The sequence below is a fragment of the Calonectris borealis genome, chromosome 7 (genome assembly GCF_964195595.1).
Source record: "Calonectris borealis chromosome 7, bCalBor7.hap1.2, whole genome shotgun sequence".
Taxonomy (NCBI): domain Eukaryota; kingdom Metazoa; phylum Chordata; class Aves; order Procellariiformes; family Procellariidae; genus Calonectris; species Calonectris borealis.
Window position 1 is genome coordinate 40,104,178 of NC_134318.1, and position 72,089 is coordinate 40,176,266.

General features: G+C 43.6%; 1 long non-coding RNA gene across 1 annotated transcript; it reads right to left on the bottom strand.

Annotated features, from left to right (window-relative positions):
- Positions 1-12,840: 12,840 nt before the first annotated feature.
- Positions 12,841-29,057, bottom strand: LOC142084470 (uncharacterized). The gene is made up of 3 exons (XR_012674378.1): positions 28,803-29,057; positions 22,894-23,051; positions 12,841-14,458 (listed from the first exon to the last, which is right to left on the bottom strand). It is a non-coding gene; the product is annotated as an uncharacterized LOC142084470 (long non-coding RNA).
- Between the last annotated feature and the right edge of the window lie 43,032 nt (positions 29,058-72,089).

Below are 72,089 nucleotides of genomic sequence, written 5' to 3' on the forward strand. Positions count from 1 at the left end.
GCTGTCAGCACTGATGCTCTTCTGGTTTGCAATATGCACAATGCCCAATGGGCAGATGATACTAAATTGGGCGGGAGTGTTGATCTGCTGGAGGGTGGGAAGGCTCTGCAGAGGGACCTGGACAGGCTGGATTGATGGGCCGAGGTCAATTGTATGAGGTTCAACAAGGCCAAGTGCCGGGTCCTGCACTTCGGCCACAACAACCCCAGGCAACGCTACAGGCTTGGGGAAGAGTGGCTGGAAAGCTGCCCAGAGGAAAAGGACCTGGGGGTGCTGGTTGACAGCCGGCTGAACATGAGCCGGCAGTGTGCCCAGGTGGCCAAGAAGGCCAACGGCATCCTGGCCTGTATCAGAACTAGTGTGGCCAGCAGGAGCAGGGAGGTGATCGTGCCCCTGTACTGGCACTGGTGAGGCCGCACCTCGAATCCTGTGTTCAGTTTTGGGCCCCTCACCACAAGAAGGACATGGAGGTGCTGGAGCGTGTCCAGAGAAGGGCAACGAAGCTGGTGAAGGGCCTGGAGCACAAGTCTGATGAGGAGCGGCTGAGGGACCTGGGGTTGTTTAGCCTGGAGAAGAGGAGGCTGAGGGAGACCTCATCGCGCTCTACAACTCCCTGAAAGGAGGTTGTAGCGAGGTGGGGGTTGGTCTCTTCTCCCAAGTAACAGTGATAGGACGAGAGGAAATGGCCTCAAGTTGTGCCAAGAGAGGTTTAGACGGGACATTAGGAGAAATTTCTTTACTGAAAGAGTGGTCAGGCCTTGGAACAGGCTGCCCAGGGAAGTGGTTGAGTCACCATCCCTGGAGGTATTTAAAAGACGTGTAGATGTGGTGCTTAGGGACATGGTGTAGTGGGCATGGTGTGTTGGGTTGACGGTTGGACTCGATGATCTTAGAGGTCTTTTCCAACCTTAATGATTCTATGATTCTATGATTCTGTGATTTTGTCCTTAGTGAATCCTTATGGCCACATCCAGGCCATCCGCTACAGCACGGTGACTATCCCATGGCACGAAGGTTGGGAGAGTGAAAAATGGGCCAGATGGTCCTGGTGCCAGCTCTCCAACCTCTCTTGATGCTCAGGAGAGAGGAGCTGCCACGGCACTTACACCTCTGCCCCTGGCAAAGGGGGTGATCTTTCCAATATCAGGTGATGAGCATTCATCCAAGACTTTAGGTTTAGGCTTCTTTTAAATGGGGAGAAAAGGATGGAGAAACGGCAGCAAGGAAGTTTCTCTCTGTGGACTCTATGGAGAGCTTAGGGAGTGAACTTAAATGGAGATAAATAAATTTTAGATGCTTGAAGTTAAATAAGACGTGTTGCTCTCACAGTATGTGCTTTGAGTGTGATCCGTTGTATTTGCTTTGTCGCCACCCACCAAAGCCTCAGAGTATATATTAAGGATTAATTTCTTCCCTAGAGTTTTGAATATCAGAATTGCATCCTAGTAGTCATACGATAATATTTTTTCACAGCCTTACAAAAAGTAAATAAAAACATATTATATTTCACTGAAATATTTGGACTATCAGAAATGACACTCATCTGTGTCTGATGGTGAGCCATATTTCAGTGTGTTTTTCTGAATAACAGAACATAAATAGAATATATTTTCATCCTAATCAAATTGGGAGGCATTTCCATCCAATCATTTTTTGCCTGTAAGACCAGTAAAAGCTAGAAAGCACATACATTTGTCTAAATAACTGTAGTTGCATTTTGTGTGGATTCTGTTTGGAAGCAGATGGTTATGAAGACAAGTCTTAGCAAGTATTTTAAAAGAATATAATAAATACTGTATAAATAAGACATGCCTAATGTCTTGCTGTATTCCTGCAGGATCTGAATTCTGATGTGGTTCAAACTAAAGGAAAACAGAATTTTGCAAAAGAAGCTAATGTGTCTTCTTCCCCTCCTGCTATAATTGGAGGCAGAAGCTGCTTTAAAAGCAGCTTTTCTTTTAACTAATTGATTAAACATGAATTTTCTCTGAAAATATTTCTCTATGTCAATTGGCCCGTAGTAAAATAGGATATTCTACAGCTGTGAGTCCAGTTCCTGCTCCCAGCAAAGAAGTTTAACAGTTTCAACAGAGATCTGGGCATCGAGTGGTCTGTACCTACTTCTGTCATACTGTGTGACCCTAGATAAGTCAGTCTCTGAAACTCAGATATCGTCCTTGAAAAATGAAGATAATTCTCTCCTACCTCACAGGGAAGTTATGAGCTTTAACCAAGCAGGGTGAGTGGATATCAGGTTGAAGAACAGCAGAGAAATACCAATAAAAGGACACGTTCCATTCTTCAGACTCTGGCAAAATTCAGTATTGACCTCAATATCTAAGAAATGCAGAAGGGAAACTTCTGTTGGCAAAAGCAGAGAAATGCATATACATCAGTAGACAACGTAGTTTCAGCAATATAAAATGCTGACTTTTTTTCAAGGATCTAAAGAGAACATCCTTTGCAGATGTTTTTTGTTCCATGAATCACATTTTTAAAGTCTTATTCACTAGTATTGAAAAGCAACTTGGTTCTACTTGCATCGTTTCATTCAGCTATGTGTGAAGAAAGAATTAGCATCCATCAATCTTTCTCAGCTACCTTTGATCTTGGAGCTGCAGCAATCCGGAGGGTGTGCCACCTACGTTCTGCTGTAGTAGGAGCAATGCTCAGTTTTTCTAGGGATCTGGGATTTTCATCATTAGACAAGATAATATTAGCAAATTACTTTAAAGGTATTTAAGGCTAAGGCTCTTGCCCCTTCGCCCATCCTCATTGGTGTCACCTAATAAAACACCGACCCTTTGGGTCGAGTGACGTGATGGCTGCACAGCGGCCAGCCAAATTACAGCAGCACCAGGACACTGGTACAAAACTTAAAAGAAGAAAAGTTTGTCACTCGCTAAGCAGAAGAAACCGGTGGGCATTAGAGCAAAGGTGGGCCTCAGTGAATATGGGCATGGTGGGGAAGACAAAGGCATGCAGAAGGAACGAGGAGATGGAGTAGGCTGACATCTCTGCAGCCAACCAGGCAGTGAGGGAGGGAGCAAAAGCTTAATACTTCTACCTCGTCTGAGCACTGGGGGGCAATTCGCTAACGAAGAGCCTCCGAGGCAAAGGTAAGACACTTGGGTCTGATGGGCTGCTACGGAGAAGAGGCAGTGACTGTGATGAGATCGAGCAGCACACTGAAAAGAAGACCCTGGGTGCAGTGAACAGGCATGAGAGAGACTGGCAGGAAGCCGTGAGCAAAGGAGAAGAGAGGAGCAGAAGGATGAGAGGAAGAGGGACTGGAGGGCTTGATGCTGCAAATATATGTAAAAAGTCAACAGCGCTATTGCATACCCAGGAGCAGCTAAATTTAGATTTGGGTCAGTTTTGCTTAGGGAATGTGTTGACCTTCAGATGGACTTTGTTAGCATGTTTGTTGAAATCTAGGTATGCGTGTCTTACGAAAGGGAAGCTGGAGAACAAGAACAATTTGGGAACAATTGCTTGAGGACTCTGATCTCTCCAAGTTAATTGTAGCTGCAAGAGATTTTTATGTTATTGTGCAACAGTTCATTACAAAAATCCTTCTAGGTAACTTCAACCATATGTGGAAACTGCTCAGTAGGATATTTTATCAGAAAAAAAAAATTCAGTATGAATTGTGTCTGAATTACAAATGTTATTAGAAAGGAAATCATATCACAATATGTGATATTGCAGTGAACCGTTGGATTATATTACCCCAGTCAATGGTTCCAGCTGGGAAGTGATTAATATAGCTCACAGACATGGAGATTAGTTACATCGGTGCCTGACTGGCCGGAGGGTGAGCTCTGATACCAACTGCCACTGGGTAGGACATAACTGGCTCTCCCAGTAGTCAGTCAGATAATATAATAAAGATTTCTGAACATGGCAACCTCTTTCCTTTTGGCAGAGTTACAGTCATTCTTCTTCCTGACCAGTCCGGAGAGATTTTATTTGTGACCACACGTTTCACGTTAAGTATTGGAAGTTATTGGATTACAGCACTGCAGTATGAAAGGTCAGCCACAGAGTGGATGCCGAGCAACTCTGATTTTGTTGTATGTCCACGTAAGGATGGATAATCAGATAATTGCTGTGTGTGCTGGTTTTCTACTGATTTCTATTCTAGCAGTTCAGAGATTTCTGTGTAGTTTAAAGCAATGTTCCAGTGCTGTTGAGAAGCACTTAAATAAGCCCTTTCTTTAAAGTGCACCTAATATTTCCATGCAATTTTCCTTTGGGTTTGAAATGTTCTGTGGCTGCGGAGGTTTTCTTGGAAAGCTAAAGGGGAAAGTAAATTTAATTTGACTGTTTCTTAGTTACCTGACCTTTCATATTCTGTGGCATTGGGATTTTCCAATAGTCTAGAATCTTAATTAGCTGCTTCTCTCATAATTACTTTTTTTCTTTCTTGATCGTCCTACAATCTCTTCAGTTGCTTCCTGAGAACTGGAGCTGAGATCCACAAAAAAAATCAAATGGGATAAGATCTTCAGCTGGGGTAACTCAGGGTGTCACTGCTGACTTCATTCTAGTCTACTATTGAAATAAAATGAAAAGTTCTGAAAATCCAGCTGAAAACCTGCAAGATTCATGATTTTTCCATGTGTTTTTCTTTCAAATTCATTGATGAGCAGGGATGGCCTGTACACTTCTTTTGTTTCCCAAAATTATTGTTATTATAGAAATAGATCAAAAGGACAGGTTTTTTTTTTATTTTTATCTTTGTGTGCAGTAATAGTTTATCACATACTCCAATGGCTTTTCTGTTGTAGCGGGACTTAAACTCTACAGAGGGTAAAACTCATTAATTTTTTACTTAACTGTGCCTTTTATCTTGCTATTTTTCACAGGCTATTTGTTCCTTTCTGAGATAGCATCCTCCTATGAAGCAGACTTTTTTTTTTTTACCTCAGAAATTAAACTCCAGTTCCAACCACAGACAGTTTTATTTCATATGCTAAATTGTCACAATCAAAGGCAGAATCTCTGCTGAACAGGTTTGGAAACATCTGGCTCTGTTCTTTTGACTTTTGAGTCTAATTATCTCAGTGCAGATTGTGATTGCTACGTACGAAATTAAGCTGCCCAGCCTCAGCGGTCTTGGAGAGTTTGGGGTTTGGGTTTTTTTTCTCCCCCTTTGTAACTATTTTCCCCACAGCCTTAAATCATGCTGAAATGGAAACAGTAAAAATATGCACCCAGAGAGCAATCCACATGTGCTGGCACTTTGAAACACCACCACAGGAATTTCTTGCTGTGTATTACAAGAACCGGCTGCTTTGTGGAGAAACCAGGGACCGTGGAGGGCTCGGCTATTGCGAACAGCGATGGAGAAGCTGCACTCGTGGGGGGACTCTGCGTCGAGCCAGTCCGCGCAGGCAAGGGATAGATATTAACCCAGGGATGTGAACCTCCCGGTGCTGCAGAAAACAACGGCTTGAGTGTTTCTGCCCCGTGCTGGATGGAGTATTTCTGATCTGCTGCATCGTGGTGGTCAGGGGGACTTGGAAAGCCCAGGTCCCATTCCCTGCTCGCTGTCTTTATGTCACCCAGGTCCAGATCTGTAGAGCAGTGGACACAGGTCTCACAAGAGAGATCTCGGTCTCTCTGATTCACTCCCTGTCCAAAAAATGAGGGCAAGGAGCTGCCTGACAAGAAGTATATTAAAAGCCTGTGACCTTGAGGTAGCACAGTTAGAAGAACTATGGATAGAAAGTGAAGTACAAAAAGAGGCAGAAACAAATTTATTAAGCTGGGGGAAGGATGACGTGGTCTCTCTCCAGTTTCATCCGCTGATGAAACCATCGCTCCTGTCATCTTCGTTAGGGGAGGCTTGCTTCACTTTGGCTGTCTGTTGTGAGGACAGATGCTCTGCTTGGCAGCATTGCCCCCAGAAAATTCAAAGAGAATGGACTGAAAATGTGTCGGCTTCGGAGAGACCAGGCTTTTCCTTTTTTTTCTCCCTTTTTCCCCAACAGGAGCAGAAATGCTGAAGGGTGAAACCCAGGAACAGAGACTGTTCCTTTATCATCTACAGAGAGTCCCACCCTGCTCCAGCTTCAGACCCACACCCCAACCTCTCCTCCTTCCCTCGCCTTCTCTCTGCCAGGTAATGTCTAACACATACGCCCACGCTGAGGGGAAGAAAGGAAAACATCAGCAATGAATCACAATGAACCCACCAATCTCTCCATACAGCTTGCAGAGACTGCTGTTACTTCTGTTTTCAAACGGGAGTGCAGACGCGAAGGTGAGGACCAGGTGAGAGTGAAGGTTCAGAAGACGGGGAGGAAATCCTGAAGGAGGAAAGGATTTGCTCCCTGTGGACAATCCAGATCAGGTGGTAGATGGAAAGTCAGTCAGGACAGAGGGTTCCCAACTTCAGCAAGGTTTTCCAGAGGTAAGTGCGTTTCTCGGGCAGAGGCACATGCCAACGACACTCATTATTCTAGTCAACAGACATCTGACATTTTTCTGCACTACTTGATTTATATATCCCAAATTGTATCCTGGGAACCAGAAAAGGCTTTCTGCCATGGAAATAAAAAATAATAAATTCTAATAAAGAATGAAGTTAGTTGAAAAGCCAGCTTGCTTTGTAAATGACAGATGGTGCTTGGTTGTAAGGGGTGAGGGGAGTCATCCATTAGTTCTACTTCTTATGCTGCCTTCTTTGTTTTAATTATGTAAATGCACCACAGCATAGACGCAGGCTGACGGCAGAAACTATTATATCTTCACTATTTTACTAACATTCACTGCTGCTTTTTAAGATATTAAAAAGCCCGAGTCAGCATCACTTCATAGGAATGCAGACATAAGCGTAACGACAGGACACGGCCCTGGTGGGACCCGGCGTATCAAGGCATCGTGCTGCCTTCGGTTCGTACGTGGAATTTGCCTATGTGCTCTACTGTTGATAGATGACACTGGAGCACATATACATAAACATTTTTTAATCCCATGTGCAGCTTAAGGAAGTCACTAGAAGTCATCCATACCTTCCAAGTGACTCCGGAGAGACTTTAGTGTTTTTACTAAACTCAGAGTATTTTGGGGGCCCCTCTGGAGTCACTACGGCAAGGTCAGATCGCTTCGCCACAGCTCCACACGTCGAGATGTGCAGTTCCCCGGCGCTGTGCACACAACCTGCGAGCAGGAGTCAAAGCTCCTTTATCCCTTCCTCTCCCCAGCCTCCATATGCATCCTCTTGTTTGTACAGCATGTCGTTTGAGACTCGAATATGTTTCCCTTGGGCTTACATCAAAGCCTTGCCATCACACATACAACGTACATGGCTCTCCTGCTAGCCCTGCCTGTGAGCAACTGCCCGGAGAGCTAACCACAGCGTTGGTTGTGATTTTGGGAAGAGGAGATCCCATCTTCTATGTGGCTTAACATTGCTATGTTTGACATTTTCATTTAAGCTGTGCAATTATAGGAGGCCCCATGACACTTGGGCAGGAGATTTGGGATTTTTCTTTCAATGAACATTTGGGTCATCTTTAAAGACAAGTTAGTTAATCACATTTTAAATCAGAGGCTGTCGTCAGCAAGTCTCAAGTACAAAACAACTGTGTCCACATTTCATTTTCTGACCCTGCTTTACAGATCAACTCCTGCTCTCTCCACTGTAGCTGCCTGTGGCTTCACTGGCAGATACTGCAAGTGGACGTCAGCTGGGAGGTCTGCTGGTAAGAGATAAGGGACAAGGCTTCAGAATGAAGACTGTAACTGCTTTTTCTTAATCTTTGAACACTCTCCATCCTGTCAGCACGTGGAGGAATTGCAGACTTCAGTTGCCCAACTGTGTATTACTATCAGTTTGTAGACACCTGCGTTCACTGGCTGGAGGCACATCCAACACACCCTCGGTCAGCAACTTGCTCAAGTTTGTGACCTTCTGGAGAGGCTGAGTCCTGTGATACCAGTTCCCAGGAGCTGAAGTTGTGCACCAGGGAGAATCAAACAGGAGATGAAGGGAACCACAGTTACTGGTGTTACACAAATGCCCTTCTCCACTTACCTTACTCGGATCATCTTTGTGGAAATTAACTCACTGCCTATTTCCTTAATGAAAAATTCATCAATTATTTTTCCTCTTGAAGGACAAGTTGTGGAATGGTTGCACAGAGGAATTAATACTAAATAATGTTAAAGTGATGTATGCTAAATACAGGGGAAGCCACATTTGGTTGCTGGTGGGATTTTGAAGTGTTGGATCCCTCAAAGGCCCATGCCTTGCTGAGGATCATTCCTTGGTACAAGGCACAGCAAACGATACGGCTTTCAGATCATTAGTCAGTGGTGACTTGTGCAACAGGCTGTCCTTCCACCATATTCTGACTTTCTCCACCCCCACACCTTTGAGGCTCTGATCCACCTCTCCCCTCACAAAATTCAGTTACAGGGTAATTGAACGGAGGTGAGCAAACCACATCTGCAGAAGATGAGGACGAGAATGAAGATGAGGAAGAGGGGAACTCATCTCCCAGCTGCAGGGATGCATGAGCCCCAACACCCGTGGTGCTCCAAGCAGAGGTGGGAAATGCAGAGATGTAGCAAGTGGCCCACCTCCAGCCAAGTCCCCCAAAAGCTGCTGCTTCACAGGCAAGAGGGAAGCTTCCAGGGGAGTTTAGCCATAAGGACTCTGTGCTGGCTTCACATTTGCTTTCCCATGGTACCTTCTCCATGACAAGTACCATGGCCGTCAGCCCTCTGCTGTGCATGTTTATACAGCCAAGCTGAGAGGAGGCTTAAGAATAACGGACGGGAGACCTATGGTATTTCAAAACACTTCAATGTCAATCCCAAATGATGTTTAATGAGGTTCCTGCTGTGAAACAATTTCCGAAGATGGATGTCTTAAGTTACAGGACACTCAATGTTTGGGTATAGGTCTCTAACAGAAGGTCTTGAATCAATAAAAGAAACCACTTCACTACTCCCCATATAAAAATACGAACAGCAATTTAGCCCCTGAGTAAGCCCTTGAGATCCTATGTGAATTAATTGTTTAAGATCCTCTTATTGCCTGCTCCTTTCACAATTTCAGCCACTTACAACACTAATTTCATAAAGTTGTCATGGTTTTCATCACAGGGTTTCTGTTTAGCAAATAAAGCAACGCTCTCTCACTGATTGTCCCTTACCACTGCCCCTGATTTTCCACAAAAAGTCGAGGAGGGTAGTGTAAGTAGGCGTTGGTCTATCAGAACTGCAGGAAGAGTGTAAAGTAAAACCAGCAGAGTGGCTCACGCCTTGCAGCCGAAGTGGCTTAACCAACTCGACTGTTCAGGTATCACGGACAAAGCCAGGAGATTAAAGATCAAGAAGAATATGATAATTTTCTGTAAAAATAATCTGGGATAACCAGAAGAATTATCTGAGTGGAAGGGTAGTACAAGATCGAATGGAGGTACATATACATATACGTATATATGTCTTGAATATATTTAAGTGTGGAATTAGAAGGTCTGTAATCACCACGCCAAATTTTAGAAACCCTCCATCAAACACAGTGCTGGAAGAAGGAACCTAAACTGGTTTAAGATGGATCTTGGCAGCTTTCTGGGTGGGACCTGGTAACAGAACAGAAGGAATCTTCAAGTTAGAAATTAAAGGCTTTGAAAGATGGTTTTCCCCACAAGGAACTGAAAGGGGATTTGTTGAGTAGTTGTTGATGAATTTTGATTGAACCATATTTACGCTATTAATTAATTCTGTCCTTCTGACCACTGGGTGCTTGAAAGACCACAAGGACTTTTTGACTTGGAGGGATTTTGCTTGCCTTCTTCCAAATCAGCAGAGACTGGTCACACTTTGAGCTGGGATATTTGGAGAGGTGCGATGCCACCCCCACTTCTATTCAGAAATATTTTCAGGATGTGGATAGTGCAGACGGTCAAAGCTACCTGGCCATCAGATCTCAGTTCAGGAAGGAGCATCCCTTCAGCTCTGCCTGGCAGGGACTGCCTGGGAGGGAGGGAGGTCCACGCTGAATATCAAATGGGCATCTCACACCACAGTTTCTCGGCTTTTGCAGGCATCCTGGAACACTGCTATTGGCCTTGTCCTCTTCCTTTGGTGTGCTGGCATTTTAGTGGCTTTAAGTTTTTTTATACTGATCATAATGATTTTTTTCATAGGGCCTTAAAAAGCTCATAGAAAGTATAATTTCCAGCTTCTCTACATTCCACTGTAGGTGAAATTGCTTGCAGCAGACTAACCACTGAAAGGCAAATGTTTTAATTACATCAGTTTTATGATGCATTTTATTTAAAAGAGTCTTTAATTTTCATTTGGCAGCCACGAATTTTACTATTACATTGATCTTGCAAGAAATAAGCAGCATTTGCAGGACCTCAGAATTTTAATTATCATCTGTTGCTCTATAGTCAAGACTGTTCTAAGACAGAACAAATCCAGAGGGAAAAGATACAAAGAAAGAGAAGAAACATTACATTATCAAAAAAAAAAAAAACAAAAAAAACCCAAACAAACCCACAGCTACTTTAGCCATTATTTGCTTTTTTTCCTTTGGAGCTATTAACCTCTGCAGAGCTGTACCACCGTACTAATAAGTTTCTGGGAGAGGACTTGGCAAATCTGAAATGAATTCCAGGCGCCCGATAATGAAAAAGGCTGCAGGATCATTTGCTTACCAAAAAAAACCCCACCTTTTAAAAAAAGCTGCTTAGAATAATTTGTTTTTAAAAAAGCCACAGAGAAGTCAGACCTGCCCTCAATGAGGTTAGACTGAACACTATTTATAGAATTTCCATAAGACTTTGTACGGGTTGCTAAAAGTTCATTGCAGGAGTAACTGCTCCTTTCAGCTTCCAGCCTTCTTAACAATCTCAAGTTATTAAACTTTAGGAAAGAACAGGCTTTCACTTATTTTTGCAGTTTGCACTCTTCAAGCTTGACAAAGATGACACCATAATGTAAATTACAAACTGCATATATAAAGCTCACAGCTCATTGACATCACTAAACCAGTATATTTTTATAAGATAAAATATAATTAAATGATTGTTTTCTAGGATCTTAAATTGCTTATAGTTTGTTTGTTTAACACATAACTAAATTAAATTGTACCTTGCTGCGAGCAAAGCAGTATAAGCGTTTGAATGTGGGACAGAAGAGGGTCAATGTTGGAAGATCAACATTTAAGAGTAGAGGCATGGTATTATATACCCTGCCATTGAAAATCTGTTGAAAGTCTGATATCAAAACTCAGTATGGAAAGAATTAACCTTGAGGTGCACCAAAGGAATAAGGAAAATATGAAAATTGATAAAAGTTTGTCTCTCATCTTTGATGTGCGTAATTGGTAATTTTGCATTCTCCTGCTCTAATCTCTATTTACTCCATTTACGTTCAAGGGCTCCTTCGCGTACTCTTACTGCCAATTTCAAACCGTTAATGCAATTCATACAACTACTTTATTGCTTTTATTTCTGGGCTGTATGAAGGCCAGTGATTTGAGCCCTTTAGGATTTGTACGTGTCTTCCTAGAAGACTTCAGAGATGCGCAATATTTGATAAAGCGTAGCTTAGTTGTCATTTTCACTTCTAATAAAACAATTTGTGCTTTCAAAGTACATTTTAATTTACACAACAGAGGCTTATTTTCGCTCTTGAGTTTTGAATACAACATGCCAGAAACCCTGTGTTTTCATAATACCAGTTAAAAAAACCATACATTTTAAACATTTTTCAGCAACCAAGTGTGAAAAATTGAAGGAATCTGTTAACATATTGATTGCTTTGAGAACTGCTTTAAATTAGCTTTCTGTTCCTCTCCATATGGTTTTCCATTAAATTTAAATAAATTAAAGTTCAATTATCTGGAAGAGAGGTACAGAGTCCTCCTCAAGCTGCTGGATGAATTACTACCCAACCTTCTCTGTCAGGAATTCATCAGGACGTCTGCCTTTGGGTATTGTGGATGCCACTGCAACCTACCATTTTCTCTTTTAGACAAGATTTCAACACAGGTGCCAAGCACACTTTCAGAAATAGCCCTGCGATTGGAAATTACTTTCTCTCTGCACTATTAAGTGAGTCATGCCTGTTTAAAAAAAAAAAAAAAAAAAGTTCATCAACTGGAGAGGCTCCGCGTTGACACACGCAACAGTTTTCAGTCTGCAGAGATGCAGCAGACATAAACAGGAGGATATGCCACAGATGGCGTCTTTCATTCTGGAAAAAGAAAAAAAAAAAAATTTAGCCTGTATCTGCCCGTTGGGTGCTCAGCATGCAGAGGAGGGGGAAGGAGAAGGGCAAACAGCACTCCCACTGTTCACAGAATTGGGGCAAAACCAACCCATTCCCATCCAGTGTAGATTTGGGGTATACGCAGAGAAGGTGTTTTGCAAGAGCTTCAGAAGAACGTCTGGAGGATACAGAGCGATGGGATGCCCTCTTTCAAAACACAGTTTGTCACCTATTTGCCCCACGTCCTTGCATGTCCTTCCAGCTCCAGCCTGTAGCACAGCAGCCCTGGCACCAGCCAGCTCGCGGGAAGCATGAGGAGCCGTTTGATCTTATGAAGAAAGACGGAAACGTCATTTGAGATCTGTTGCTCTCATTCTCTTTTTCTCTCTTTCTTACGCAGGAGAGCATAAAACAGATCCGTCTTACAGCTTCTGTCAGTAGCAGAGATGATCCCCGAAGACAAAACCTCCTCGTTATAGTCACTGCCTCAAAAGTCTCATTCGCCTCAGAAAAAAAAATGCAGCTGTGAAAAGCATTATCAGAAGCATGAATAACTTAATGGGTGCATGACCTATGAGAAAAACACTGTCTCGAGGAGCTGTAAGGCAAGCCCCATTTGCAGGTTGCCACCCTTGGTGGCAGCAAGCCCCGAGGCTGGGGTGATGGGCTGGCGGGGCAAGCTGAGCACGTGGGCTCCACGCTGGGATGAAGCTGGGCCATTGCTGTGAGCAATGGGAAGGTGCAAGCTAGAAGGGCCTGGCTGTCTTTTGAAACTATTAGAGCGCCATAAAAATAGTAGCATAAAAATACTGCCAGCAAAACAGGGCCGGCAGTAATTTTCACATAGTGGTTATCTCTATAGTATAGCTCTGTGGCTAAATAAAAGAAGAAGAAAACTGAATACTGTGTGAGTATACCGTGTTGGAAATGAGGCGTGGTCTCCTTATGTAGAGATGTTGTAGATATAGATATACCTATATTGTGCACACCTGACATATTACTTAATTTTTTACAAATCACAATGTACCGAGCCTTTGCATGAACACAGAGTGAAATTTTTCAGGGTACGCAGAGGTGCAGACTGCTCAGCCCTGCGCTGCTGTGAAGTATCCTTTTTTCCTCCTCCCTCTGCCTAAAATGGGACGCTCAGCTTTAACAGTCTGTGCCCTACGATAAAACTTACCATACCTCCACCTCCTTGAGACGCACCTCCAGTGGCCCCAGGCTGGTTGTTCCTTTCACTGAAGGTGCCATTCATCCCTACCAGCGACTAAACAGTTTTACTATGTGAAAATACATTAAATGACTGAATTATTTGTTTTCAAACAACTCGCTGTGCAATCGCTCATTTGACAATGGGCCTTGCAATGTGCTCTGCACACGTGGCAGCTCTGAAGGAGCCCTTAGCAGACGGGGGTCAATGAACAAAACAGCCCTTTTAGAGAGCCTTGGCATATTCACCCCCAAACAAACCACGGAGGCTATTGTCTATTGTGTCAGGACTCTGTGTTTGTATAAGGGGGAAATTATTCATAGTAACGGGTCTATCCAGTTCATAGTCTCCATTTTTAAAATTCCCACAGTATGCATTTATTTGAAGAGATAAGACAATTAGAGAGGTTTTAAACTGGCTTTTATAGGACTATTAAATTTCCCAATAGTGCCATAAAAATTAATAAAATCAACTGTTGCTGTTGTACTAAAAAATAAACAGACCTAGCATTAAGGGCTGGGGGTTTTCCCAAGGTTTTGTTGCTGCTGCTGTTTCTGTACCAACAAGTACAAATTATTTTTGTTCCCTGAGATCAGTCTCACTCGCAGGAACAAGGCTGCAGCCCATACGCTCTCGGCTCCCCCCAAAGCGCAGCAGTGAGGATGGCCATGGAGTGTGGAGCAGGAGGAGACCCAAAGCCATGAGAATCACCCAAAGCTCAGTGCTGCAATAGGCATACGTTGATCAGTCAGTCCATAAGTCACGATTAAATGACACTCAGCTTGGCTAACGTACAGCATTGCCACTTCTGCCCGTCACAGCTACACGGATTTAAGTTGTGAAGGTGATTTATCCAGCTGGGATCCACGAGGTCTTAATGTCGAAGATGGGTTCACTGCTGTTCCCAAATATCTGTATTCACCGCTTCTCCTGTGCCACGTAGCATTATTTAAATTGGGTGGATGGCTGTGCGGAGATGGATGTTGGTCTTCCTGTGTACTCCTGAAAATGAAATTTTCCATTCCTGTAATATAGTGCTAAAAGTCTAACTCAGTCTTACAAAAGCAGCTCGGAGGTAGAAGCTGTCCAAATCATGCATTGCAAATTCTCCATTACATTAGTCAGGGAAAAAATCCTTTCACGTTACCTCAGTCAAGCTGCTTTAATCAATAGTTATCAGTCATTTCATTTCCCTTGATAAGTGCTTCTTCCCCTGAAACCTTACTGCTTTCTACTACTGAGATGTTTTCAACCTGTACTTGGAGCAGAACTTATTCCCTCCAGTATAATTTTCATTTTAACCTTTCCTCAATGGCCTAGAAATAATAGATTGCTAAAATTACTTTAATAGATTGGAAATTTAAACCTCTTAGAGATAACCACCTAGGTGATGTTACAACTCAATGATAAGGCAAAGAAAAACAAATCTTAAAGGTTACTGAACTAAGACTTACATTTTAAGGCTGCTGAAATACTGGGTATTGTTACGGCTCTGCAATTAAATAACATTACCTAGTGTTACGGTTCCACGTGCCATTCAAAACCCTCTGGTCTGAAATTGCTTTCTTTAATGGTAACTCTGAGGGCAGTAATTACCGATGGAGGAAAACAAATATTTTCAATATTCCCCCGCGGCCTTCTCAATGCTTAAAGCACTCTGGTGCTCTCCATAACCTTCTGGGCACTGGAGGAGTCAGGGCTTTCAGTCAAAATCTTCAGGCTAATCATGTGTCTTCATCATTTGGAGTTGTGAATGTAAACCATGGCAACCTGTTTAAAAATTCTTGCAGCTTTGGTAACAACCAGAAAAATCTTTGTGAAATGATGGAAATAATGGGGTTTTCCTTGCCTCTGTAGTACGCAAAGGACTGTTTCGTATAGAATATTTTCTAGGGAATTGCTGATTTCAATCCTAACACCTCATCTGACCAGGTTCCCACCCCTGCTGTCTATGGTAGGATCCTAGCAACCTGATAGATTTTGTCTAATTGAGCTGAAATTTAAAAATTATTATCCCACAATCCTATTTTTACAGTGGTCTGTGCATAACTACGTGCATAATTCATTACAAAAAGGTGATGAATTTGGGCATTAGCCTTTAAATGACCAGCAAGGCTGTGAACAAGGAGAGGACAAGACCAGAGGCAGAAAAGCAGCCGGGGGGGGGGGGAGCGGCGATGCCCATGCTGGGGAAGGTGCTTCAGCCTCTTGCCCGTTCACAGCTCCGTCCTCGCCCAGGACTGAACAAGAACAGCCTCCTGCTCTAAGCGTGAAAACTGTACAGGCGTCAAGAGAGGCAGTCTGGGGGGACATTTCCACCGTATTTTTTAAACGGAGGTACGACACAGATTTATGCACACACACACCCCAGATACATGGGACTAACAAACTGGTTTTGACCACCTACACAGTCCTTGCGTCTGCTCGCCAGACATTTTGTCTGCTCCAAAAGATATAATTTTGGTTGAGTCCAAGATGTTAAACTTCAGAATTAAACTATTTAATTCTGACACACAGAAAAGCTTTGAAGGTCATTTCTATAGCTTTTATAGTCTCTTCCGAGCTCCTTGCAGAGAGCTTCATGGTAAACAGGGCATATGGCTCCAGAAAGGTGACAAAAAGCATTCTCTATCAACATTCTTAGGCCTCTAAAATTGCTACAACCCATTTTGAAAATGGGATGCACAGAGCTGTGCGCTGTGATAAAAGCTTTACCTTTTACCCTGTGCCTAGGGCTGCATAACGCACTCACCGCTGTGCACCTCCCCGCTACCGCAGCCGTCCTCATGGCCCAGACTGCACCCAGGGTAGTGATGTCCACCCTTTACATTCCCCAAAACCGAGGTGGACCCTTGGATGCAAACCTGATAACTTGCCCTTCTAAGAATAGGCTCAATTCTGGTTCCTTTAACTGCCATTCCTGGTGTATTGCAAATGCCTGACTTCTAATGGGCTACTCGTGGTGCAAAATACCTTCTAAAAATACCGGGTAATTTCAGTACTTGGGCTGAAACAGCATGGTGCTAAAACCTTCCCTCTGCGTTGTGATTTTCACGGTTGCAACAACAGCTACAAAGGCCCAGTAACAGCCTCCTGTGCTTAGCATCTCTGTATTTATCTGCATACCATTTATTTTTAGCCTGCTTTTCTCAGATGCTAGCGGGGAGATATTGCATTGTGCTGCACTGTGCTTTCCTTATTTATCAGTCCTGGAAGCGTGGAAGATATCACTTCATTCAGTCTGTGTACTCCTCCAATGTAAATGCTTTAGCATAGATATCCTAAAGGTTTTTTTTCAGTTTCCATGTGATACTTATGATAAACTATTTCCAAGATTTCTCATCTCCATCAGCAGTTTTCAAATTACTTTCCTACTCAGGGAAACAGCGTTGCTCTAAAGAGAATAGAAAAAGAAGTACGCTTTGTTTTAAATATATTTGCTTCAAGTTTTTTAAGAACCTACGAATTTGAGGTTATTAGTGACTATTTCTTCCAAACTTCCTCCCTGACACAAGATTAACAAAAAATGTTGCACTAATTAACCTCACGGGAATTACCTGAGAAGGAAAGACTAATTGTGCACAGCTTTTAAAGCAATCACTTACAGTCATGTCAGAACAATTGTTTATCAGGGCAGGTTCCCGCTTTCCCATCACTCTTCTCCATATGTCAACTGCAGAAAAGGTGCTCGGTGCAATATCTATCTGGTACCCAAAACAGGGCACATGGCTCCAGAAAGGTGACAAAAAGCATCCTCTATCAACATTTTTAGGCCTCTAAGTACCCAAAAAGAAAGTCACGTGAGGTTTTTTCCTGACCCTAGAAGAGAGAGCAACGGGTGTAGGATGACTGAGAGCTGGGGCTTCCCAATCCCATTAGGTTCCCCGTGCCGTAGGTGCTCCCTTTATGTTGCTGTGCAGCTGCAGAGCTCACCCACGTAGGTGGGGTTACGGCAGCACCTCAGCAAATATTTGAGATGATTCAAATGAGCTTCAGAAACAAGCTGCTGTATCGTGGGTTGACCTCAGTAGAAATAAACTGTGAGTGACTGTATCATGCATATACCACATGGCATTAACTCATCACAGCTGTGACAGGAGGATGGGAATTTTGCAGCATGTTTTCTGCTTTCTGGACATCCTCAAGTTAATTAAAATGTCATTGAGATATTCATAGCATGATTCGTGTTTTTAAAGTGAGTTTGGTGGGCCCGAATCCTTTCCAGGAGAAAGCTTAGCTGTTACCTGTGCTAATCCCTCCTCCGTTTGGGACCGGCTGCTGACCAGAGCTCACCAGACGGGCACGCTGCCGTGGTGCATCCAGGCACGGAGCCAACAACCGCACTTTGTGCCAGCTCATCTTCTAGGCTGAAGAAGACCTGCCAATGCTTCTGCACGGTGAAAATCCTGTCCAGTTGTAAATCACACAATCCCAGCTATCTGAACAGACACCAGTGGTATCTGATGACATCTGCTTGACAAATCCAACATGCTGGGTATCTCATGCTTGACAACTTTACAAATGCTTTTGCAGCCTGTGCTAATGGAAGGCTGTCAGTCATAACTCTCCTCCGTCTTTCACTCATATCAAATACTTGACTTTATCATCAGTAATAGGGAATCAATTACTGCTCTGATGTGATCTACTCCAAAGTTGCCCCAGAAATGCCACTGTTACTAAACTGATTGCCTGGGCATGCCTCTAGTCCTATAGCATTTATTTTAGCCTTGTCCTTAGCGCATAAAATTTACAAGCAGTGCAAGTAGACTCTCCAGTAAGTAAATTCTAGTTCAAGTAAGAAAAAAATATGTCTTGGGCCAGGATCCACCTACACTCTGAGCTGATCTTGAAACATCATTCTCATCAAGTTTTGGCACATAATGCAAATCCCTGTACGATAGTTGCAGAATATCAGTCAGTATGGCTAAACAAACATTGGCAAAATTTCTCTTTTTCCTTCCACTATGTTTACCTCAGACATAAAAATAAATGCCTCTTAGCCTGCAGTGGAATATTGGAAAGGTAACAGAGCCTCCCATTGCACCGTTCAGCCGAAGGACAGAGATGGAAGAGTTTCCACTCTCATCACCGCTCTCCTGTTTCTTCCTCGGCTCCAGGACCGCTAACCCACTGCGAAGGCTGAGTTTTAAGGCATCACGCGGGTCCAACCACAGATGAACGTGCATCACCTAACAAGTCCAACAGCAGCTGAATGTGCATCATCCAGTGCGAGCACGTCAACCCCACTGGGGATAAACTGTGCTTCCTCTAAACGCGGCGTGCACCCCGACGGCGGAGGTGGAGATCACAGGGTCAAAATTCAAGCTGTGGTTGGAGCTGTGAACTTGCAGACTCACTGGGGAACCTGGCATTAATCTCCACCTTGGATCTGCTGGCCTCTTTTGAAAAGCCCTGCTCTGTTGCTCAGCTTGGACTAACTCCACAAGCACACTGATGCGCAGAGGAATACTGCAATGCTGTGGGTGATTGCTACGCAACGTTCAATTGCCACGCCATCATTTTTCCAGAAGCAAGATTTCCTCATTGAGAAAAGAACCATCGCTACCCGGTTTGCACTGGAGAGGGCTGGCAGCGATGGAGCTATTGACCTTGCTTCCCTAAATACGTTGTTCTTGTGAGTTAAATGAAATATGTGAACTGCATTTGAAATATTTCTCTACTTTTCCTGCAGTGAGTAAAAGCTTGCCCTCATACATCAGTGAATATTAAATCACCATATTCTCATTTATATGTACACTCCAAGATGCTGATGGAGTCAAGTACTGTTATGCGTATGTATATGAGGATCTAATTTTACTCTGTGTATTATTTTATAGTTGCCAGACTAGATTCTGCTGACTTGGTTCTACCACCATTAAAAGAGCGGGGTGGAAGAGTAACAGATTTTGCAGTTGTTTGATGGGTGGAATGAAAATGTTCTGTCCAAACCAACACTGCATATGGACTTCAACCATTTGTAAACATTTGTCTTGTTTACTTCCAATAACAATGCAGCCTGTTTTTTTAAAAGGAAATTCTTCTAGAACAAAACCCAACAAGCATTTTTGCTAAAATGTTAACACATTTCTCTTGGTTTTGAAATCAGCTGAGCTTTGTTTCCAAACAAGCAAATTTGTAGGTAATTTGACTTAAAATTAGCAAGCAATGAACCTGTCTTTTTGATCAGAAATATTTCTGCGTGGGCGAGCAAGCCATACAGACGCACAGTGAATTTGTCCTCAAGTCTGCTCTAGTATAGGCAGTAAAAACCCAACCTACTCACAGGGGTGAGCCAGATCAGCTGAAGCTTTGTATACACTGGTACTTAAAATGCAACCTTTTCTCACCTTTTGGTGCTTCAAGGCAGCCTGGGAAGTTTTATTGCTTTTGGGGGTAGGGAGCTCTGTCTGGGGGCACAAACCGGAGCACGGCAGGCTCTCGCATATGCCACAACATAGGGTATTGCCAGAGGGGAACCTACACAGCTTGATTTGCTTGTGGGTATACACTAAATATTAGGTACATCCCTGACCAGGACATTTTGTACCCACAAGAAGCAGCACAAAGAGGATGAAAATCTTTGGCTGAGGTCTGGAGCTTTTGCTCAGATTCAGATAGATTCCTCTTTTTCCCCCGCTGTATCAGATGCATTGATTTTTTCCAAGTTTTATATTGCAGAGCTACAGATTTTCTGCTGGCATTTATTCCTGTCAGTGTCTTTTTGCTGGAATTAGTGCCTGATACACAAGGTGGGGAACTGATATTCGGAGATGAAAGCTGCTGGGTGTCTTCGCAGACCAAATCCCAAAAGCTTTTGGCATTTTTGGTTTAAGGCAGTACAAAACCATTTGTGGGTTATTATTTGGGGAAGACTGTGTGATTGCAGAATTAACAACTTTCGTAATTCATTGTGAAAGGGGCAGAGTCCCCGTTGCTGATGCAGCTTCACCATCAGTACTTCAGTGCTTGATATCATAACTTCAAGGATCAGGCTAGGAGCTGCCAGTGATTTATGTCATTGGGACTGCCGTAAGCAATAAGATTTGGATGGCTCCCAGCGCCTGCGTGGGTGAGGAGTCGGTGATTGAGGAGCTTCTTCCTCTGCCTAAAAGGGAGCCTACACTGATTTAGAGATGGAAGGCTAATTTTGTGATACCTTCCATATTCCGGTGGTGGATTTTTATATAATCTCATTTTTCAACTGAGATGGAAAACCTTCCTCTTCAGATAAATCCACTTCGGTTAAATAAAGCTGGAAGCCTTTCTATTCTGCCTGATTTTAATACCTGTAATTTATTGGTTGTGGACTTATGTCTCAATCACACTGTAGCTTCTCTGTGGTTTAGACAAAATTTAAATGTTGAAAGGTTGCTGCATGCTGTCTTTAAAAAGAACAGATTTTACGTCCTGCTTAGAATATTTTTTTTTCAGATGTATAAAAAAATGACATAAATCATGATTCTTTATTATTTTGCAAGACAACACGCCCTTGGCTCGTCTGGCTTGGAGAGACTCCCACCTCTTTCTGGGTTGCTTGCTTTGGGACAGCCGGAGGATATGAGCGACTGCCATGCAAAGTGAGTGTGAAAAACATGCACAATCCTTTTGTCTTCTTTGTGAGTCATTCCAGCCTTCTTGTCTTTCCCTTCCTGCATCCCAGAAAAAATGGGGGAAGGCTGGGTACCAACCAGACAAGCACCGGCCAGTGCTGACGGCTGCAGGAGCAGGTAGGCAAGCCCAACGTGCCCACGGGCGTGTGTGCGGCAGGTTAGGGGATGGGACCTGCTGAAATAGAGCACAGGGAAGAGGGAAAAGATCTAGAGAGCTCAGAGCAAGGGCTGGGATTCCCCATCCAGACGTGGTTAGCAAAAAAAATGTAATTGCAAGCTGAAACCCTCTTTTTGGTTATGCTGCCATTTATAGCAGCCTTAGTTATGGATGTTTGTTTTAAGATGCTGTCCCTTCCATTAATCCATTCCATTCGCTGTTTTCAAAGCCAGCAATGCTGTGCAATCACCGCAGGCTCTCTGGAGAAGCATCCCCAGCACAAACCAAGCCAGCTATCATATTATGGACCCTTACTCAAGGTGCCCCTCCTCGTAGGTGACTAGCCTCAAACACTGCAATGCACTTTCATATAGTGTAACAGATGGAGAAAGCTGCTTTGATGTTCCTGTTCTGGTGAACTAAACAATGCATTGGTGTTTGTCTTTTTTCCTTGATGGGTACATAAATGTTATATCTCAGTCTCCACAGCCTTGCACGCTCCTTCCACGCTTCCCACCGCGGCTGGCTGCGGTTTCCCTCCTGCCAGCACATCAGTGGAAGCCCTGTGTGATTTGTTTCCCTGCGCAGGATTGTGCCTTCTGCTATTCTTGCAAATTTTGAGCATGCAACTCTAAAACTTTCTGTAAAACTTTAATTACAGAAAAATGATGTCTCTTAAATACAGACCGTCCCAGAGGAAAACAGAGCTGACAAGTTATTTTGCTTGTCTAGTGGTCTAGAACTGTTTGTCATAAACAGATGGGTACAGCAGATATTACAGCAACACTTGGAGATTAACTTGCATTAGGACTTCAGGCTTTAACCTGTGCCTTGTTGCATGGGAAACTCGAACTGGGCTGACTTTTCGAGCTGGTTGTTGCTGCAATTTTTCATTACCTTGAGCTCAGCCATGCCAATGCTGTGCTTTTGGTTGGCTTTGCAGTGGTGCAGGTGGCTCCTGGTGGTGCCGCAGGGTCCCGCGGGTGCTGGGACTGGCATGGGGCAGGGGTGGGAACAGCCGGGTGGGAGCCACCCTGCCTTTACCTGAGAAAGGGGAGTATCAGCGTTTTCTCACCCTCCAGACAACTTGCAGATAAATCCGGCGTAGCACATCGGTGCTCTCGCCCAGCACTGGGCATCCCACACGTGCCGGTGAGGGGACCTTTCCAGGCTATGGAGGGCAGTAAGAAACACATGCAACAAAGCATTGCCTTTCTCATTTACCAGCTTGTCCATTCCTTTCCACTGTTGCAGTCATAGCGAAAATGACCATTGCGTTAGTGATTGATGGCCCAAGTAAAGTGGTTTTGCCCACCCTTTCCTAGCAGATAAATGTCCCTGTGGCAGAGGGCACCCCCTCTTTAACACTTACAACTGGCGTCACCAAGAGGGGACAAACCAGGATCAGGACTTTTCCTGGGGTTTTTGCAGGGAGCCTGGCATGGTTCAGACTCATGCCACATGTGCCAGCCTGATAAAGAGGACCTGGACCAACAGAGCTGACAAACCCATCTCGTGTGCAGCTGCTAGACTGAAAGCCAAACATAAGAAAGAGGGAATAAAAGAAGTCACCGTACTTCTGCGTAGTCTGTGAACACTACTTAGTACCGTGATTACAATTATGTCCAGAAAAGCAATTAGAAAAAGAGGTTTTTTTTTTTATACTCAACCCATCTTATTCCTACGTGTGCTCAGAGCAAAATCTGCCTGCTTTAGCACCTTGCAGACCTGCTTTGCAGAGTGCAATTCCCCTTCAGAGAAGTCTGAGGTGTTGAAGAGAGACAGATGCTTGTTGTCTCTCAGTGGGCATGTTACAGAAGTGTTTTATCTGAAATTAAAAAACAAAACAAAACAAAACAATTCTTCATATTTTCAAAGTAGCAATAAGAAATCTTAAAAAAAGGTAAGTGCCTTTGGAACTGGTGCGTGAGCCTCAGCCCAGCAACAGCTTGCATCTGCAAGGCTGAGCCAGAAGCTTAAGAGGACACATTTGGGGTTGTAATGCCATCAGCTTCCAAACACACCCAAAAGCAGCTGGGCCTTGCCCTGCTGGTCCTGCAGGTGCCTCTCAATTCTTTGGAAAACTGCTGGATTCAAACAGAAGAACTTTTAATTCAAGAATATCCTTACTGGTCTCTTCACTGGGAAAAAGCTAAGATAGATTGACAACTTTCTGCTGCATCGCACAAGAGGAGGCCGGATATAGGAGATGATCTTGGAAATTACAGCAGCTTCACAGACCAGAGACTGCTCTGTAGCTCGACCGAACCAGGCAGGAATCCATATAATCCATGCCTTTTTCCTCCTTTCAGCTCCAAAACAAGGCTTTCTCTTTCATGTCAAAGGCATTTCTTATATTCAACCACTTTTCTCACCTTTCCATGTGTCCCACCTTCCTCGGGTGAGTTCACCCTGCTACACAGCTATGCCATTATATACAGAAAGAGATTGAGAGCAGTTTACAGGGGCTTAAGCATGCTCTCTTGCTCTGTTTGTATCAGGTTAAATGATTTTTCTCCTTCCATTCTCCTTATACACAGACTTTTCATAACTCTCTCGCCACACTGAATGATGTTCTGAATGTCTCTGGAAAGCAGCTCTCTTGCTCGTGCTCTCTTCAGTGGTTTTTGTGCTAAATAGTCCTTTCTGCCACTCCTTAATGATTTTTTGTGCAGCACGTCGCGTCTAGCCGTAGCCTATCTTGGGCAATCTCAGCTCACGCTATTCCCTCACCTTAATTCTTCTCACTCATCACAAAGCCCAGGTGTCAGATCTTACCCAATTTTTGCTAAGTCTCTCTCTTTTTCAGTCTTTCTGAATCACCCAGCTTGTTCAGCAGGCAATATTTTTAGATATGGCCATTACGCCCTTGTACATGCTCTTAGAAACGCTACACTCTGGTGTTTGGAATTATGCTTTTAAATTTGCCTCCCAAGACCAGATTTCCTCAGCAGAACTCCCCCAGCTCTCTTCTACAGGGTGACTCCTCAGGCTGAAGCTCTCTTCTAAAGGCTGATTAATTTTCTGATTTATTTGGTTGACGCCTAATAGAATTTCATCCCTTGAAAATGAGATTATTTGTCTCAGTCTACTTGAGATACAGTAATCCCAGGCAAAAAAAAAAAAAAGGCAAGCAAAAAAAAAGCAAGCAAAAAGCTCTTTGTGAAGTCTGTGTGTGAATAACGTAATTCTGAAGCAAATCCACCTCCTCAGCCCTCCCTGTTGGCTTTGGTATAGCTTTATGTGCATACGGATGACTTAACACAGGAGGTACATCTCTTTACCGATGTGCGTGACTGCTTCTCCATGCAGCTTCAAACAGAAATCGCACTTTTCCCTCATATAACGCAAAGCACCCTGCAAAGTAGCAGACCCATATCTTACAAGTTAAGAAAATGAGATGCTGGGAGCTTGCTGAGAGATTGAATCAATGGCAGAAGTGGAAATAAAACACTGTTCTCTGGTTCCTAGTTCCCTATCCAGCCATATTGACCACCGTCACAGTGAGCCTACCAAGAAGTTACCTGTTTTCTGTACTTAAATACTCTCTAAATAACCATTGTTAGCGAAGGCTACCTGAACTGGGAGGCAGAAAATCTTGTTTGTGGCAAAAATGAATGATTTCCAAGTCGATAATGATGAGGAAGAGCACGTCTCCTGTTCGGTACATCAGGGTGAGCTCACCCCCCTAAGCTAATGCTGCAGAGTTTTTTCATCTGGGTTCAGCATTGGAGGAAGCCATGAAATTCCATGCCTCTAGTCCCACGGAGAATCAAAATTCCCCTGTTTTTACATGCCTTATGACTTCCTTTCCTAGCTCCCTCTGCAGACAAGCCAAGGTCTACTTATGTGTCCAAATACTGAGGCTCATCTGGGGAAGATCAAGAGTGTCATTAAAATTCATGGAAGCAATGCTGATTCACACCAGATATGGACCTCCAGTTTTACGTAGGAAAAACCCTGTTCACATTTCCAAGGAAAGAAGTCCTTGACACACAGGATGGGCCTGGTCAACAGGACCCAACAGGGCCCAGGACCTTTCACGCAGCTAACACAAAACCACACCACGGCTGACATCGGTCCTCCAGCCTCTCCCCATGAGGCCACCTCCATTCTCCTACCCTTTAACCTTAACCCTCCACACAGAGTATAGGCATCAGCGCACACCTTACACCAGCACACGCTTGCTTAAAAGGGAAAGTCCCTAAAATCTCTTGCCGAGGTCCTGCGTGATCTGCATACATGTATACTGGCTTGGCACTGACTATGATTTGGTCTCCAAGCTTTCTAGAGGCAGGAGGGCTGAGAGCTGTGCTCACCCCCAGCTGCAGCACCGAGCAGGGCTCCACAACTCTGAGTTCATCAATAATACTTGAACTTTCCCACAAGAGACTTCAAAACCTTCCCCTTTCCATTCATCAGCTATTCTTCTGCAGAAGTAATTAGCTGACTACAAATTGAATTAAAAAAATTAAGTCGCTTTCAGGTTATGCATAGAAAGAAACACAACTGAGCAATGGCAAGTTACTTGAGGGAATATGTCAAATACAAAGCATTTTCCCATTTTCTCAGCTCTCTGACATCACTGGGAACCGGGAGCTTGCATCCTTAATTGGCCATAACTTTTTCTTCTTGTAGAAAATGGGGTATTTAACGCAACACTTATTTTTTCTGAAAATCTTCTTTGGGATGTAGAAATGAATGTTAATGTATGCAAGCCCATTACTGAGAATGGTAATGAAGAAGTCGTGGCCAATGGTTAAGCTTAAATTAAGCACGCTTCAGAAAACAAACACAACTCTTCCAGAATTTCTATTCAACATTTGTAACAGAATAAAAGTCCTAATAAAATGTTTTCCCTGAGAAGTAATAAATTCTGAAAACATGACTGTATTTACTTAGAACTTTTGTAATGAAAAACTTTTTCTCAGACAGGAAAACTGCTCTTTACAAGAAAACTCAATAAATACAATTATGCAACTGTTTTTCTTGAGACTTGTGCAAACATGCGCTGTTGCAAATGCTCAACAGGCCAGTGCATTAGAATCCCAGTCCCACATACACGTGTGTTGAACTCAGAGAAAATATTGCTCAAGCACCAAAAACACACATGTAGTTTTCTCTTTCTGTATCTCATTTATATAATTAAAAACTCTTCCAAGCCCTCAGCAGAGACCTGAAAAGAATTGATTTATTTTTTCACTAGAAGCGAGTTTGTTCATGCCATAAATCTTCTGAAATGAAACGTAAAAAATTTCCACTTGCAACTTCTTGAGAAATGCTGTATGCTGTATTTTTTTTTTATTTATTTGGGGGAGGAAATAAATTGATTCCAATTTATGATTTAATCTGGAAAAAATGCATCAAGTATCATTACGATTGATTTTTTTTAAGTGGATGCTGACCACCTAAATTATTGCCTCCTGAATTAATATCCAATACGCAATTCACATGCACCCCTGAGCCAATGTGAGTTGTTTTAACGATGCACGCTGGAGTCACATTTTGAGTATACAGTGCTCGTGGCTGAATTTAAGTGAGTTCTCACTGCTTGACTCCCACCACAGGAGCTTCCACCTCCTCAGACTGCTGCCTCGTATCCTGTGTGGTGGTTCAGAAAGCTCAGAAAGTACAAAATCATCCCCATCTGCCTTCGCAGGGATGCCCAGGCACCTTTGCTGAGTTTTGAAGCAGGGTCCCCGAACAGCACTGAATTTTGCTCAGGGTAATGAAAACCCGTACGTGGTTTTGGCGACACTTCATCTGGAAACAGAAAAGTAGCGATAACGAGAGCTCTCCCGGTGCTCCACAGCACCAGCTCCATTGGTATGCTTTGCCTGTGAATGCAAAGCAGCACACAAACCTAACGTCTCTGCGTTAAGCCAAGTTTATGGCTGCTTTGCGTTGCCAGCACAGTGCAAAGCAGCTGGAGAGCACCAGTGACTTTGATCCCAAACTATAGAAGAAATCCTGATTATTGAGCTTGACGTGATCCCGGGCGATCAGATGTTCCTTTAAACGCAGAAGAAAGCACCTCGCAAGGAGTCTTTGCCCTGCCTCATCCAACACAGACTGGTTTCAGAGGAATCAAAGCTCAACAGTTGCATTTACACAGAAAAAAACCCAAGCAGCCCCCGTGGCGCACCGCTGTCCTCTCAGCTCCAAAGGCTTTGCAGGATTTCTCGCTACATCACTGAGCTCCATATCACAACAAGCATGAGATCAAAGCACAAGCAATGTGGGAAGACATCGCGTCAGCCCAGAGATGCCCCAGCTAGCAGGGCTCGCAGGATGGTGGGTGGGGGATTCTGGAGGACCTCTGAGGCTGTGACAGTCAAGGCGTGATGCTGGAACCCCCCTACAACCATCACTAGGCTGAAAAGTCAAGTCACCCATCCCTCTGGTCTCTCGCAGATGATGACTTGTCGCATGGTTTCAATCAATTCAATCTCCGAAACACATTTTAGAGGAGGATAAATAACGTAGCAAAGATGTTATTTGACATCTCTGTAGGGAATGTCATTTGTATTTCTTCTGGTAATTTTTTACTTTACCACATTATAAAAATGAGGGGAAAGAATTATCTGGGTTTTATGGCATTTAGGTAGGTAAGTTTTAAAATATTACACAAACATGAAATCATTTTGTTTGGATTTTTTAGTTCAAAACTGAAGCCAAATGAAGATAATTCAGAGAAAATGCTCTCTGGGACAATGATGGACTAGAATGGTGATACGCTGTGCAACTCCTGTTAAAACTTTGGCTCGCAACATGATTTTCATGTATATTTTATACCTCTACTTGCATCTTTGAGATTTAATTAGTTTCCTAACAATACTCAAAGAGGAAGTTTCAGCTCCTGAGGCAATTTGGAACGAGTTTGGCAAAAAGTATCTGCATTACTTAAGGGTGATGTTTTTACCCTGAAACTAAAATACCTTTATTTCTCTCCCAAACACTTAACTATCCAGGTAATCACGGTGCCAGACTAGAAAATTATCTCTAAATATAAATGCTGGAAAATCCATCAGTTAAAGTAGTGTAATGGAAATATTTTATAAAATATACTGTAGATCACGTGCATTCGCAACAACAAGAGACTCATTCCCATTTCTCCTAACTCTGTAATTTCTCACATTTCATTAAGCTTTAATCAGAAGGCTTAAGTTTTAATCTATCCCAAATTAGTTTTAAGCAGAATATGAAGTACAAGTACTGCTAATTTGTAATAGCTTGTATACCCTTATATCTGCTGAAGAATGGACTGAAGGAATTATTGTATTGCCTTCTTGCCTAGTCCAAAAAGAGCAAAGGCCAAAACTTCAAATTTACAAAGTATACTCAGCTATAAATATATTTGACATCTACCTAAGTCCTCTAAAAGCTGCAATGTTATAGCAAGACTCTGAAATTTATGTCAAGTACAGTGTAATTCATAACAAAAGCAAGCTGCAAACTCCAAATTAGCTGTTTTTCCCACGTCAACCTTCTGACAAAACGTGATACTATTTGTAAGCATGTATTTTTAAAAGTCCTTAAAAGACATAAAGCTTAGAGGGAAAGAAAACCAGCTCCTTACTTCATGTGGTAAGCAGAGTTGTTGCTGAATTTACTTCCTTTTTTCTCTCTCGGAAATAAAAATACCAACTCTCAAATAGTAACACGGCCAGAGTATTAACAGCCAACGTGCAGGCACACCCAGAGGTTGAAAGCCCCGTAATCAGCACCCGCTGGGGAGGGTCTCTGGTTTATTATTGGTTTGCAGCTGATGGTGTGGACACGGAGTGTTTTGTTTCAGAACCTGTGGCTGGCAGCAGGAAGGGAACCGATGCCGGGTCCCCCGACTGCTGCCCTGGAGGGAAGGGGAGATGGCAGCAGCCGAGCACTCTTGGCCAGGAGAAATGGGGCACGAGGAGCCAAGGAGATGGAGAAGGAGCCGGGCAGGCTGGCAGGCTTCCAGCACCAAACACCCAGCCGAGCCACAGAAAATCAGATTTCTCCTAGGAGCGCAGAGGGAGGTGACTGGTGGAAACCAGAAACCACCAAAAACTGCTGGACCGAGAACAAGATTGGAGGGGAAAAAAATGGCCTATCAAGTGGGGGGAGATGACCTTATTGGAGTCCATCCCATCCAGCAGATCTGGGATGCTCTGATTTTGTGCCCTAACAAAATACAGAGCTCAAAAGCCCGCATGGCGATCTTCTTGTGCCCCCTTTGAGGACTAGCCCTACCAAAAAATGAGCCCCCCACAAAACAAGCCCCCCACAAAACATAACAAGAGTCTCCCTGCAGCCCACAGAGGGCTATTTTCGTCTTTTAAGCTTACACATGACCCCAAGACGGACAGATTCCATAGGCATGTCCATGAGCACAGCTTTGCTGGATCATCATCCCTTTCTTTGTACCAGCTCATTATAACACCTTCCCCAAATGCAGTGGAGCCCTATTGCCTTCCCAGCTGCAACAACCGATATTGCCATAATTGCTTCATTGTGCTGATGAACAACCGGCTTTGGGACTCTTGGTAGACGAAATCTGCAGACGCTCCTGCAGGATTGCTCCGAGCAGCATGTAGCATAATGTGTCCTTATGCTGCTCCCACGCTGGTCTGGGGGGGAAGCAGGAGCTGGGGCCTCCACCTCCAGATATATAGATATACAGACCTCTCGCACGTGAGCTAACGTAAACAGCTGTAAGCCCGTAATTTGTCCCGCGGGCCCGGGCTGCTGACGTGTTTGCTGGCAGAACCTGCGACGGAGCACAACCATAAACCAGGCACTTAGGCAAGAGGGACCTCAGGAGAGGAAAATCCTCAGAAACCATTTAGATTCATTTAAACAAGAGAAATGTTCTCTTCCTGGACTGTGGCACTCTTTCTTTGTCTCTCTGGCATGGGGTTAGAAATTCCTCCAAGGAATGCGTTATAGAGGAGTTCTGCTGTGAAAACAGACTCGCTCAGGCTTCTCCCATGTTTATTATACCGCAGTAATTTGCACATCATGATGCTCCAGTTATCTTCGCCCAGATCTGCATATAAACTTGTTTTATTTTCTCACCAAAACCAGACCCTAGAAACCAGGTGAGAGGAGTCCTTCCAGCCATCACCATGACCTCCACGTCATCTTGTTGTGACTGAGCTGCTTTTGTCGGTGGAAACTTGCTGAACAATTCGAACAATGCATAAAACAAGCAGGAACCTGATTACAGCCTGGGCTGTCTCCTGAGAACTAAAAGACAGGAGAAAACTCCTTGTCATCCCACCAAACTGGGAGATGAGTACACACCACTTGCAAATGGGAGTGGGCTCTTCCCATACTGTTCTTTTCCACGGCAGAGCCTCAGGCTGGATTCATCCGAGTGCAAAGCAGACAGGGCAACTTTCAGCATCAAACTGCAGATTGTTCTTTCTTTAAAATGTGATCATGCAGATAATCACAAAAACCTTCACTGATTTTGTAAGGTTGTCATAAATCATATTTTAAATTTTAATATTTTTAATGCTCTGAGGAAAGCAGAGAATTTAACAGGCACTGTATCAGCACAAGGAAGAAAACACGCATACTGCTGAAATCTGAAATGTAAGAACCAGTGAAGCAGAAAAACAATAAAAAATCACCCAGATGAGAAGAAATGAAGGAAGGAAAGATCTTTCTCCATCAGCCATGGCAAGGCTGTTAGGAGGCCCTTAGGGAAAGACATGTTAGCTCTGCGAAAGAGACAAAGGGAACCAGAGAAGCCCGGTCTCAGTCTCGCACCATGCAAACGGGGACCGTCCCGTCTCCGGCAGTGTTTCCTACAGCAGTTCAGTCTGTGTTCAGTCTGCCTGTAGGAAGAATACTGCAGGACTGCTGGGCCACCGCAGTCCGATGTCAGGAGGCAAAGACGGAGGGGTCAGCACCAAGGAGGAGCACAGACATTCGAGCATACGGGAGGTGCCGTGCTCCCCGTGCTGCAGTGCTGCTCACACCAGCTGCACCAGGCCACTCTCTAGTGGGGAGGCTGGAGGAACTTCGTGATGCATTTTTAAACCAATATTTGAACCTTGACTTTGCTGAGGAGAAACTAAAGATGTTGTGGATAGAGGTTCACGGGGTTCCCCTTTGAATCTCGTGAAGTCTGTGGACACGACCACTTATCTCTGGGATGAAGCTTACAGACTAGCAGCACAAGGAGTGATTGCCATGATCGTCTCTTCTCGCTGCATTCAGAAAACATGACCTCCGCTGGCCATTTCTGCAGCTGGGTGATGCACCCGCCTTCAGAAAGTCCGTCCTGGTTTGTGGTGAGCGGTACCTGCAGCATCACTCCCTCAAATTCCCTGGGTGCCGCAAAGCTGGAAATCAAGGTCAGACCACAGCTTGGCCAAGAGGGGAATATCTGTCAGCAGAAGAGAGAAGAAACCTTTCAGGTTCAAAATCTGCACTTGAATCGGTTTATTAATCCCAAAGTGCAAATCAGGAGAAGAGAGGGGAGGAGGGGAAGATGTGAGGAGTTCAGAGAGTCCAGGACAAAAATAGCACTATTAAACACTTCATTTCTTTTTTGGACATTTTCCCAATGACTTTTAAATCTCCCTAGGTTTATAGAGAAAAAAAGAGTTTATATCCTTTACTGCTCCTTTATGTACGGTCTTTTAGAAGACAACCTGCAGCTGCAGCTCTCCCATCCTCAGGTCTGGGACCTCAGCACCAGTCCCAGCCGGCACGTCCTGTCTGCGGCCCCCCAAAACAGGAGCACAAGTGAGGCTCCAGCTAGTCCTGCAAAATAAAGGAAGAGAGAAATCCCACTCAGAAATAATCCTAAGGGGAGTGGGTGGGATGGGAGATTCAAACAAAAGTTAAAACGAAATGGAAGAGTATGCAGTCTTCTGTTCATCATGGAGGAAAATGTTTATAGAGCACTTTTCCCCAAACTTGGACAGCTCTAGCAGGTATGCAGTGTATACGAGAAATATATGCAATTTTTCTTCCATTAAAAAAACTTCTGCCATTAAACGTTCATTACTTGACAACCTAAAATTCACTACCTGATTTTCATAGTCCTGCTTTATCTCTGTGCTTGCCAAGTGTAAATCAACTTCTATTTGTCTCTTTTACCGAAATACATCTAGACCGGCCTGCTCTTCTGTTATAAAATACAGTTATTCCTTCGCATATAGAAGCAGATGGTATATTCAATGTTGAAAAACATACATAAAACAGAGCAGGAAAGGAATAAAATGACTGGGGTATACGTTGATAGCTGGGTGAAGTGAAAGCACAACTTTTGCAAAAGAAGCTCTGCTGGGAAGATTAGTTATTATTGTGAATAAGTTTCAGATTGAGATGGCTAATAGCTTCAGCAAGACAGGTTTTCTTGGACGCCCTGGCAAAGCCCCTTTAATCTGGTTTCCATATCCTGAAAGGGATCGAACGAATGGCTGAAAGACGATAGGATGATAACAGGAATGGGAGCCAGCACCCAAATCAGATTTGTGCATAATCAGCTCGGGCGATTCAAGCCTGTGAAAGCTTTTAAAGGCTCACATGATCCTAAATGGTTGACATGAAAAGTGTAAGTGTGTATGTCCATAAAATATAGAGTTTATTTAAATAGCTACTTTGTAAATACAGTTAGGCTGGCAGGCTTGGATTGCAGAGGATTGGTAATGGACTGGAGGGTCTTTTATTTATAGATCTGCTCCAGTTTGAATCCAGTTCAAGCCATCAGTAGCTAAAAGCTGGGGTTTTTCCTGTGGCCTGCATGAATTCGGTCCAAGGCTGCCGAGCTGCGAGCGGGCAGGAGCTCCCGGCCCATGAGTACCACCATGGACAGGAGCCCGCAGGGATGGAGATGGAGCGCGGGATTTTGCAGGCTGAAAGCCTGGAGGAGGAAAACCCAGCCAGCAGGATGGGGGCAGTGGCACAACCTCCCCCAGAAACCACATCACGGGGAGAAGGGATGGTTTTTAAGCCTGCCCGTCCTCCAGCGATGCCTTCAGGGTGCCCAAATCCAGCCGGAGCTGCCCCTACAGACAGCGTGAAATACTGGGCATACCTAACATCTTCGAGGTTTTAGCTCAAGGTGCTGTTTGCACAGTTTAAATAAACACAGCCCTGAGGATGTGGTTTAACAGAGGAACGGGTCAGCAGCAGCTCCGTCCTCTGGTCCATCTGGCGTTGCCACTGCCTGGTGTGCAAAACCGGTGGCCGCGCTGGTGCAAGGCAGCCTCCACGCCCCCGAGCCAGGGCACCGCGAAGACCGCAATCCTCCAGAGGTCATGGCTCTTTAAAATCAGTGTTTCAGCAAGCTGCAAGCAAAGACAAAAGAGCAAGCTAAATCTGTACTTGGCCAAAAAAAAAAAAAAAAACCAGGAAAAAATAAATAGTTTAGCTCTTGATAACCATGAGCCAAATAATCTCATGACAAGGCTAAGCAATGCAGAAAGACACAAGCAAATGCCACTGTCTGGGGGGAAGAATATTAAACGTTACATGACATGAGTTTAGACACTGGGGCCAGCTTTGATGGGAGCGCAGTCTAATTTACCTTCAAAATACCCAGGAAGAGAGATGGAAGAATTAGGATCTAAGGTAAGACCTCTTAACCAGAGAACATGACTAGTGGGCTGAGCAGACAGCCCCTTTCCAAACACCAGCTCTGGGGCCTGGAGCAGCAAAAGGCAATGTAACCCATCCAGGGCAAGTCCAGGACAGAAAAAGGAGGACTACACCACCGATTTGGCCATCAAAAATTTAACGCAGTGAGGAGGACTCAGATTCAGAGTGGAGAAACAAGAAAAAGGCAGAGCGTGTGTTGGTGGTGAGGGGGAAGGAAGATGCAGGGTGGGTTCTTCTACACCCCCTTACAGATCCAGGGCTGCCACCCAGCCGTGCTGGCGTCCCATGATCTGCAGATACCCCTGCAGCTTACGGCAGCATTTCTGCTGGACTGAGGTGGACTACAGTAAAAATACTATTGCAGTTTTGCAAAGTGAGTAAATCATCCCTTCCATCCCCGCACTCAGCTCACATCTACTTTCAAGGTGCCAGGTCTCTCCTAACCGTGGGGAAAGGAGGAGAAAGAGGTTGGGGCGTGGGAAGGAGGTAGGGAAGGGGCACAGCGGGGGCAGAGAGAGGTGACCAGACACCCAGACAGCTACGGTTCACTCAAGACAAATCCCTGGTTTGGACAGAGCTGACCAGACTGTCTGGTCGCTGTATATATAGGATGGAGCAGAAGCTTGCAATTACATTCCATTTATGCGGTTTACATATAGCCGTGCTTTCTAAGCCAGCACACATCAAGGCTGAGCATTTCAGTGGGCTTTTTCCAGGGAGTGGGGTTCTTATCTCCTCTTAGGAAATGAAAACATAGGCAAATTTGCTTTTCCAGGTTGAAGAAACCACAGAAATGTGAAGGACATTTGTATAAATAACATCGTGCACCAAATTCCACCATTCCTTTTTACTTTTACTTATGGCTTCAGCTGCATGAAGTGAAGTGTTTCTTATTGGAACAAATGCGTCTTTATTTTTAAAAAAAAAGCCCCGAAGCAGATTTACAGCAATTCTTCCTATCAATAAACCAACTAGTTGGAGCTCCTGATTCTCGGTTTTGTTACAACCAGGCATGATGGTCATCTCATTTGTGGCCAGATGGTTTGAATTAGAGGTGATCTATTAGAGGAGCTGAGCTGAGCTCCACCTCAGCCCCGCACGCGTGACTGGCCGATGCCCATGAGTGCTACCGCCTGCTCCTACTCCGAGGGCATGAAGGTTACTGCAGAAAAACAGAATGGTGCATTAATAAAGGCTTTCTCAGTCCATGCCAATTGCAACTCGAATGTTCCTATTTTCAAAGGTTACAAGACGTTTCCTAGCAAGACTGGAAAATCAAACTAATAGTAATCCTTCAAAGTGGAAAAGACTTGCAGTTTGAATCAACAAAAAAGGCGAGAATATTGCCTTCGCTCCAGTAACGCCACCGACTCCAGTTGCATCCATCTCCCAGTGGAAGAATGTAGCTTTCATATTATAAATAAGAAAAAATTCAAATTACAAACAGGAGCAACAAGTGAATATAAGAAATATAATTTCAGTATTAAACACATTGCACGCTGGCATTGCAGACCCAGCTACATAACGCACCATTAATTTTTCGCATGGCTTTAGGTACCAATTTTTCAAACCAAGCACATGAAATCTGCGATGTGTTACAGAGCGAGAGCTTCTGCACGCTACAGCTTTTCCATGAAAACTGTTCAATTAATTTCAGCAGGGAAATGAATGGTAACTTCCAGCTGACTCCAAATAGAAAATTTAGTGAGAAAAGTGCTCTTTCTTAAATTAAATGTATGGAGAACTTTCTTTGTAAGATGTGAAATGAAATACAAGTTAAAACACAGAAAATTGGTAACAAGACCCAGCCACTCGAGAAGATAACAGATCAGGTCTTGCGATACCCCCAGGCAGCTTGGCCTGACTTTTCAACCACAAGCGGCAATTTAAGCAGAAGGCTTTGACTGCCTGGTTTGAGACCCGGCAGGACGTGTGAGTTTAGGCTGTTTGAACAGAACAGGCTAATCCTAAACCAGCATTTGTCAGCTTATTGACAGTTTATTGACCCTGAGAGTTTATTGTTGTCTTTCTTAAAAGATAGTGCCATTTCCTAGTTCAGGAAGAGACCGCGACGGCAGAATTCAGCCAGACCCAACCAAACCCCCCGAGGAGACGGCAAGGCTTTTAATTGACCCCAGAGGCTACAGGGTGTAGGATTTATCCTGTATGTTCTTGGAAACCAGAGTCAGCACTGAGCAACAGGCTGGCTGAGGCTACAGTGCTTTGCATAAAATGTTGTGGACGAAATAAAATTCCCCAGCAAATAAAAGCTGTGCTTAGATGTCACTTATGCTCTTCTTGAGATGCAAGAAAGCTGGAAAGCCAAAAAGTGAGCAAGTTGTTCATTTTTCCAGGCAAAAAACCTTACGATTAAAGACTTAAAATAGTTACAAGTGGGGGTTTCCCATTCTTTAGCTTCCTTCGCGCTCCTCTGCTTTCGATGTGTGAAGGATGCTTAGTGCTGACCGTAAGGTTGCTTAATATGGGGGGGATCTTCCTTCCCCTCTCACTACAGGCTGAACAGCAAACATTTACTTCTAACTTCAGAGGCTTCGTGATGATCTATTTTGAGGTCGTTTAGGCAAAAGCTGAAACAAGCGTCTCTCAGCGCGCATGGTGGTAGGAGCAGATCAGATCAGATTGGTGTAGGCACTTTGGCAGAGTCCAGTTGCTGGAGCACTGATAATGGAAACATCACTTGCAAGAAGTCAGTGCTAATCCCAGCACTGGACCTGAAATCAATCCAGGCAGGAAAGAAATCTGGGAATCGACATGGCAACATAAATTAAAAAATTCAAGACAAATTCCACAGAGATTGCTGCAAGTGACAGAGGGAAAGAACTGCAACTACTGCAAGAAATGCAACCATTTTCCAAGTATTTGGAGCCAAACTAGCAAAAGTGACACAGAATGCCGACAAAGGCCACGCAAACTGATAGAGAAGGGAATTGTACACTGAGAGCATGTCCACAAAAGCTGATAGAGAGGAATGAGCTCTTTCATTAGAGATCAATGCAACTCGGGTGTGCCATAAGCTGTGGGCTGGTACTCAGGCAAGTGTCATAGCAGAAAATATTGTTAAAAATTAACTAGGAAAGAAAGGACAGTAAAGCAGAAATATTATACTGGGAAACAATGTTACCAAAGAGTTCTGTAGCCTAAGACTTTAAAGTTAAAGCTAAAATTGCACCTGTGATATTTGTTAGGTTTTGGAAAAAAAGGAAGTAGTGGTGGGTTTAAAAATATGGTAAGTTCTCAAGGTCTATGTGATTGTTGCACAGGAATAGAAAAGCATAAATGAAGCACTGGGGTACACTGTACTCATCATGAGATGAATGTGGAAGTAGAAAATAACTGGTGAAATGCCAAATTTGCCAAAGGATTCGGGCTAGAAAAGAGCTGTACTGATGGATCCAGACATACTGGGGCTGCAGTGCAGATAACTCCACACTACAGGCAAAGGCTACATTTTAATCCTTCTTTAATAATGATGCTCCCTGCAATTGTACTTTTTTGACAATCCCACCTCAAAACAGGCCAAGCACAGTCTGCTTCTCCAGACACAAAAGCCTGGAAATGGCTCTGTCCACCGCTGGTCATCGCTTCTCCAGACAGGACCTTGGGTATTTCAGATTTCAGCACAGAAGACCGATGCCAGATATTCTCATCCAACTAGTCTGGCAGAAAATGGAGCTGTGATAGTTTAAATACTTTTCAAATAACACCTAATAATAGACTTCACATTAGCTTCTTCAGAGAAGCTTTTCAAAGCACAAAACATCATCAATTTAAACTTTGTATAACAAAAAGCTGAGAACTAAGCTTCCTAATTCAGGCAGAATTGTATCACAGGGTAGAAAAGCTCCGATCTTACATGAAATACCATGAGGGATGCACCAGAGTCATACTATAATAGGTGCACAGAAGTTTTCAAGCCTCTGGCAGGAGGAAATGCATTTTGCATGTGATAGCGACCGGAGAAGATGTGGCTCAGCCTTTTGAGATACAGACTTTTAGAAGAAACTGGAGCAATTACAGCTCGTCCTTTCTGGAAGGGGAGCCAGCAGGTGCAACCTGCAGTGATAGCGCCTGAAAATAAATTGGAAAGAGCCATCAGTAGCAGCCGTGGGGACGGAGATGACGTGCCTTTTCAGAGAACTATAAGAATATGCACAGCTCCTGGAAGGGAGCTGAAGACGTGCTATGAATTGGTCTGCGCTGCTGGGAGATGTTGTGCACAAGAAAGACACCGCAGGGCTGTCAGAAGTCTGCAGATGGGCTCAGCTCTACTCTCCTTGCAGCCTGAGCAACACAAAGCTCAAACATTCAGGCTAGTTCTGAACCCCATTCCCAAAATCCACCCCCTACTTCTCCCACAGCGTGCTCTGTCCCTCAGGGTGAAGTTGGCACGGTGCTCCTATCTTTGTACTACAGCAAAGCCTTAAGCTTCAGCACTCCTAGGCTAGGGAATCATCAAAATCTAGATCTGAATGTGTCCATATGGACCTTAAAGCTCTAGGTCATCCTAAGATGTCCACCACCAAACAACAGTGGACTTTTTGGCCATAAGCCTGATGCAAGAGGCTGTTTCAAAAAGCCAGTCTTGGGGAGGAGAGAAATGATAGCCAAAACAGTAAATCCCTGAGCAACCTGACTGCTGGGAGAGAAGGGGTTTGGGCACACGTGGCAATGGCTATCCAGTGAGGCTGGGGAGGGGCGAGGAAGGAAAAGGGAGAGAGAGCAAGCACGTGAGTGAGCCAGAGAGAAAGTGGGGGTATGTGGACTATCACAGTGACTGGGAACAGTAGGGGGATCACTATGTGCCAGGGAGCCCACAAAAAGCAGCTGAGGACATCAAAGCGCAAGAAGAACCAGGACAGGGTTTGCTGCTCTTGCAATGAGAGGTTTTCCCACCCAAACACATCAAAGGTGCCACAGAGGAGGCGAGGGGAGGGACGGGTAACACTTACATTACTTCTGGCCAGATGGGGAGCTCCACTACGCAAAATCTGAAGTCCAAAAAGGACAAAAATCTTCGAAGACTGTGCCCAACAAGCCTCAAATGAACTAGCGGCACTAACGCCACAGCCTGTACAGCTGTGACCCCCCCACTGTCACCCCATCGGGGTCAGGGCCACCTCTGTCCCCAGGGGCACCAATTCCAGGGGTAGCCTTTGGATAAGGTCTGAGCATCCCTTGGCAAGTGTTGGCACAAGCATCACAGGCTCAGGATCCCGAAACTGAAGTCTTACAGCTGCAGGTTTACTTCACCTCTACATCTACAATGATTTGTGATAAATCACTTCTCCTGACAGCGCTGGTTCTGCTCTCAGGCCACTTTAATATTGCGGAGCTATTCCTAGGTTGTGCCAGATTATTGGGAGATTTCAGCGTGTAAAAATTCACGGTAATTTTTCACCTGAATTACCTCGAGCTGCCAGCAAACAGAAACACCACCTAAGAGAGACTAGTTGTGAGAACAGTTTTAACACAATGTTGGGTGTTTTGTGTGTGGTGCCAACTCCTTTTGCAATAAATCAGAGTTCCCCAGCACATGCCTCTCGGGAGGTATAAAATCACCTGAGAAAAAATGTTCTGGCCATACGCCTACGCTATAATTCTTTCCTAGGGTACATCACCACCCACGTGTAAGACACGCGGGATGAGATGCTGCTCCCCATCAGCTGCCGGGCTTGGCCAACGCTGACCCTGGAGAGGGACCTCTGCAGAAATGGTTAACAACAACACTTTCATAGTGCTCATAAAAGCGATGAGCTAAACCTGTTAAATAGCATGGAAAGACTCCCAGTGATTTTAATGGGTTTCATGCTAGTCCACTGGAGGCATTTTGTACCTAGAAGATTCCCTTCATTCCTGGAAGACGAGTTGTCTGTCCTATAGCAGCACACTGGGGGAATGCAGAAGCAGCAGCCCAGGGAAAGTAAACTTGATTAACCATTGAATTTTACTATTGGCATTAACAAAGTTCGTTGATTATCTGGCTGCACAGACTCCTTCAACTACCTAAAAGTATAAAATGATCCCAATCTGAGATTTCTTTGTCAAGACCAACCCTATGACAGCTATATTGCTGGAACGAAGTGGGCAAACAGGCTACTCCGGCAAGACCACCACTTCAAGTCTATAGGATCAAAAGGTGGACAGAGGAGGGCCTGATCCTGAGTACTACTCTCACTCTTGCAAATCACACTTTTTTAATTGTTCACTGGGACTGTTCACATGAAAACTTACTCGCAGGGATAAAAATACCCCACCAGCTCCCTTTCCTCACTACATCTTTATCTTCTGACCATATCATCTATAAGGCCAGCTCTTGCGAAATATTGCTCAACTGAATGATGTTATCTTCTGTGGCCAAGCAGGTGATTTAAAACTGAAAGAGTTGTGATTTAGCAAGATCTGCCCTTTGGTTTTTGTGGGAACATGTCATCTTGAGTCATAAATCTCCGTTTGTTGAGGAGAAAAATTATTTTTAAAACTGTGCATTCTTAAAACCAGGTCCAGTGTCACATTAGCTTATGTCATCTCAAAGCCTGGTTTTAGCAGCGTGGTTCGTACGGTAGTCAGACTATCCTGTTATGAAAGTAAAGTTTCTAAGGGTTTGGTTTTCCTTTCCGGTGCTTTTCTGCTGGCTAAGAAAAGACACATCCTTCGAGTCCCAGCCTACTTAACCCTCCAGAATTATAAGTGTCATTGCAAAAGGTTTTACAATTGATCGTTTCCTTATTCCTTTCTGAATTTTGTGCTATATGCCATAAATGAGTTAAGAAGAGAAAGTAATTCTTTCTTTTAATGCCCTGCTTTGCAACTGAAGAAACTCAAATAATACGCCAAGTTTCCTCTCCATCTATGACCATACCAAAGAGAAGTGTAAAATTTTAATTAGGGGGAAAAAACAACCCTCTATTAGAAAGACTTAATTGAGACTAAAACGTAGCCTCGAGTGACTGCGCAGTAAAAAGACAGAAATCATTTGTTGGTGGGTTTTTTGAATATCGTGCCCTCCAGCGCTCACAGGACACCTCAGGGAACTCGCCGTTCCTCTAACCACTCCATCTCATGATTTTCACCGCTGCAGCAGCACTGAGCACATACAGGACATATACGGCACGGCTGATAACACGCTAGAGGTGCGTGCCAAGTCGTTTCGGCACACCTGAACGCCCAGCTGAGCAGCCTTTGTAGTGCACCACAGCGTGAAATGGCCAATTTGTCCTCCTTGCCTACCTTGCAGCAAGGTGTGAAATCCTAAAGAGGAAAGTTCTCCTTTGCCTTTGGGAGTTGGTGGTGAGCCAGGAGAGCAGCACAGTGCCGTAAAATCTTTACTTGGGAAGCCTGAGATGAAGCAAGGTACAACTTGAGAAAAACAATGATGATCAGCCATGAAGCTCAGCATGACCCATGCAAGGCAGAGCAATGCCTCCGCTTCATGAGATCTTCTCCCAGCCCCAGAAAGCCGACACTGATCCTGCCCCCCGCAGATTTCTTCCTTCCATCGCAACTAATTTTCTTAGCCTTTGCGATTCATTCTCTGTGGGAAGACATCACAGCCCATAAAGGGAATTTTTTGTGGATTTGTGGAAGATAAGGACTTGCAGAGTGGCCAACCACCACATTGTTGTGGTGGGGAATCCTGGGGAATTAGGAAGAGTGGCAGAGCAGCACAGAGAAGCTGCTTCTCCTTTCTTCACTCCCATGTTGGTCTCTGAAAGGCAGCACAAGGAAAAAACATGGCATGATTTTCAGGCCAAGCATGCATATGTGAGATTCATGCTCTAGCCATAAATCAAATTCCAGGCATTAAAGCAAATGGAAGTGGCATTTTGTAAGATTTAAGGCTCCAATTCAGAAGTGGGTATGAAACTTATTGTGGGTGTTTCAAGGAATGTTTGCAGAAATTGTTATGGGAAAATTTTGCATGTGGTTGGAATTACCCAGGGAATGGATTTCTACTTAAAAAATAAAATCAGTCATGGGTGTGGTGGAAACAAATGCTTTGTTGCAAAAACTGTGACCAAGATTCAGAATTTGCTGCCCTTTCACAACTGCAGTTGCATGAAGTCACCACAAAAAGCCTTCTCCTTTTACAGGGAGGTTATGAGCAAAGAGCAGGCTTGATCTTTCTCAGCAGCTTCCATGGAAGGTGGCACTGGGGAGGGTTACGGAGGGTTTATTCTTCGATTACAGTGGCTTTGCGCAGCTATAGCATGGAGTTATTCAGAGCTACACTGGTAACACAATCACACCCATTTTGATGGGATAAATGCACACTTTGAAGCTATTTTAGGTAACAAGAAATGGGCTGGCCTGCCTTAAATAACTTCTTGCCTGTCATTATGAGCTAAGAGTTGCTGCATACAATGTAAAGAAAACCTCCTGATGAGAGGAATGGAAAACATGCCTTTTAACTGAGGCGGAGATGCTCATACATTTCTTTGAGCGTATGCCCTCTCAGGCACAACCTTTGCATGCCATGTATGCATTTGCATCGCTGCTTGAGCGCAGGATAACGTGCTTTTCTGATCAGATATGAAGACTGAATCTGTTATAGGTTCCCTGCCAGACTGCCAGATTGCAAGGGAAGCCTGATCACAGTATTTCTTGGCTCACGGTCCATAAAAGCTGAAGCAGAGGGATGATGCTGGCAAATGTAAGATGCCAAGTGAGAGGGAGCCTGGCTTTGCCTGACCTTCCCTGCCTGCACCGCACCAGCGTGGCTCTGCAGGGCATCCCCATCGCCCCAGGGAAGGCTCGCCCATGTGGTCACTAGTCCACCACTCACGCAATGGAAGAGAAAGGAGACATCCAAGGAAACCCAAATGCAAAAGCAGAAAAGAGTGAGCTAGATTAGATCCAGCAGGACAACATAACAGGGTGTTAATGAAAAAGGGATTTCAGCCATTTATTTGATCACCCACAAATCTACCTAAGAACCGGAGAAGTTATTAATACACCAATCAAAAAATGTAGAAAAGTGCAATAATTTAGGAGCTAAACTGTTTGAGGGACTAGTTGCAAACGGCATTTGGTGGCTTCTGTTATATAACGTGTGCTTCGGTGACAAGGACGGGACATCAAACTTCAGCTAGGTATTCAGTGACAGCATCTGGTTTTGAAGCAGCTTCTATAGTGAATTCACAATAACAGCCTGATCCTCCTCTCCCTGAGATCCCAGGGCAGGCCTAGGACTCACTAATAGTTTCTCAGTTATTGTTTTATGTTTCATTAACTGAAATAGCCTGAACATTGCACAGGGTTGGCAAACGTACCAGGGACTGGAACATAGAAGAACTAGCATTCGTTTCTGATTCTGCCACTGACCTGGTAATGGATTTTGCATAAATAATTTAAACTTTCTGGCTTGTTTCTCTATACTGAAAGTAAAAGTAACTTTTTTTTCATAAAATGTTTTGATATCTAATCGTAAACACATTACATAAAAAATAGTTTATTATCATATTATCATACCAGATAATCTGTCCCATTTACATGCTACAAATGTTATACAGAGAAGTAATTACAATCCATATAAAACCATGAAAAGTTGGTCCATAAGTAAAGTACTATGAAACACCTGAGCATTAAAAGAACAAAATTCCCTGGAATAGCTGAGCTTTGTGCTAGTACAGGTTAAAAAAAAGGTTTCACCTTAAATCTTATAAAACAGTAATTGTGCATAGAGAGCAAATCAGGCCTTCCGCGTTGTATGGCTGTGGGTTTTAGCAGTTAATGGTAACTGTATGTTGAATGTATGTGTTTTTCATTATTGGCTAATATATTGTTAAACATAAGCAGACCCAAATGTACATGTGCATTACATTACATCTGTACAAGGAAACTCTTCCCACAGCAAGCACCACTTCCCAAATCCCCAGTAATGACTATTCTAAAGAGCAGTTGCTGGGAGCGCTCCTCGCGTGTGTTATGGGACACGCATTAAAGTCTGGGATCAAATGTTGCTGGTTTTTTACTTGTGATGACAAAACTCCTCGGAGCATTAGCAAGCACAGCCAAGCAGAACCTACGGCACTGCAATTCTATAACCCACTTGATGTAAATTAGACAGCCCTAAGGATAAATGCCTGTCCTGACTGGTTAAAAAAAAGATAAACTGATTTTAAATAGTACAATAGTAATTAGCAAGGCTAACAAGGGTTTCCATATGGGATATCACTAAGCACAGGAAAGCTTAGGGTAGAAAACAAGGACTATGGAGCTCTGCAAACTCAGGACAGTGCAAACATCCATGGTGGCAGTGGGATATAAACCAGAGCAGCAGTTCAAGAGTTATATCACATGAAAGAGCAGGGGAACTAAGGCAGAGGAATGAGCTCTCCTCCTTCCTTTGAAAATTTAGATTTTGCTGCTGCTAATGCTGATGCTCAACCCAGTTGGTGTTGCCCAGAGAGGCGGTAGATGCCCCATCCCTGGGAACATTCAAGGTCAGGTTGGACGGGGCTCTGAGCACCCTGATCTGGCTGAAGATGTCCCTGCCCATGGCAGAGAGGTTGGACTAGATGGCCTTTAAAGGTCCCTTCCAACCCTGTCAAGCCATTGAGGAGACCATGAATTTTCCATTAAGCTTCTCTGCTCCTCCTCTTCTCCACGTATTCTCACCTATTTCAAGGTCAGGCCAGACCTGGAATGCAAGCATAACTTGTGCCATCAGAACATCTGTTATGGGGTATTTCCAGCCCATACTGGAAGAAGAAATATCTGAATCATGCAAGAAAACCAAATCTCACAAAATCTTCAGGCAAAATTTGTAGATAAGCTTAGATAAGCATGATAGCTACAGCTCAGATAAAAGAGCCAAGTCCTCGGCTGCGTTACCTGGCAACCTTCCACTGAAGTAAATGGAGTTCTGCTGATCTGGCTCCATATCTGGGGAAGGTTGCCAACAGCCAAGCTGATGTGAAATATCCTTGTTAGAAAGGATAGGGGAAAAAATCTGTTAGATTGTATAAAAAATTGGGGGTTTGGGGTTTCTCAACCTTGTACAATTCATGAGGTAATTCAGAGGGAATCACTGCCCATGTTTCTGTGACACAAGGAAGGTAAGTGACCTCCCAGGTCCTCTTCTGGCCAAAGTCCTCAGCCAGGACCAGAGGCACTGAACACCGGTGCATCTCACCTGGATGGGCTGCAGGCACCCTCCGGCCAGCTCTCCCAGCCCACCCTGCCTCACAACCACTCTCACCCTCCAAAAGCATGAGTGAAGGACAGAGCTTGCACACATGCATGAGAAAATGAGCATCTTTGCTTATGTATAGAACTACTTCAGCAGAGTGAAACAACCGGCACAAGCAAGCTTGCGAAGAACTGACAGTGCTAGCATATAATCTCTTGCATTTTTGAAGTCAGCATGTTCACATCAAATTGCAGTGTGTGTCCATGTGGAAAGAGCTCTTAGTCACTCCTTGTTTTCCACAGGGCAAGGATGGGGCTTTCTGCTGCCTGTTGCCAAAAATTCCCACTCGGGCAACAGAGTCCAGAGCGGCGCAGGCTGCTGGATTTTACCCCCTTCTTAAGAGCTTTCTGAAAATCTATCACTATGGGCACTGGGAGTTGAAATGCGGCAAAAAAGGCTCAAATTCTGGTGGCCTAAAAATTTCCCACATCCCTCCAGTTTTCTGCTGGGTTTAGGTTTCAAAAGGGAATGAGCCACAGGTAAATTCCAGGTAAAGGGACTAGAGGTCATCTGCAGCTGGGCATCAGGGCTCACTCCTGGCAGCTGTAGTTGGTTAAGTCTCTACAGATCAGGAGTCAAAGGCTTACACATCATCAGCACTGGGAAAACGCACAGCAAAGAAATTTTGGCAGAATGATGTTATCAGAACTTTTGGTAAATGCAGTGGAGGCTAAGCCTGGTTTGAGACTGAGGAGTTTCATCCTGCCTTTGCAAATGGGACCAAAAATTATTCCGCAGGTAATTCTTTGTTTCAGGCTGCAGCACCTTCTCCAGCATAGACATTGATGGGGAAAGGGCAAATTTCTTAAACAAAATACTTGGTTACGCACTTTTGGATTAAATCCTGATTGTTATAAAGCCAGAAGGAGTTATCCCAATGGCTTTCAGGTTTGCCACGCTTCTGAGCTTGAAGTCTGAGAGTCAGAGCTGGATTCAGGGAGAAAGAAGAAAAAAATACCTGTATTTGTCAAAAATCCTTCCTGTCATTTCTTTCTAATCCCAGATAGTTTATCATATTTCAACAATTATTCATATTTGATAGCAGCTTTCTACACAGATGCCTGTGCCCACATTACAATTATATCTACGCCTCATCCCTTTGACATGATTACTGTTTCTGGTAGAGTCTGCAGCAAATCAGACCTGGTCCTGAACAGCTCATGCTGTTAGCCTGATGAAATCAAGAAAAAATGTAGCTCTTGTTTATTGAGGAAACAAAACTGCTTCCATAAATAAGCAGGAGACACAAAAGGGAAGCAAAGATGAAATAGCACACCGAGGGAGGCATTTCAATCATTTTAGAAGGATTTCAGTGCAAAAAGACAACAGGAAAAGAGCCTCCTTCTCTAAAAAGAAAAAGTTTATATTTTTAGTATACTCAAAAAACTTCAAATCCCACTGGCAGAAGAAATATTAGAGGCAATCTCAGCTTTAAACTATGGAGAGGAGCCAGGCTCCTTTCCATGGGTATGGATTTGTTCCCAAAGGAATTATATTTAAAAATAGGAAAAAAGGACACAAAAATTACTGGGGCAAAAAACTCATTTCTGAAACTACTCACAGCTCTCCGCTGCTGTACAACACTAATGCTCAGCCGACCCTGAGCAACACAGGACCACGTTCACCATCATTGCCAGGTGACACCAGATTCTCCAGCCGGATCAGGTTAGATCAGCAGTAAAGAGATGGGACAAGCAGCTGCCACCTGGGGTGGAAGGTTCCTCTGCACCAACACGTGCGGCCGAGACTGCACGTGCGGTGCTGTAGCTGCTCTTACAGGGCTCCCAGGGAGCATTCAAAAGATTTATTAGACCTCTCCTTTCTGCTCTGGTAATGATTAAAAAGAAAAAAATACCCCAAAAGCAAAACACAACTGCAACACGATAAAACAGAAAAATAAATGTTCAAAATATTCCAGAATGGTCCTCAGGAGTTCTGGACTTGGCCGTTATCTCTGACATTGGCCTCTTACACAACCCTGGGAGATCGCTCAGCCTACATATCCCTCTTTCCTGTTCTTTGATTAGCCAAGATACAATTTCCCTAATTCTGGGATGAGCACTTAGCAGAACTGATGGAGAATAAGATGGCACGAGTAACCTTTCCCTGGTTATCTATGGCTCCCTTTCCCCCCCCCCATCTCATTGGTATCTCACACACCTTACCATCAGAAGCAACATCCTGACAATAAACAGGCCACCGTCACCCCTTGTCACATCCTTGCTGCATTTTGATCAATGAAACACAGGAATGCTTTCATGCTTCTCCAAGCTGACTGGTGAAAAAAAAGGAAGGGCTGGATTTTCAGTACCCAGAGCAATGTGTCCACAGACATTTACAAGCAAAATCACATCAACAGAGCAGTGCACAAGAGAATTCTCGGTTCACGTGACTGGAGCCCGTAGGCATAGCCACGTCGGCGTACATCAGGGACTCAAGCACCTATTCAGGTTATAGAAATCAGCTCCTAGGCATCCAGTGGATTTTTGTGACAATCTGCATCACAGCTCTGTAGTTAAGAAAGATTAAATTTCACCGAGAGTATTGTTATAGGTCTCACTTTAATATCATTTGCAAATGTTCCAATAAAATCCTCAGCCTTTCGGCAAGTCTTGTTCATAATCCCATATCATTGATTAGTTTAAGCAAGCTACAAATGGCAAGCTGTCCGACTCTGCTTGTTAATGCAGGCTTCTTCTCTCCTCTGCTGTCTCTTTAGAATAACAATGAATGCAGCATCCTTATGCTTGCCAAATGCACTTTAAGCTTATGAAGTACTAGCTTTATGTCAAAAATTTATGTCAAAGATACGCTTTTGGCAGGAGCAGAACTCGGTGGTCTAACAAAAACAGAAGACTGTTGCGGCATATCTAGAAAAGATTTAGCTTAGCCCCAAAATCCAGATCTAACTTCTCTTTTTGAAGAGGAGAATTTTGGCCAAGCCATGGCACAGCGAGAGAACCAATCATAAATCTGGCTCCCAAAAGTCAGGGCTTCAGCATCCAGACCCGTTGCTGGCGTTTCCCAGCCTTCAAGAAAAAGGCTCCCTAATGCCTCCCCAAGGTCTAGGCAAGGAGCCCGGGCTCTGTATGCGGTCGGTCTCTGTTTCCTTTGGAGAGTCCCTCATCCCTAAAAACATCCGAATCAGGCCCAAAGGCAAAGGGAAGCGAGGGGAATACCAAGTCCTCAGGCAGCTGCCGGGGAAGGCCACTGCCCACATTTACTGTCGTTAGCCAGACGCATCACGGCTGGCCTCATCTCTGCCTGGCTCCCAAGTGACAGGGGGGTTATTACTCTTCTAGGCTCCATCCACTACCATTATTGCAACAAAATAAAATGTAATCACATTTACATAGGATTTTCAACCATCAGTAAGAAATGTTCAGTCTTTAATTGCAGACATCAGGTCCCTCCCGGTCTCCCATCCCACTCTCCAGCCCACAGCTGACTGGCATATCCTGCCCTTTGTCTACAGCCATTCACAGAAAACTTCAAAGAAATCCTTCTTAAAAGCTCCTCCTGACCATCCTGCCCTGCTGCTCTCCCAGGGGGGCACAGGATAACAGCAATTGAAGGTTTGCTTCCTTTGTACCGTATTGCCGATCACCGCGACACCATTAATCACCAGCTTAGGTACTGCGAGGCACTGGACTAGCACAACAGTGGTGAGGATTTGTGGCTTCAATCAGTGGTACAAATATTGCAGAAGGAATTATGGCAGCTCCAGAGTAATCACAGGCCTTTCTTCAGATGCTGAAAGCATTTCTAGGCTTCTTCCCTCAAAACTGTTATAAATGACTGTGCATAGTTATTAGGCTAATGGTTAGCAAAAATCCAATACCTGCTAACGTCCTGAATTAAGGATGGGGAAAGAGGTCTTGTCTAAAAGCTTTGTACTGCGAGGCGTGACTTGGATTGCACACATGCATTGCTTTTACTCTTTCCTTTCCCTCCTTGATATATCTTCTCTCATCAGGAAGACCAAAGCAAGAGTATTTCTTTAAACCCTCACGCTTAAGAAACACTGTGCTACAACAAATCAGATTTGAGGTGCTTTAGCATGTTTAACCATTTTTATATATGACCTGTGGGATAAGAAATGCTTCGCTCTCCCTTCCTTTTACCTGTCCCCCCATCCCCAGGCTCTCTGCAAGGTGCTGCTGTGGGTGGTCGCTGCCCGGCATCACGTTCATCCCCATTAGAGGCCAACGCTGGGGTTGCACATCGAGGTAGCTCTGCTTTGCAGTTTGTTTTCTCAAGTGGTGAATATGCTCTTTCACAAACAGCCTTGTAGGTCTGCTGCCCTTTTTATGTGCCACGCTAATAGGTCTCACGTTCACTAACCCCCTCAGAAGATCAAGCAATAAAATCTTATTTCCTTAGAAAATGGTATCGCTTGCGTATCTTAATGAAAACACTGTGGTTTGTTGTTTTACACTGCACTGGAAGTACCGGATCAAAGAATTAGCACAAGATTCAAGATTAGATCTAGCTTTGTAAGCAAGCAATGTAGTCTTTGTCTTTGATATGCAAACAAAGAATCGTTAAACAAACTTGATAATATCAAGCTAATAAGAGGCTTCAAATACAAGTTGAGCAACCACTAGATAGCTGGAGACAAGCATTTTGATAAAGCAACATTAAAAAGATAAATAAATCCCAACTTAAAACTTTGGAATTAATTCAAACACAGATCAGAAAGTCTCAGCATTGTGTGTGTCAGTATTTCGTCTCCAGGCAGATTACTTCAGGAAAATGTGGAAGTAAAGGTGAACCTTGACAAGATTATTTTTCCTATCAGCAACAAGTTTTGTAGTTGCAGAACTATTAATATTTGTGGATGGACAGCGCTCAGCTCCATTGGCTTCATCTTAAACAGAGGAAAAGGTTTGAGACAAGCTTTTGAGGTGGTCTAGACAGCATGTGTCAACTTTCCTTTTTTTAACCTACCTATTAGCCTTTTGGAAGATATCTGTAGAATACCATGAGCTCAGCTGATCTAGAGACTTAGAAAATATGATTTATTGTACAAAAAACAGAAATGTAACTACTGATCAGTGGCTGCAGTGTGCAAGGAGAAAACGGAAATCTCTGCCTCAGTTTCTCTATCAGAGGGTGAATAAAAGCTTCTCTGAGCTCTGAGTAAAATCTGCTTTTTCATTTTTGAGTATTAACATTGGTCATGGACCAAAGCAAGGTTGTCTGAAGTACTCATACAAGTAACTAACTGCAGCCCACTGGTGCCATGGATGCCTTCTTCTGAACACCTCCCACCCAAAGCACTGCATGGCACAGCTGGAGCAGGGTCTCAGTGGCCTACAGAGCTGCTTCCCAAGTGCAAAGTCACCACATATCTACTGGTAGAGTTTGCACCCCAAAGGTGGGAACCCCCCAACAACACCACATTCACAGTGCTCAGACAGCAAAATGAGCTTCTAGGAGAGCTCCAGAAAGGGACACCCGCCTGGGAAATCAAGTTAAAAACCTTCTCCCACTCTTGATGTTACTAATGACTTTGCAACCCTTCCAGGCAGAGCAGCTTCCCAAAGCAACTGGCAGCTCTCCAGACTCAGGACCTTCTCTGTGCACTCATCCTGGAGGCAGAGGCGAGCTTCTGGTACTCAGCCTCGGGATGTGCCAGGCTTTTGTTGCATTTATTTAGCATCCCAGGGGCTTTGCCCGGGCAGCTGCAGGTACAAGGCTTAGTGGTTTAAAGAGGCAATAGGGGCACCTTTTATCCACTCAAAGGGGGCTTTTTTCAGGGCAGTCAAAACAAATCAGAAGAGTTTTAGATTAAGTCTCTGGAATAAATGAAGTGTTCAGACTATTGCAGCCACACAAGCTGGCATGCAGATGAGGCTGTAATCTATAGAGGTTTTTTATTTTTAAAGACACAAATGAGCTTTTATTGTTTCAAAAGAGAGACACGGAGAAGAGGGAGACTGTCACCATGATGTGGTAACCCATTCTGCTCCTAGCTTTTCTTATGCAAAAGCCACCAGAGCTCAGCTGATAATTTGCATTAAATCTGTACCTGCTTCTGCAGCCAGACCCTACACAAAGCAGTGCAGAAAAGCCGAGTTCATCCCAGGCCAGCAGCAACAAAACGCACAACTATGCACCCAGTTCAATGCAGTGAGAGGCTGAGGAATGTTACAAACTTTAAGGACGAACAGAGGCAAAGTGCAAACACAGAAAAAGCATGCTGGTCTAACTCCCCCCTCCAATACAAGCGCTGCAGGAACCATCGAATGCTATTTTCCCTGGGAAGACTGAGGCAGCAGTATGTCTTGCCTTTTTAATACAGCTCTCTATTGCAAGCAGTCCTTAGGACCCTCAATTGCTCCTACTGCACAGCTGGAGAGAAAAAAACACATATTGGTGCACAAATACGTGTTGCGGGTGGCCCATGAGCAGCAGCCAAAACCCTGTACACCACACCAGTGTCTTTGCCACCACTTTGTGTTTAATGAGCTTTAGAAAAATATCAGTGGCAGAAGCAAGGCAGGTAATTCATCAAACTCAACTACAGCCAAATATACATACACACACTTAGTGCAATACATTATGGGAAAGACTACATCCTCCTTTTAATGTCCCTATCATCACTGGTCCAGAATTAATGTTCATGCTAACAGCATTAATTACCCTCACTTTGATTTCTCACAGGGAAAAGGCAGGCGTGCTTCAGAATCACTGAAACCCTGCAGTCCCTTATTACAGCACACTTCTCTTAAGCCCAGGAAAAACTGTGATAATCAATATTGATTGATCTCTGCACTTAGTCCCACTGCTGCTTCTAAATCACAAAAGTCACTTCATCAGATAATGCATCTATTCAAATTTACCAAAGAAGAGGTAGTTACGCATAGGTTTCAGGGGCTAGACGTGCAAGAGTGCACTGAGGACTCCTAAAATAGATGGGAATAATTAAATGCCTAAAAACACAATGCAAACAGGAGTGCTGACACAGATTCGACTTTGCTGGCTAAACAGCAGGCTGAGGAGCAGGGATTAAACATCCTTCAAACAGCCAGACTCCTGCCTGCCCCACCATCCATGGCTGTGAACCAACTCCCAGGTTTGGGGGCAGAAGCATGGATAGGCTTCTGGAAAAAGAGGCAGCAGATTTGTCTTCTTGACCTGATAATTTGCACATGGGTGATGTGGGTTTAAAAGCCCTTTCTACTTGAGACATGGCATAAAGCCCTCATTTCCCACCTCCCACAAAAGGTCCCTAAACAAATAAGCCATGGGGATGCTCTAAGCCCCTGTGTCTGGATGAACTCTTCAGGTGGAAGAAGTGGGAGCACACCAGCTCGCCAAATCCCACCAGGATTTCAGCCACCCAGTATCTGTTCAGCAGTGCTACAGCTTAACAATAGAAACTTAGGTACAAAGCAGAGTTTTGCTACAGAAATAAAGGCAACCACAGGTGAGGGGGACAGGAATTATGGCCAGCAGGACCCAATGTCATTTTTTGTGGGCACCCGACCCCAGGTGTTAGTGACACCTCAAAAATAAAATCTAAGATCCCCAGTCATGTGCAAACTTATATATGTATTGCACTTCTAGTAACAGATTTCCTTTGAAAAGCAGCCGCAGAAACCTACCCAACTTTTGAAAATTATGGGAAAGCTTGATCTATATAGTTTGTAAAGACTGCCAGGCTATGTTGTCAGGCTATTTAGGGAAAAAGAGAAAAAAAAAATCCAAAAATTATCTACGGACACCTTTTTTCAGCAATGTTAACCCAAATTCTGCTGTTGTGTATAATCAGTATGGTGGTCAAATACGGTGAAAAGAGGAGCTCAGATTTATAGTACCCATGTACAATTTGGGCTCATGAAAAAGTATTAAATCATTTCTCAGAAAAATAGACTACCTAACAGCCATGCAAGACCATACTTAAACTGTATTTTATTAGCAAAATCTAAGATGGGCTGAAAAAAAAATGAAGCCTGCCTATTGTCCCTTGGCAGTTGCCTCTATATTTGATTGTAACTTGAGAAAGATAAATAGCACTTACTTCATCAGGGGAACAAGCATTTTCTCTGGTAGCCAGTGAAGCTGCCTATTCTCAGTTGGTCTGCATCAATATATCTTCAGTGAAGTCTGTGGAGCTCACCAGTCCACAGTGCTGGGATCTGCACTTTCAAGGGCATAAACTTGACACCATATAAATATTATATGCTTTTCTTTCACCTTTGTAGCTCAGAATTGATTCATTCTAGAGCACAGTTTCAGGGCTGAGTATAACATAACTCATCTCCAATTGGCATTTGTCTCTGTGAATAACACACCAAGCATCCCTGCATCCCTACATCCAGTGATGAAGCCTCTAAGAAAATGATAACATGTCTTTTTCTTGCTCATGCCACCACAATCCTACTTGTGATTTGCCCTCAGAGCTTGTTTATTCCAACAAAATAGCTTTGCCAATTCCTTGCCCTCTTCTGTCACCGCAGGCTTGGTTTTGTTTTCACCAGAAATTGTTTGAACTGAAAGCCGGTGTAGTCAAAACACTGAAGCAGATAAATACCTCGCTGGGTAATGCTGTACCTGGTTAGGAGAGAATGCAAAACTCACAGCTTGCAGCAGGAAAGCCAAATACCCAGCTGCATGTTGGCTGGGAAAGCTGGCTGTAGGTATGGGTCCAGCACCAAGAGAGAAAATGAGATTTGATGGCTGAGCCCGAGATGAAGATGCCCTTTTTCCATGGAGACTCAGGGGCAGTGATTTCAGTCTCCAACCTTGCTCAGGAACAGAGGAGGACCTGCGGCGAGCTGGCTGAGCTATAAGCCACAGGAGAGGTGGGAAACCTGCCGGGGAAATAGGGCAGAGCAGCCGTGGTGCCATGGAGCAGATGGAGTCACCCGAACAATGCTGCACATTTTACATGCTTATTTTACACTTTCCTGCAGTGCGGCAGGATTTGAACCCAATTACTGACTGCTTTTTAACCTGCCTAGTGAAGCATCCCTCGCCTGCCTGTTTCACAGCACCGGCCCCTCACCCCAACACGGCCATCAGGGCTGGCCGTAGCATCCGAGACCTCCGTCAGGCAAGGCACCGTGAACGGGCCCTGACCTTTCCATGCTACAAGGAGTTCTGCTCACTTCAGAATTGGTATAAACTTCAGCACCAGTAAATCTATGCATAATCTGGGCCTGGCTGAAAATCTAGGCTTGACAAGAATAGTTTTAGATACTCCAAAACAAAGATCACCTACTACAAGTCTCTGAAAGAACAGAGAAGTCCTTTGATATTTCTAAATAACTGGTTCCATATTTAAAATCTTAAACTTGAAATCTATTGTTTGTCAACTGATCAGCTTAGCTGGCTAAGAAAAAAATAATAAATCACTAATTACAACATAAAGCAGAAGTTGGCTTACCCTACAAGAAGGCAAGTTCCATGAACACAGCAAGATGTCACTGGAATGACACAACATTGCAAGAGAATTTGAGTTACTCCTTTAATAGTTATCAACCCAAATTCATGGATTCCAATAGCATTTTCCAACAGTAACCCTACACAGAGGGTTTGCTACACCTCACTGGTCTTCCCCATTTGCAAGCATTTAACTGACATTAGACTTTAGCCTTTTTAAAAACAACATCACCTGTTTGGGGAACACACCTTCCGCAAGACAATGGCAAAGCTCAGGTGGTATCATTAAGGGTGCACTCTGCTGGAAGGTGTTCTTGGCTAAGTTTTTAAATTTCTCCACCACCTGTCCCTATTTAATTCTAAACCAGATTTTAAGAACTCCTTTTCTTGTTTTTAACATCTTGAGTTATTCTGAAAGTGATGCTCATCAAAACATTTTACTTTTAGGTTTCCTCATTCATTCCTAAAGGATCATTCTGTGTGGACAGAACCCATAGAATTTCTTTCCTCCAATATTTGTCTTCCCATTTTCTCACCTGATTTCTTCCAAATCCCCACAAATCCCCTACTCCAATGTGCCATAGTGGGATTCTAACAAGCAGGCTAGCACACATGCCAAAACGGATTTAGTGCAGGTGCAGGCTGTGCAAGCCTTCCCCCCATGCCATTTACAGAGTATGTTACTGCGCTGTGTTAGTTCATCTCATTGTGACAAAGCCACCTTCAGAGAGATATGGAAATCGCTAGATATAAAAGCAGAATCTGTTCTAATAGCTTCTTAGAAATGTTACACTTAACTCTTGCATCACTTACGGGCTTGCGTCTTGACCAAGAGCTCTTTCACAAGGGAGTCTGGCCCTGAGCTTCCTCCTAGAGGCAGTGGAATAACTGTGACCCCCCGGAGTTTGGAAGAGGGACCATCTAAGAAGTCATCTGCATCTTCCATTCCCACCCTTTTCCCTTCTCTTTTCTCTGAAATACTTTCCTCTTTTCCCTGGGAATTTTTCCCTCATCTTTCACAGGTTGCTGGTCTCTGGCATCTGCTCTGGTCATCTTCCTCTGCTTGGAAAGAAAACCTCCCTCCCAGGGGAGCCCTTGGCCTGCAGGGAGACACCTCCCTGCCTGCTCCTCCTGGGGCTGGCTCTCCTCGGACACATCCCAGGAGAGGACCCAGGTTCACCACTGGCACCATAAGGCACTCATTCCCCCGTTTGCTCTTTCAGATGTCTTTTCTTCCTCTATCAAGGAAGAAGGGGGAGAGCGCCAACAAATCCTACTGCTGAAGTGAGAGTTTCCTCCTCCATCTTCAGGGATGATGGAAACTACACATACTGCCGAACAGCAAAGGTCAGCCTGTTTTTAAAAAAGTTAAAGAGTCAGCTATCATTTTTAATGCATTAAATGAGGTGTGAATTGTAGAAGTTCATCTACAGATGCATGTTCAAGTCCCTATTCTATTGCTACATATATTATAGAGGTCATAGCCTACAGAATTTTTTTTTCCAGAGTTTGGCTTTGCTTCCTCCTAAGGGATCAATAAAATAACTCAGATTTCCTTTCTATTGTAACTGTGTTGTTGAAAGTATCTTATCCTAGATAGTGAATTGCTGGCATTACATATTATATTGCCTATAATCTTTAAAAGAATTCATACTTCATATACCATCGAGAAAACAAGTGTTAATTAAAATGCAATGCCAGAAAAATAGCACCACAAACTTTTAGCAGAGCCTCCTTTTTCAAGACTCTTCATGAAATTTCTTTTTCCCTCTCCACCCCAATAAGTTCAGAACAAGAACATACTATCTCAGACCATAACTGTTTGGGGGATCACTACCACAGGACTTCAAGCTAAGCTCTCGGTGGCATCGGCCCAGTGCACAGAACTAGGGAGAATTTGCAGAAGTCAAGACAATCTTGTTGAAGTTTGTTAACAGAGCTGCCTTGCAATGGAGGTCTCACATCCCTAATTACAACAGAGAGCTTCTGCTGGAATGCCTCAATAGCATTGGTTTGCTCCCCTTCCTAGCGTGCCTTTGAGCATTGACCGCAGGCCAGAAAAAGAGAGAAAAAGGAGTGCCACAAAGGAAGCCTGCTACCAAAGCAGAAGTTTACTTTAATCCCATTCCCAAAGATGACTCATGTTCTTTAACAGAACTTGAAAGTCAAGGTTCTACCCTTTAAAGTCTTCACCTTCTTGCAGCATTAGTCTCATAGCAATTTTCCATGTAAACTGGAAAGTTTTAATTACATAATGGGTACTTCTGCTGTTTTCATAAGAATTCCTTTAATCAGATGCAATGCTTTAAAAAAGCTGTTCTTTATTTAAAGATCAGATTATTGAATAATAAGACTCATTGTTCAGAACAAGTGAATTAACATTGCAGTATGTGCTAATTTAGTGTCATAACCCACAAGTCCAGGTAACGCTTGACACACTCTGTTGACCCTGGCAAGATTCAGAAAACCTGAGCCAGCCTGGTGCTCCCTTTGTTACATACCTGTGCAAACCTGCAGCGTGAGTTCTGGTTATGACTGGTCTGAGATATTGATGTCCAGTTAGCAGCAACAGCCAGACCATTAACCTACCCACAGCTAGAGAAAACATGAAACATGTACCACCATAAGTGATTTACCTGGCTTTTATATACCTATGAGGTTAAAGCATGGTGGGAAATGGGGGTGGAGACTTTCTTAGAAAAGCTCCCACCACATGCCCATGCTTTGTGAAGAGCTAGGGAGGTTATGTTAGGGCTTTAAGGTGCAGGGCCTTTTCCCCTTCTTGCCCCTTTTTTAATTCTGTTTCTTTTGCTAGGATAAGAAAAGGAAAGAAAATAGATTATATTAGAATATAAGCATCTGTAATTGTGTTGGTGACTCTGTCTTGTTATTCCTTACTGTGGCTGTTATAGTGCAAAGGGCAGAGGAAGTTCTAGATAGTCTGTAGCTGCTTATTTTTTGGGGTATTTGTCTCTTCTATGTGTATATCTTTTTCTTCAAAAAATGAAAGAGCTGTTTTATGCCTTTCCCATGTTGTTTAGCTATACTAAATAATGATTGAATTCCTGTTCCAAGCTCAATCAGATACAAGCTTCCCAAATCCTCCAGAACTTTGTTCCTTATAATACTTGTCTCAGGGAAAGGCATCATTTGGGAGATTCTGTGCAAAGCTGCTAGATCACCCCCTGCAGTTGCGTTTTAGTTTAAGCTGATCAACATTTGCCTGTATCTATTACTCGGCTTCTTTGTGTATTACCTAACTACCCATGAAATGGGACCAGGTGGTGCTTATTGGGGTCTTTAAAAAGCCATTGATAAACCCACTTATGAAAAGCTTTCCCAAAAGAGAGTAGGCACAGGGTGCAAATTAATGGGCTGTAATGGCCTAATGAATAGCTAAGGAACAGAATAAGAAAGATAATTACATCTTCTTCTCCCGAAAGCTGGCAGAGCTGTCCCAGCCTGCTGAGGCTACACATCAACACTGTGTGCCATCCCAAGAGGAAGAAGGTGTCAACATTTGTGAAGGAAACTAAGTGATGTAGGCTACCTTTAGAGAAAATCAGGGTGACCTGGAAGATGACTGACAAAATGAAACTCATTGGAGAGTTCAAGGTAATCCCCCTTTATAATGTAAATATTTGGTGCATGTTATTGGATGTTCTGTTGTACAAAAAAATGTATGCTGCCATTGCTGTAGGCAGCTTAATGAAACTCCTTACTGCCTGGTAGCATTAATAATAGAAACAAAAGCGTGTCATACCTTAATATGAAATCTAATCTAGCCTGATGTGGTGTATCGTTTACCTCTGACCTTCCCACCTCCAAAATCTTATTAAAGAAATGAAGAGGCTTTGACTCATTAAGATGAGCAGCAGCAGACCAGCTTAAGCTGTTTTGCTTGAGAAAGTTGATAAATGACTGTTGTCATGAAAGGTGGAGAAGAGAGAAACTGGGCAGCAGTGGCAGGTTACTGGGGAAGGAGAGTCTTATCTTTCAAGAGAGGGGGTCTCCCTTATTTTACACTACTGTGGGCTGGGATCTCCCAGAGAAGAGGATGGGCTTTACCTCCACTGGTGGTGCCAGTGGTGGGATGGGGGTTGCCCAGCCCTCCCAGCCCAGGGCTTTGATGGGTGGTGGTGTGCCTGTGCCCTGACACGGGAACAGCAGAAGGACCTTGGGAACAGTGAATCAAAGTGAGCTGAGATCATATCTGGTTGTTCTTGTCAGATAGGAAGTCCTCCTTCCTCTCTGCTGGTCTCTGGCAAAGCCCAGATAGGTTTTAGACTCCTCTGTTTCGCATGCTGAGACTGGTCCCACCTGACCCTTGCACTGCAGGGTGTCCAGGTGAGAGGAATGGGAATGATCGCACAGCTAGAAAAAATAACCCACTGGGAACACTGGAAGGGTCTCTGGTCTCTTTAGTCAAGCAAAGTCTGAGAGGACATATGCTGGCAAATATGAAAAAGCTAACAGTAAAGAGGAAGGGAATAAACACTCATTACTACGGGAGAAAGAACAATAAACCTAAAGGATACAATAGAAGAACCAAGCTAAGTATCAAGAAAAGTTGTCCAATAAAAAGGGTAGTTAATCACTAGAACCAGTTTCTCCTTGAAGAGCAGGTGAGTGAGCATCAGCTGAAATGCGAGGCTGTCCCTGCCTGTGCCCAGGGGTGGCCTGGGGTCCTGGGCCTCCCTGCAGAGGACGGGCTCAGCCGCCTGGCCAGGTCCCTCCTAGCCCCATTTGCTGTACTCCCTCATCCCTGATTTATCGGTTGTCTCCCGTGCTCCCGAAGTGGCTGGCAGGGAAAAGCGCATTGCCTGCCCCACCAGCTACTGCCGTGGGCGAGGGATGCCCGCAGGGTGCCTCGCGGCTCGCCCTGCGCTGCCGCCGCACGCTCCCGGGCGCAGCGAGCTTCGCGTGCTAACAGAGCCGGCTTGTTCGTGCTTTTGGCTGGGAGCGTGAAATAACTTCTGCCATCTCCTCTTCCACAAACAAAACTGACCCTTGTCCTGCGTGTAGAGGGGTTGCCTGAGGATCCTGATGCAGGCTGGTGAGACTGTGCTTTAAGGTTCACGCCTCTGTTAATGAACTGATACTTAATTATCCTGTGTGCAGTAGAGGGTGATGCTTGTACCCAATCCTCTGTTCCAGACGAGCCTACCAGCTCCTTCCAGTGCCGCTCACTGGTGTCCTCTGAGCAGCCCAGCATCGCTCGATGGGGTCAAGTCCGTTCCCGCGAAGAAAAGGACATCCAAAACAAACAAAAGCCAAGAGTCTCCCCGAAGGAGCTTGAACTCTGCCTTTGCTAACAGAGCCCTTCTGTCAGCCCCTCGCAGCGTGCCTGAGCGAGGACCGAGGCGGGTGCGACTGGCCCACGTCTCGGAGCTGGTACTGGATTTTGCCATGCCGCTGTCCGGCAGCATGCCCCCCTTCCCACCCCTCAGCCGCTGCCCCACCGGCCGAGGGCTCGCCGCCGGGTAAAGCCCTTACCCTGGAGATGCTCAGGCAGCGCAATGCAGCTAAATTGCAAATCCCTCACTGAACAGGGTGCATTTCAGGTAGCAAAGTTGAGAAATGTCAGGATTTAACGCTGTTCATTGTGGGTGGGTACTAATGACAGACCGGACGCTAGTTTTTTCCCACCAGGTCTCTGTTTAATTTGTACAACTAAAACCAGGTGAGAAGCCTTGGACTGCTTCAGTTACTGGTTGCTGCCTGTGCAGTCTATAAGAAAGTATTCTCTTGGCTTTCAAAGACACTTAGTTGTAAAACTTCAGGAGGGAGCAGGTTTTAAAGTATAGTGTGGAGACTGAGAGAGGGCTCTTGACACTCGCTTCTTTTTGCTTCATGAAAACTAGGGCTATAATAAAAAATTGACACCTTTTTAATGCAATGGCTCGCTTTTGAAAACTTCAAAACGCTGGCTTTGGTCCAGCCTTTTTGCTAGCATAGGCTGTGGCTTGTAGCTTCAATCTTAACTAAAAATCTAAAAAGCCCCGAGGTGTGATATTGTAGAGTCAGCACTGCATGATTTTCATGGCTTTGTAAGTGCCTCGAGTGCATCAGAACGCTAAATTATTGCTGATTGGGACTGTATATGCAGATCACTTTACTCCTCTTGACAACCACCAAACACAGATTAAATAGCTGATGATTTCGGTGTTGTATATATTCAGAACTTCAGTACTCAAGATGAAAAAAGAGGTTTAGTCATTAAAGACAGACAATACTTAAAAGGTGCAGAAGTGCTTTAGAGATTGGAATCACAGAAAGCACCTGCTCCAAAAATGCAAGCTCAAAGGAAATAGAGATATTCCTAGAAGCTTTCCACAACACTCATGGCTCTGTCCCTACGGCTGTTGTGAATCATTTGTTTTACTAACTTCTTTACCACGTTATCACACTCCTTGCAAACAAAGGGTTTACTTATGTTAATTAATAATACAAAGTGATAAAGTTAAATATCAGCAGAGCTGTCCTCATCCTACTGGTGGCTAAAGAATGCTGCAGCCTGTAGGCTAGCACACCATAAATAAAAGCAGTCTTTCAGCGCTGTTCATGGCTATAGCCTTAGCTTCAATGTAAGCATGCTCATAGTATAAGGAGGTGTATAGATCTCCCCTTTTCATTCCATTGCTGCACCAGGGAAATCTGTGAAACATTTCATTGAGAAAGCAAGTGTCCATATGCTTATATGTAACATTTATTGCTTTAGAAAAAGCCTGGTCTGTGTTGTGTGACGTTGCTAGTTTGAGAAAATTCTCCTATTACTTAATGAAAAACTTAAGAACACAGTTCAAAGAGGGCAGCTCGAGAGACGGGTATTTCATGTTTTTCTGATGGTTACGTTTGCTCTGAATCAATGGCTGACTTATAAGGAACAATCTGGCATAGGTATGACAACAGCTTAGCTAATTTAATCTAGAGTGCTTATGAAGCTTTCAAAAAATTAGAATAATGGCATAACTGAGGCCTTCACGCTGTCTGGATGATTTGTTGCTAGATAGCACCATCTCTCCGTATCACAGGTGGCTTTTGCTGCCCACAGGTGTCACTTGGTAAATGAGGCAGAGGAGAGGGGTAGCTGTCCCACCTGCCCCACGGACCCGGCCTCAGGGGCTGCTGCGTCCCCATGTAGGACATCACATTCATTTGGGTGATTTAATGAACTGTCAGTTCCTGGAAACCTCAGTTATGCACCACCAAGGATAATGTTTACCCACTTATTCATCCTCATATAGTTGTGAGATTTTCTCTTTCTCATATGGCAATGTGTTTATTAGGGTGTGTAACACATGGCCTTTATAAGCTGTACCAATAATTTCTCTACACACACAATTTCTTCTTGCCTTCTTTATCATGTGCTGAAATTAATCATTAATTTTTGCTTGCAGCTGCCTCAACAAGTTAACAGCATCAGGCATATTACAAACAGCAAATTTCTTTTCAATAGCCAGGCTCTGAATACCAATTTCTCATCAGTACAATTGATAAAATTCTACTGTACTTGTCAGCAGAGAAATATATCAAATAATTATGTGGAAGTGAGTGTACTGTTTAATTAATTTGCATTCTAGTGTGAAAGGTTTAAAATGAGAGATGCATGAAATATCTATATTTGCACCAAACAAAAGGTGAAAATACAGTGATGAAGTATAACGCGCAAATCAGTGAGGGATCTGAGCTGCGCTGTGGTCATTGCAATGGCCTTTTATGTAACAGAAAACCCTTTTTCTACTAATTTCTGGAACTTTTTTTCCTGCTATGGCTCATAAAATACAACTTCATATTGTCAGGCTTGGCTACAGCTTGTCTTGACGTGGATTTCCTTACTCTAAGGAAATCATACAGTTTAATCTCATCTAGATGATAGCTTTTATTTGAAGATTTTTTCAGTAACAGAATCTGAAGCCAGCTCAGTTCACAATTATTACATTGTTCATTTTACGACAGAGGTCCAACCAGATGTGCTCTACTGCTGCGCAGGGCAGCCCCCCCAAAACCACCAGCTTTCCAATCTTTTTCCAACTGCCAACAAACTGTCTTTGCTTTTTGCTTTGATTTTCTTTGATTATTTGTGTTATCCAAATGAATATTTGAATTCTGTTCTCAGATTTTTTGCATTAAAATATCGGTGGAAATCCTTTTGCATATATGTGGCTGATTTCCCAGCACAAGCCTCCTGGCATTCACAGTTCTCTTCTTGCCTTTCCCCCAAAGGAGGTGTTTCTTTTCCACCAACAACCATAAACGCCAGTAGGACAAGGAGTTCCAACTCTTTCCATTTATTACAATAAACCTTTTTAACATCAGTGTGATAGCTTTGCTGGATCTGTTCCATTATCCCAAAGGATAATGGGGAATGTGAAATTCAGGGGAACTAACATTAGTAGACAATTTTGCAAAGTTTTCTCTGTAACATGAGTTCTCTGATACTGTTCCAATTTTTCAATATATTCCAAAAGGAGAATATATGATCTACCAAAATATGAGCAATAAGTGAATCACTTCTGGTACAAATCAGGAAAACTTAGATCCACACAGCTCGACAAGCATTTGCATGTGGCTACATCCTACTGATTTTGATCTTAAATAATGGTCTTGGAAAGTAGCCTACGGAGTGAACTTGTAGAGTAGACCAGGGTCTTGAGTTTCAGAGCGATCTGAGGAGAAAGTATCTCTTAATGGCCACAGAATTCTTTGTGTGAAAATTTAAAAAAGAGAGAAACGAGTCCTGCTTTCATTTAGCTAATAAAGATTTTAAGGTCCATTCTGGAGTTGGCTTCTTTTCCTAAAAATTTTTTTGTATGTTGAGTGTCTTTTTTGGGCTGGTCTTGAATTACCTGCAGGCTAAAATCTATATGAAAGCTTTTATTCTTTCAAAACTTAAAACTGTGGTGCAGTCGCTCAAATGTATTGGTGGGAATAAGGAAACTAAAGTGTTTTGAAATAGTTTGATAAGTTCATAGACAAGAAATGATAGGGTAAGAGTAATCTTGGAGTTTAACACTTGTTGCTGTCATAAATCCATATGTGTCTGAGCTGTTGATAAATACCTCATGCATTTGTTGAAAATGAGTGTTTGTGTCATACTTAGGTTGTACTAATCATCCGCTTCAGGGCTTCTCCTTGTTACTCACAGGAAGCAAGATAAACTTTCTTCCATTTGTCTTTTTTTTGAGAGGTCAATGGAAGAGGGAGAAGCTTTCCTTTCTCTGAGATTCTGCAGAAGGGCCAGAAGAGACACAAAACATGCTGATGCTCCTCTTGATGCTTGAGTCTCCAGGTGGCATGTTGATGTTTTGCTGGGGGTTGAATTGCTCAATCAAATTGCACATCAGAAACTCGGTGCCCCTTTCTCGCTCTGAGCTGTGCACGGTCGCTGCGTTCAGCTGCGGGGAAGCTGTGCATCCAACAACCCTTGAAAGTTTAATAAACGCTCGGTCTGCTTTGTGTTAGCATTCCCTGTGCGCATGTATTATAATTGTTGAGCTTTACAAGTTCTTGGCACTCTCCAGAGAGCAAAGTCTCTGTTGGTAATTCTTCAGTGAAGCATAAAAATGTCTGTTTAAAGATCTATTATAAACCAGACTGCGTGTTTGTCCATTTTCACTTTACTGGCCAACAGTGTGTAATAATACTTCAAGATGAAAGACGTTAACTTTACTGATACAAACAAGTTGGAGCAATAAATTAGTCAAGCACCTTGCTGAGATGCATAAGGTATTTTTTTAATGCAAAATCTAAAGCAAAAACTACAGGGAGAGAGGGATTCTCCACTTGATTTGGAGTTATCAAGAGCAAAATACTTCAATGGAGACTAAAACTCTTCAGCAGAAGTGTTTTGCTCCACACCGTAGGGAAGTACAAATGATAAAAATGAGGTGTTTGCATTGAAGCAGAGGAAATGCAGTGGAATTTGGTTGAATAAAGAGATAGAAATGACATAGGGTAGAAAAGCCACAGCTTCAAAGCCAATTTCTAGTAGGCTCAGAGACTGTGGATGTCATTAAATATACACTAGTACCATAAAAAAGAAAATATGGGTGTGCAAAAACAATGAGGTGCAAAAAGTAACTCGGAGCAATAGAGAGGTGGATAACAGAGAAGGGCTGGAATGGTTAGTGAATGCAATTAAAGACTCCGAAGAAATTACAAGGAAAGTAATAATACAGAATAAATTACTACTTCACCAGACGATGAGCAAGAGGAAGTATTTCCGATACGAGAAGAGTAAAGCATCAGTGAAGGAGACCATGGGCTTTCTAAGGCAAAGACAATAATTTCTAGACAATAGATTCAGCCTCTGCAAGAAAAAAAAAAAATTTAAATACATTCCCTGCTTCAATGTTCATAAAGGATATGGAACAGATGCCAAGAGCAGATGTACAGTTTCCAAAAGAAGAAAGAGAAACATTGCAGAAAATCATTGCTGTAGCAGCTGATCAAGAAATAAAACAATCTCAGCCATGGGGAAAAAAGCCAAAATTAAACAAAGATCCATCTCACTGTTCAGAAGAAATCGAAAGAGGAAATGTGAGCCTGGGTCACAAACGTTAAAACAGGGAAGCAGGGAGAGACTAAAGGGATATTAAATAGGGATATTAAACAATGCCCCAGAGCCTCATCTTTCAAATCAGAAAGAATGCAACAGTATGGAGCTTGATTTTGTGTTTTTCTTATAAAGGGCTTGAGGTGTTATGGTAATACAAGTACCAGTTTAAAAAAAAAAAAGAGAAAATTAAGAATTAGGTTTTGTTTTATTTCCTCTGAAACGTCCATTTTGTGGCTTATAACTTTCTGGATAGTGTCTTTCCTGTACTGCACTAGATGTGGATCAAATACATCATAAAACAATTGTTTTTTCCATTTCAGCACGTTCCAGCCATTCAGCATTATGTTTTCAAGATGAAGAAGGACGTTTTTCCCTTGTGTTCTCGTGCTTCATAGGATTTATAACAATAAATATGAGCTGGTAGCTGAGGGGAATTCTGATTTGTAAAGTGACCATCACAAAAGTAAAACATCACGAACTAAAATTAACTTGAGGTTTGGGCTCGTTTCCAGTGGCAGAATCCTATTACTGGCGATGAAAAGAAGGAAGCAGAGTAAATCAGAACAAAGTTATCCGGGCAGCTAGAAAGCCAGAGCTGTACAAAACCTTATAGATTGGCTGGGGACAGTTCTAACATTTTGATTTGGAGCACCAGTGAGTTAAAAAGAGTACTGATACAAAATTTCTGGGGGAAATGGTTTTCTGTCAAAACGCTCAAACTAACGAGACTCTGCCCTTCAGCAGTACTTCACTTAACTCGGGTGGATCATTTTGAATTTCTTTGGAAAGCAGCCAAAATACTACAAGGAGTTAAAGTAAATTCATAAACTTATCAAGAGAAAAATAATTTGCATTGTGATATTTACAGCAAAAAAAAATGGCAGCATGTAAGATGCCTTCTGAAATAATTTAATACATTAAGTTTATCTTCCAAAAATATGTCAAAGGTGAGAATAGAGTATGGAGAAAATGCCATGGCCTTGCTGCCAAGTGACAACTCTGAAGGCAACGGGTTACATAGGTGTGAAAACAGCGTTCGGTTGGTGGAGGATTTTGAATATGTGTTTATCACTGTTCTTTCCCCGATAATGATTTTGCAGTCAGAAAAACACTGGGGCCATACTCTGCAGCTATGCACCCTTCCAATCTGCTATGACCGAAATTACTGTCTGTTTTATTTATATAGATACACAGCACAGGTTAAATTTTCTATATTAATAAGATACTTGGGAAGAAAGGAGCCTTAGGAGGATTCAGGAAGACTGGGACACTTGCACTGCATACTGACATTTTGGGTCGTGTTCCCAAGAAGCGGGCATGTCCAAGAAACAAAGAGCGGAGATGTTTTTCCAAACCTTGGCCAGTTTCAAGGGCTGAGAAGTAGAAATCATTTATTGCAAATGAGTATCCACCCAGAGAAAGGATAACATCATGGCCACTTTTGTAAACAAGTTTTGAAAGAGGGTTGAGAGGGAATAAAAATAAGATTTAAGAGGGAGGAAGAGTATCATCAAAGTAAGTATTATGTGGGAGGAAGTCGTGTTGGTATTTTTGCTCAAAGTGCAATAACTCCCTATCATTTCCTGCACTTTATTAATAACTAGTCTTCTGTTTAAAAATATTTTAATCCCTTTCGTAGCTGGAATGACTCATCAGCTCCTTTTTCATTGTTAAAGATTATGTATTCCAGTCTCTCAGCCACCAGAACAGCGTCCCCAGGGAGTAGCATGGTGCTAAACCAAGAGTATGTCCTATTTTGTTCCCCCAGATCCACCAGTCTAATTATTCTCATTCATTTTAACAGACAGCTAAACATCTACGGGTATGAAAAAAAAAAGAGTCAGAAAGCAATGCCATACTCAGAGCTGATAAAAGAGACGTGAATCTGTCAGAAGCAAGAGGATTCCTGCTGCATCACGTGGAGATGTGATATTTCATAGCCCAGGAATCACAGTTGTGCCTGTTGCTGCTCTCAGCATTCATGAATAAATAATCCTGGGGAGACTTCACGCTTTTGCCAGCAGGCCAGCGAGCAGGCTCTGCAGAGAGCCCCATGTCCAAGGAGCAGGTACCGTGCAAGGGGGCGGGTGCTCCTGCCTCTGGGCAGCCTTGTCACCTGCCAGCCAGATGAAGGGTTTAGCACAGGCATGGCCCGATTCTGTCTGCAAGCCCAAACAAACAGGGCAAAGCACCGTGTCCTGCTTGGAGTCAGGAGAATGATGTGGGACCAACACAAGAAGATGGCACCATGGTCAGAACAGGTAGCGCTGGGGGCATACTTGGGATAGATGGAGCCCAGCATGTTTGGTTAGAGAAGAGCCATGTTCACAATGCATTTTTTCACCCTCGGTAATTTGTACACCACTGTTTTTATCTCCTTCAAGGGGCAGAAAGCTAAGGGACAGGCTTCACTGCTGCATCCTCCCCCTGCCAGGGGAAGGAGAGCACTCCATCCTCCTGCCCCAAGCCAAAAGCCTATAGTCGGGAGGGGAAGCTGCTTACAAATGGCTCTTCCCAGTGATGGAAAATGTTGCCTTCCCACAACTTTTAATTCCTTTATTTCTATACTCTTCATTATCCCATGTCCCACTGCAGAAAGTGATGCAAAGTTGTTTTGTCACATGCTGTTACCACAGACGATGGTATGAGACCGCCAGATTTTCTCCTACTGTGAGGTCTTTCAGTCAAGCCCAGTGGAAACCAGAAATGTCATCGAGTCAAAAAGGTGGTGTAAGGACACTCTTCTAACTGCTGTGTTTCAGGCAGAGAGGACAGTTAAGTGTAAAAGGGTCAGATTATCATGCTACATCAGACAGTCATATTTTAATTTAAACGTAATCCTTTTTGTATCATATTGACATTATTTTCCCACTTGTGGCCTATGCCAGTACCAGTGCTGTTAAGTAGAGCAAATTGAGCTTAGGGGATGATGGCTCACCAGTTTTATTATTTGAAGTCTATGAGAAAGGAAAATGTGGTGGAGGCTCCATTTTTTGAGGTCTGTGTTTCAATGCATCAAGACAATAACGCCCGGAGAGATAGGCTATACTTCAAGTGTGTTTTATGAGCTGAAGACAGAATTATTGACTTGGTTTCTTTAGACTGTGTTGTGCAGGAGATCAAAGAAGGTGTTCATAATTGTCTTCTAGGAACATGACCAATGCCAATGTCACAAATTCAACATTAATAACTATTGTTTACCACCCAAGAAGGCATAAAGATGGTAAAAAAGTGACATACAGACAAAAGGAAATAATAGGGGAAAAAAATGACTGCTTTCCAAGTGCAAAATTTATTTGAGAGTAATGATGAAGAATACTACGCATAGTTTGATCCATGCCAGATCTCCTAGTGAGCATATAAACATATTCATGTTATTAATGTTTCCACTCAGAAGCAAACTGCCATTGCACTACATAGGAACTTTTCGATATAGAGGTGGAAATGACACCTCATTCTTTATGTTGATGAGAACGGAGGTCCTGCTGCAGTAATGACACAGTCCCACTACGAGCAATGTGAGCCAACCTCATGCCCAACTCTGTAAGAAGCTGTTTGAAGAAGCTAATAGCTTGCTTTCCTCAAATTAGTTATTTGACTGTGCATAGCTCCCAGGAAGAAGAAAGTGAAGCTACCTGTCTTCCACTCACTCACAAACAAAGCAGTGGGTAAGCTGCTTCAGGGTATCAAACAATGTTTTTTTTATTTCAAATTTGAACATTCCTTTTATTCAAATCTAAATACAATGGACTTTATCTTTGATGGGCTCATGGGGCCCTCAAATGTCAGATCTGTAACCCTGTGGAACAGATCCTCATCACTCCCTATTGTTTTCCACCAGATGAAGATCTTCCATAGAAGCTACATAAATAGCCCATTCATAAAAGTATAAAAACATATTGTACCAAAACAATAGCCCTGCAAGGCCAGCACCATCCCTGGTGAAGTTAGCTGAGTTAAACACGCAAAGAATTTGCCTCTCTCCTCAGGCTCCAGTGCAGAATCCCAATAACCATCATCTCTGTCTCATCTCCATTTCCATCATGATTTCATAAAGATTAGGAAATAAAGATGAAAAGCAAAGGCTTTAGCTACCTGGAGAGCTCCTGTGTTCGTGATGCAAAATGTATTATGATAACGCACAGTAAAATGGAGTCTATTAATTAGTCCTCTTTAAGGGGATTTAGAATCATAGAATCATTAAGGTTGGAAAAGACCTCTAAGATCATTGAGTCCAACCGTCAACCCAACACCACCATGCCCACTACACCATGTCTCTAAGAGCCTCATCTACACGTCTTTTAAATACTTCCAGGGTTGGTGACTCCACCACTTCCCTGGGCAGCCTGTTCCAAGGCCTGACCACTCTTTCAGTAAAGAAATTTCTCCTAATGTCCAGTCTAAACCTCCCTTGGCACAACTTGAGGCCATTTCTTCTCGTCCTATCGCTGTTACTTGGCAGAAGAGACCAACCCCCACCTCGCTACAACCTCCTTTCAGGTAGTTGTAGAGCGCGATGAGGTCTCCCCTCAGCCTCCTCTTCTCCAGGCTAAACCACCCCAGTTCCCTCAGCCGCTCCCCATCAGACTTGTGCTCCAGGCCCTTCCCCAGCTTCGTTGCCCTCCTCTGGACACGCTCCAGCACCTCAATGTCCTTCTTGGAGTGAGGGGCCCAAAACTGAAACATTTCTCTAATGTTTCAGCTTTGGACAAGTTATTGATTTCACTATTCATGTTCCCATTTCCTACTTTTTTCCTTAACCAGGGTTGGCTGCTTTCCCTCTATACGGTGCATGTACAGAAGGGAAGCAAATGGAGCAGTGATATTAACAGGTGCTGAGACCTCAACACAGGATCTGCTGAGGGCAGTTCCTTGGTCTTTGTCTATAGCAGCACTATAGCACAGGCATAGTGCTGAGGGATTAATGAATTTAAGCCAAGAGTGAGTTTCCTCATAGTATCGTATGCATGGGAACTAACATTCACGTATGCTTAGCCTTCCCTCTTCTGTATATACCAGTTGTATTCTGCTCTGCTTAAACATTGAGGAGACATTGAATTGTTCATCACAAGATGTATTTTCAGCCAGCGTTTGGTCACAACAGGAGTTTCCTTTGGTCCTTACTTGAAAAGAATTAGGTGTGGAAAAGGTAATGAGGATGTGGATCTAGTTCACTCTTATATTTATATATCTCCAGGTTCTTTGCGTCTTTCGTTGACATATAATGTAGCATTTATTATGGCACAATGTATTTGTGCGACGTCACTGGGTGCATCGTGGCAGCCCGCAGTAGTGACTTATTGGTAGGCCACTTCTTAAGGTCAACATCAATCTTGCCTTTACACAAAGCAGAAATTCTCCTTCTACCTGATTAGGCATCACTGCAAGTGAGCAGTGGGAGGCCAAGGATTCTCTAGTTAAAAGGCTGATTAGCCTGTCTTAAAATAAACTTAAGTTGAACCAAGGGTGAATGATCCAGAAAATAACAAAGTGCATCTAATTAGAGTGGAAATGGAACAAACTGTGCTCTGCCTTTTTGGCTTCATTTTATATGTTAATGAAAAGTGATAAGCACTATGCCTGATATTGTTAAAGAGCTTGAGTGGATGAACCTCTTGTCTTCGGCCAGATGCTGTTATCGTTTACACCAACATAAACAAGAAGAGTCTTCCTGGGTATGGATCCAAAGAGCAGAAGCCTGTCTTACATCACATCAGCCCCAGTACGAACCTTGAAAAGTCTGGGCTTTTTTTCAGTCCTTCATATTACAACCAGAACGTTTTGACCTCTCCGCTTAACCTTAAAATAAATTTGCCTTTGGATTTTCTGGGCTGGAGGGTCAATTTACAAAACATTCAGAGCTACTCGGTTCCCACCACTGTAAAGTTCAGAGAATGTCAACTCACGGCGGTACCATAGATCCCAGCCTCATACGTCTGCTCATCATCATACGTGTTCGCTGCACCTCGGCTGTGTTAAGTACATTACTTGTATGGTTTTACTTGTGGCAGCTTCTTACACTCAAAGTACACTGAGGCTGGAAGAGAACGCACAGGAAGTTTTGCAGAAGTCTCTGGGTGGGACCTGGAGTGGAAAAACATCACCAGATGAAAAAAGGAGTCATTGAAATGTGCTGCCGCAATAGGAATGTAATGAAAACTGTAATATCAGCACAGGGTGCTGGAGAAATTATCCAGTTATTTCAACATCATGTTGTAGATTTCTCTGGTGCTCTTAACCCTGTATTCTGGGCGGAATAGCTTAAAAGAAATAAAGGTGCTGCACCAGCAATTCTTGTGATTCGATAAAATCAGTCTCTCCTGCATCAATATCCCTTAACTATGCAGCTAGGGACAATGCATTAATTTCCACGTCTAAACTGAAACAGGGTAGAAAGTTCTTTCCTGTTTTTAATCCTAAAATAATTTCCTGTAGATGCTGTATATTGTACCTACTGCCCTTGAGGGCTTGGTGTTTCAGTAGGAACGTACTTGACCGTACGGCTCACCGAGGGCTGGGCTGTCCCCTCACCAAGTACACAGCTGAATGACATCCTAGACAGGGCAAGAGCTAGGATCTGACTCCTGATTTGAATGACTTGTTGGTCCAAAGAGGAATTATTCTGAGCCTTGATGAATTCCTCAGCCTGACTCCTGAGGTATTACCCTTGCCTTGATGTATCTTATGAAGCTGAAGGGTACTTTGAGGGACTAAGCCAAGACTTTGTCCCTACTAATCTGCCCACTCGGGGTGACAAATAGCAACGCCAAGTGTGGGGTCTAGCGAAGGGCTGGGCAACCCTTGGAAAGGTGCCGGTTGTGTTCTTAAATGCAGTAAGATTTTCAAGCTGAAGGTGTTGGGGATTGGTCAATTATTAGTTCATAATTTTATTTTTTTCCTGAGGTGATTTGACCTTCTGACTACGGAGCTTTGCGGGCTGTGCAGCTGTACATGGCTGGGATGTCAACATTGGCATACACAGCTGCCAACATTGCTCAGAGGTCAAGCTCCCGAAATTATGAGAGAGTCTGAGAGGAGAAGGAAAAAACCTAAAGCGTGGAAAAAGGAAGGGGGAAAAAAAAGTCTGAAGCTTAAATATT